The following is a 70,930-nucleotide window of genomic DNA, read 5'->3' as shown; positions in this document are numbered from 1 at the left end:
TCTCCCCCAGAGAGAGGCACGCAGGCAATTCAAGGCCGACAGCAGAAGAGCAGCGTCCGTGCAGAGAGGAGGGCGATGCTGTGGATGGCAGAGGATCAATAAGGCAAGTTCTCCTGCGAAAGCGGAGGACTTGTAGTGTAAGCGGCAGTGATGACATGCGGCTTGAAGCCTGGCGGAGTACCACGGCCTGAAGCTCCTGATGAGTGATCTGACGGAAGCTGATGGAAGTTGGCTAGCGGAAGCGGGTGGATATTCGTGGATGGAAGCTGGGGAGTGTTTGTGTATGGATGGTTCTGGACGGAGAGTGAGAGTGTGAGTGAATGAGGAGCCCGATCCATTAAGCTGGGCGGTGCTCGCTGAGGGTCTGTGTATGGAAGGGAGTGCATGTGATGGGCTGAGTGTGGTGTGAATGGGGGTGTCCCGTGGAGGCATGCGCCCTGCGCTGTCGACATGATCACTGGTGTGTACGGTTGATGGATGAATGAAGATGGATGAATGGAACTGGCGGCTATTAATGGATCGAAGCTAGTGGATGTGGGTAGACGGAAGTCGGTGGATGTTAGTGTAACGAAGGGGTGGAAGAGACCTGGAGGATGCCGGTGGATGGAGGTGCATGAGCTGCCTGCTTACCACAGTTTTTTCCCCCTTATAGGGTCGTCTCAGGGGGGACTTTTGGTGAGGTGAGCCCGCAAGCCACCAAGATGGCGTTGATGCTTAAGCCAGGTGAGCCAAGTTCCCCAACTCCTTCCCCTCCTGGGCCCCATTTTGCTCTTCCCCAAGCATCCTTGACACCAGGCAGCCTTCTTATTTTCATGTGATATTTTTAGCCCCCCCCCCATGAAGGAGGGGCTATTGTGACATGACAATACCAGCACAGCAAAGCTCTTGTTGCTTTGGAGATCCTGCAAGCTTGTGAGATGCAGTTGAACTAGGATCAAGGGTCTGAAAACAGAGGCTGTCCTTGAGCACTTTAAACAGCTGGCACCTCTGCTTTGATATCAATTTCAGTATCTTATAGGCAAAAATGGATGGAGAGGACCTTGAAGCACAGACTATAAATATAGAATACGATGCCATAAATACAATAAATATAAAAATGGAGTCATAAGTACAAAGATCGTGCCATATCTGTGAGCTTCATTAATAAGTCCAAAGTCATAGTCCAAGAATTGCTGTAATGTCATAAATCTTGTTGTTTCTTTTTTATTTCCTTTGTAGAGGAAGGAAGACTGGTCCTGCGGCTCTGCTCTTTGAGGAGCCGGCCTTCTCCTTCGTTTCAAGGACTTTTTAAAGAATACGCCCTGCAGACTGTATTCATCCAAAGCTACAAAATATTCAAAGCAAAAATAAAAATTGTAACCTCTGTCATTCAGTACTGCAATGTTAATAAAATTCTAAGCTTTTAAATGGACTTGTATGTATTCCTTAGTACAGTTTCTTCACAAAAAATCTCCACAAAGACCACCTGCATAACACCTCTCCGCCTTCAATGTGACTGGGTTTTGAACGAATGAAACTTCTTGAAGGCATACTAACTTCTGAGGAAACAATTCTCAGTGTTTTTACTGGACAGGGCAAAGATATTCATTTAAAGATTTCATTATGCCTATAGTTGTAACTCATTCGGAATACGCTTACAGATCAGACAATAGATTAACATTCCTCTTGTAGAAGTTATAAATAACAGGACAAATCTATATGAGCATTCAAACCAGGTGGGGCAAGGGTGTGAAGTTGAAACGTCCAGTATGCCTCTTTCTATAGGGACTCCTTTCATAGTACTTTTGTACTAGCATTTCCTGTTTTGGCTACGTAAAGAACTGAGAATCTAAACTCATTCTTATCCCTATGATGCTTCAAGAAGTGAGAAACAAGTAGAACTTCACTGACCTTACGGGAAAGATGTTCCAAAATTCTCTGCCTCATGGTATGGGTGGTGCTTTCAATGTATAGTAATTTACATGTATATTCAATGATGTAGACTGCAGCGTAGGTGCTGCTGGGTAAAAAAGATTTTAGGCTAATCCTCCTCTTGCAGTTCGTTGCATACAACTCCCTTCTTCAACTAAGGGACAAATTTTACTGTGCCCGCAGCAATAATGACTTGTGGGGCTGTTCTGTGGCCCTGAAGTATCCTTAAATTCAGATGCTACAAGGATGTTCCTGATGCTCCTAGTCTTCCTGAATCCGGTAGAAGAGGGAATGCTGTAGCCTGGGATATCTGATATAAGAGGCTGGTGCTTCTGCACAACCTTTCTGATTTTGTCAGACAAAGGAGAGAATTCCCATCGCTCAATGCACACAATGTTCCTGCTTCTCACCTTAGGGGCAAATAAAATATTGTCTAGCCCAATCTCTAGCCCTTTCCAATATATGGCTGGGATACCCCCTTCTCAAAAAATCTTGAGCTAAAGACTGACTATGTAACAAATAGTTGGCCAGTGAAATGAAGTTTCTTTTAATCCTTAAAAGCTGGCTTTAGGGGATATTGTGCCTCAAATGCACTGCATGGAAAGATGCGAAATGTAAGAATTTTTATATGTACTGTGTAGAAGAAGGCACTTCTGATAATCTATCTTGAAAACCCTGAACCAGAACATTGGTCCAGCAACATCAGCCTGTGAGCAGCTCTCTTGGGTTTCTGGTAAAGTTCTTCCTCATCAGCTACTATCAGGTCCTTTTAAACCGGAGATGCCAGGGATTGGACCTGGGGCCTTCTGCATGCCAAGTAGATGTTCTACCAGTGAGCCAAAGCCCCTCCACTTCCTGCTACACCCCACAGTGATCTCTGAAATGCTGCTCCTGGGAAACTGGGGACTAACCACTCCCCATGCAGAAAAGCATGAAAGGGGAGCAGGAGGTCTGCAGGAGGAAGGGTGTGTGTGTGATGATACATTTCAAATGATCATCCAACCCATGATTTGCATGCAGAAGGTCCAACATTCAGTCCATGGTATCTCCCGTGAAAAGGAACTCAGATGTTGGGAAAGACCTTTCTGATACCCTGGAGAGCCAATACAGATGGTTAGAGCCTTGAAAAACATTGAGTCCAAGTGGATTTCCTGATATTTGGTAAGGTTTTGCATTCTGGGTGCAACTTTCCCCCTGAATGGATTCTCTGGCCTATCGCCTGGTTGGTGCTCCAGCAGAATCTTTTGCCACTGTTAAGACACTCATACGGCTTCACTCCTGTGTGGATTGTCTGATGCACAATGTGTTCGAATGAAAAGAATAGGAGGTCAAAGCTGCAAACAGATTTAGGTTGATTTCAGATGGTTGCAGATTTAAAAACAAATGTGAGGAAGGTGACATTATGGAATACTCTCTCTATGGACCAGTTGGTTCCGGTTTTGCTAGATGCCAGACAAAGATAATTTTATTCTTCCAAGCTTTTAACTGATGGTGTATTACTTATTTCATCACTGATTTGTCTTCCTTTTTTTAAAAAAAAACCCTTACATTAGTGCTGTTTTACCGCAATTTTTAATTTTAATAGATAGCTTTTTACTTTTGCTGTTAGCCAGCTTGGAGACTCATACTGAAAGGAAGCATTTAAAAATATCTAAATATGTATCTTTAAAATGAATAAACAAACATGAAGAATTGAATCTTTCTATTTGGTTACAAATATATTTAGAACCAAAGCACATCAAAAATGATGGGAAGTCAATATTTATTTATTTACTCTTATTTACTTCGTCTCTACCCAGCTTTTTCACTACTGGGAACCCAGAATGGCTTACATTACAGAGCCTCACCTCCTTTTTATCCTCACAATAACCCTATCAGGTAGATTAGGGTGAGAATGTGTTACTGGCCCAAGGTCACCCAGCAAACTTCCATCGCAGAGTGAGGATTCAAATCTGTGCCTCCCAGGATCTGCCTCTCAGATCCTAGTCTAAAATTCTGATCAATATACCACACTGGCTCCAGTCAAGTGGACAGATGATGATGATCAGAGCTTTTTTTCTGGGTAAAGCGGGGGTGGAACTCAGTGGGTTGCCCTCAGAGAAAATGGTCACATGGCTGGTGGCCCCGCCCCCTGATCTCCAGACAGAGGGGAGTTGAGATTGCCCTCCGCGCCGCTCAGCGGCGCAGAGGGCAACCTCAACTCCCCTCTGTCTGGAGATCAGGGGGCGGGGCCACCAGCCATGTGACCATTTTTAAGAGGTTCCGGAACTCCGTTCCCCTGCATTCCCCCTGGAAAAAAGCCCTGATGATGATGATGATGATGACGACCCTGTGAGGTGGGTGGGGCTGAGAGAGCTCCAGAGAAGGTCCCAAGGTCACCCAGCTGGCTTCAAGTGGAGGAGTGGGGAATCAAACCCAGGTCACCAGATTAGAGTCCCGCACTCTTAACTGCTACACCAGATGGGCCTCCGCCGTCACCCCCTGCAATGTCAGTCCTTGGTGCCTGAATATTAAACAATTTTTAGATGGCCACAACAAGGTTCTCCCTCCTTCCCCAAGCCTCCTCCAAGGAGGAAAGAGAGAAACCAAGCTCTTGGAGACATCTGCAGGAAGTCGCCAAGTTGACCTTGATAAGACACCATTTTAGAGATGCTGCCTTTTTTGTCCTGGCCCTGTTACTTTAGGCCAACGTAGAAAAAATACCACCACAATAAGACTAAATTTCCAAATATTTTTAGTAGTAGTCTACAATTCCATATTATTTATAATTGTTATTCTCACAAAGATACACAATTCTTACAGGAATAGTACAACCCTCCAAAAATACATACAAGGATTGCTGGTGTCTCTTGTTTACATTTTATATTTATATTAGATTTTGGAAAGTCTAGTAGGTGCTATCACAAAATGGCTACCACAGGGTACAAGACCAAGCACAAATGGCTGCTACAGAGCAAAATGTTGGGAGATTTCAGGACAAAATGTTTGGGTAAGCTTTGGGGTTTAGAAGTGCACAGTCCCACTTCTCAGAACATTTGCCAAGGGCAAGGGGAAGGGCCTTCCCAGGCTGCCTTGAATCTTTCCTCACAACCCATCCAGGAAGATCCAGGGGTGATAAACCTAGCTACCACCAATGCTGGCAATGCTGGAGCTGACAGAAACGTACTTTAGAAAGGCTTTACGCTGTCACTAGCCGTGACCACTTGTGGTACAAATTAACTTCAAGTTTCCCTCATTACAGAGCCTATGTGGTGTAGGACAGAAAAACATTATAAGCGTCCACAGTTAGTAGTATGGTCCTAGAAATTAGATTCAGTACCTTTGAAGACGTTAAAATTAATAACAGGCATTCTTAGTGGCATCAAAAAACAGAGAGGAAACATTGCAGTCCAGAAACATGCCTCTGGCAACCATGTATGCCCACTGGCAAACTAGACACTGAATAGTTCAATGCAACAATGGGATCCGGCCCGGGAGCACTTGCATTTCCTCTCACCTTTATCATTGCATTGCCCGTTCACTTCCCTCTCTCCTCCTCAGCATGGTAAGGAGGAGGAAAAGTGGGTGCACAAGGGGAGGCGAGCCAGAAATGGTGGCTCCCGTTTCCCCTTATGTTCCTCTGTTCCTGGTAGCCACCACCACATTTTCATGAGCCATTTGAGGTTACTAGGGCAACTCAAAATGCTACCTAATGCAGTTGAGACATTCTTTTTGATTTTTTATATGGCTTTGTTCCCCAAAGATTTTTCTGCAAGCCAGGAGATTCCCATAGAGCCCTCGGGAGCCACATGTAGCTCATGCCAGCTGTGGATCTTCTGACCACTCAACCTATGTTTCAGGAAAGTGAGAATGGGTTGACAGCAGGGCTTTTTTTCAGCTGGAATGCGGGGGAACAGAGTTCCGGAACAGCTTGAAAATGGTCACAGGGCTGGTCGCCCCACCCCCGATCTCCAGACAGAGGGGAGTTTAGATTGACCTCCGTGCTGCTCGCAGAGGGCAATCTAAACGCCCCTCTGTCTGGACATCAGGGGGCGGGGCCACCAGCCATGTGACCATTTTCTCCGAGGGCAACTCACTGAGTTCCACCACCTCTTTCCCCAGAAGAAAAGCCCTGGTTGACAGTTTCTACCTTGAAACAGCCACTGCCAGAGGAATGAGAAAGAGCTGAGTTCCACAGCTCATATATGTGACCGGGCCCATTTTGCAGACTGCACTTTCAGCATAGGGGCCAGGCCACAGCTAATAGGGTTTGGGTCTTTTTTTCCTGAAAGTTAGATTTTTTTTCTTTTCTTCATTAAACATTCTTTTGTATTCATGTCAGGCCTCAGAATAATGACATAGCATTTTGGCAGGAAAATGCAAACCAGTAGGGCAGCACCGGAGGCCAAGATAGAGAAGATCTGCATGGCTACCATGTATTTCCCCTTGGTGCTCAGGTAGGTGGGAACGAAGGAGACCCACACACTGCAAAACACCAGCATGCTGAAGGTGATGAACTTGGCCTCATTGAATGCCCCAGGCAGTTTTCTGGCTAGGAAAGCTACAATGAAAGAAATGGCAGCCAGGAAGGCCATGTAGCCAACGGCACAGTAAAACATGGAGACCGACCCTTCATTGCATTGCAGAATGATATGTTCAGCCTGGGAGTGCATGTCTAGTTCTGGGAAAGGAGGCGAAAGCCCCATCCAAACAATGCAGACCCCAAACTGAATACAGGAACACAAAAAGACAATGATGTTTGCCATATTCTTCCCCAGCCGTCTCCTGTTCCTGTTCCCTGGCTTTGTGGCCCTGAAGGCCAGCACCACAGTGATTGTTTTGGCAAACACAGACGAGACAGCCACCGAAAAGATGATGCTGAAGACTGTTTGGCGGAGAAGGCAGGTCATCTTCCTGGGCTGACCAATGAACAGGAAGGTGGACAAAAAGGAAAAGACGAGGGAGAGGAGGAGGACGTAGGTGAGGTCTTGGTTGTTGGCTTTGACTATGGGAGTGTCGAGGTATTTAATGAAGATTCCTAAAACAAACCCTGTGCTTAGGGAAAGTAACAGGGCAAAGAAAGCCAAGGCAATCCCGAGAGGTTCTTCATAGGACAGGAAGACTATCACCTTGGGAAGACATTGGTCTCGCTCTTGGTTTGCATACTGGTCTTCAGGGCACACATCACAATGATCAGCATCTGGGGAAAAATGTATTTCATAAGAACAGCCTGTCTGATCAGAGCAGTGGCCCATCCAGTCCAGTGTGCACTCTCACACAGTGGCCAAACAGTTACTCTAGAGGGCCAACAACTGGGCAGAGAGGCTGAGGGCTTCCCTGATGTTGCCTCCTGGCGCTGGATTTCAGAGGTTGACTGCCTGTGAATGTGGAGGCTCTCTTCAGTCACCACGAGTATTAACTAATCAATGGACTTCTCCTCCATGGATCTTGTCTTTCAGTATCGGAAGCTCCATGTATTATACTTCTTACGGGTAAATTCACTCGATATTTTTATTTATGTATTTATTGTAAGTGGGTTTATAGCCCACTTTTCCTACAACTGGAGCTAAGCAAGATTAATTCTAAATGCTAAGTTCAACGGCACAACAATATTTGCCTAACAATTCAGAGTCCGTTCAGAAAAGCCTGAGAAAATATCTCATTATTCCCATCAAAGAAAGACCCTTGCCACATACATCTTTATACACTGATTGAAAGAGGAAGATTTATGTGTTAAGTCTCAGGCTTCAGTTAATGTGTTCTGGAAGGCATAGCACCGAACTAACTTTTCATTAAAAAGCCATGTTTCTTACTTGTTTTAACTGCTCCCTCCCCTCCTGTTACACCATGGACCTGATTGGAAGCAAGGCGGCATGCACTGGAAATTTAGCGGCTTACCTCATTCTCCTCTTCTCACAACAACCCTGAGAGGTAGATTAGGTTGAGAAGGTGTGCCTGGTGCAAGGTCACCCAGTAAACTTCCGTGGCAGAGTCGGGAATCAAACATGGGTCAACTAGCTCCTAGTCTGACATTCTAACTACTGCACAATACTAAACGTTACTTCAAAACTTGAGTGTAAAACATCAATGTCAAGCTCTGGAACAAGATTCAGGATGCTAATCGCCATCCATAGGTGAGAGTAGAAGTGCAGTAGTGGTCCTTTGCAGGGACTCAGAGGGTCAGGTCGGACTCATTTGAGTTTGTTTGGAGGTATTTTCTGAAGCGCTGCCTTAAGATGTATTCACAGCTGAAGATTACATTAAATATCATTGCGGGCGGGGGCGGGGGAGGATCTGCATCTTGACATTCTGGATCTTGTAAATGTGACCACCCTCCAGCAACTTTTCATTTTCATACTTTCCACCCATTTTTCCTTCTAAGCCACTGACCTGCCTGTGTGGCTGTGGTCCCTTCCATGCACAGAGCACAGTCATAGCAGCAAACTGGCTGTCCTTCTGGCACCACCTTGTATTTTCCAGGCTGGCAGCTTTCAGTGCATGTTGAACACGGCTTTGTCTGGGGGGGGGGGCGGGAATCATAATAACATAAGAAGAGCGCTGCTGATTCAGAACAGTGGTCCATCTAGTCTAGCATCCTGTTTCGCACAGTGGCCAACCAGTAACTTTGTGGAGCCAGTAAACAGGCTATACGGCCAAGGCCTTCCTTTGATTTTGCCTTCCAACACTGGTATTCTAATCTAGAGCTCATCATCAAGTAAATGCATGAAATGGATCCCTTTATGATTCTGGAATATGAATCTTTATTCAGAAGACACCAAAAGAGAAGACAAGCCCTAACAGAGTTCTTCTCAATAGTTCTCCAGCCAGCTTACCCAGCCCAAAGTAAAACCTGGGCTGGAACTCAAGTTGCCAAGGCTGGGGGGGGGGGCTTGAATTGGGGGAAGGGGGAGAGTCATGGAGGGTTTGTACGGGAGGTGGGGCTTACCTTGTGCGTGCAGCATACTCACACTTTGGAGCAGTTCCTTGTTGTGCTGAGAATGACGTTATTCCTGGTGCAACAAGGAAGTGAAGGTCCTCGTGCGGGGCTGATTTGATAAAAATCAGCCCCCAGTCTAGTGCTGCATATACATAAATATACATATACCAAAGAACAGACAGCAAGGACTCACAGGGAGAGGAAATCCTATAGTCTCCTCTCCTAGCCTCTGCTTCCCTTCCTTTTGCTCTCACTCCTGCCTTCCCTTCACTCATCCCAGTCTCTGCTTCTTCCTCCTCACAAGGTCTCACTCACTCTATCTTCCTTGGTTTTTCCTCACCCAACCACCCTTCGGGTTTTTCGTTCTAATCTGTTCTCCCCACCCCAAGGGTTACCAGCTCTCTGTAGTCTGAAGATCAGTTGTAATTTTGGAAGATCTTCAGGCCCCACCTGGAGATTGGCAACTCTGCCCACCCAAGGCTTATGCCTTGGCTCTTTTAATAGGCTTTGCTTGTTTTTATTAGCATGTTATACCTATTTATTCTACGTTGTTGGATATTTTATTTACTTTATTTTGTCATGTGATTTGTTACTAAAAATTTTTCATTGTGTTGATTGGTTTGGTTTCTTGCTGTGACCTGTCACAAGTGGGTCTGGAGAGGTGGCATACAAATTTCCTGAATAAATATAAAAACATGCAGGCACATGCATGTACATACAGACATGGACAAACCTTGTAAACTGTGGGTCAAATGAAAGATTCTGTGACGTTTTTATGGAAAGCTCAAAAATACACACAGTGTACAGTGACAAATAATAATAGTAACAGTCACTTCACTAAGGACACCTATTGACCTAATTGTGGACTTGAATAGGAAATTTCATGGCTCACAGGTTACTTTTTCAATCACTATGTTTCTATAGATTGTAAAATACAAATCGATTTCCCACCTGGTTAAACCATTTGGGCCATACACAGGCCTCTTCATGAATGATCAGCTGTACAGCAGAAGAAGCCTGGGTCTCCAGCCTCCCCACTTTCATTCTCACAGCAGACTGGTTGGAGAAGATGACCAAGTTCACAATGTCATAGTTAGCCACCAGTTCCCCATCCTCATTGAAGTGCACTTCTTCCATGGTTGTACTGTTAAAGTGGACACCTCTTAGAAAAGGATGAAGCTGTCAAAGAGACAAAAGGCCCCAACGACTTCAACATGGGCAAACAAGCTGAATGTGGCAGTCCTGTCCTTCCAAGATTTTGTTCAGCTGTTTTTCTGATGCAATTTTGGTTTGGATCCCACAGGTGTCTTATGCAAGTTGGGGCATTTTCTTCCAGGATAGAGAGCTTTCCTTTGATGGAAGAAAGGGAAAGCTCTTCGTGGTGGCGGAAAGTGGGGTCCAACCCCTTTAGTCTAGGGGCTAGTGTTGATGATGCACAACAGTGTAATAAAAACATGCAGAAAATTCAATTCCTCATGCACAACCCCACAGGGTATGGTTAGATGTACCAGAAAAACAAAGCTTGGGAAATGGTGTAAGGGATTCAGGAAATGGGGTCGTGGATTTGCTGACCAACTTGATGGAATTATCCAAGGCGTTAAAAGACTAGCGGTCAGTTTACAAAGGGAACATATTTACTGGATGGAGAATGGAAACATGAGATGCAGCAGAAGACCTGTTCAGTGGATGGGTACTTTGAGGGTTTTTTAAAAAGCATTTCATTATTTAATTGCTTTGTTTTTCTTAATGTTAGATCTTCTCTTGCAGACCTGCCACAGTTCAGGCAGATGCCTGTTGTAGAAACAAGCTACTTTTGATTTTTTTGTTTGTTTACGTATTTTGTCGTCGTTAACCAATTTGGTTTTAGACCAACTGAATATACTAAACAGTTTTCATAAATCATATTACAATAATCCAAACATGGCTTGCAATCATAAGTGTGAGAACCTAAACAAAAAGGAATGATTGCCTGAAATAAAACTATCACTGCTTATTTCAGCTATAATTTCAGTGGACTCCCCTCTCTTACCTGCCATGGCTGTATATTTTGATCTTGTCCTTCTTCTTTGGCTGCCAACAAGTTCTTAGATGTGGATGATATCATCATATGGAAGGCATGTGCCACAACATAAATAGAGTTGTAAACATTGTAGATCTCAGCAGACATGTTTTCAGGCCAAGCTAAGGGATTGCCCTCCAAACCTTTCCTTTGTATGCATCTTCTCCAAGTCTTCCTTGAAAAAGGAAGGTTGGAAGTGAAGCAATCAAATACATCTGACCAAAAATGCTCCATTAGAGTATTATCTTGAATCAGGAAAAGATCTTGGGAAATGGACTTCTTGTTTGCTTGGATTTTAAAGGACAAAGCTCCATGGAACCACTGGATATCCCAGAATACAAAAGACATGCTTAAAGTGAAGCCCCACAGAGCTGTGGTGACCCAAAGCTTCCCTACAGGGATGCCCCTTTCCTCTTCCATTTGATTTAGCAAGAGTGGCAGCAAAAGCATTGAATTGGAGTCTCCATAATAAATGAGCACATTGGCTTTCCTCTGTGTAAGTTGTGCCAGGGAGGGGAGCCAGTATTCTTGGTACAGCATGGTGGTAAAGTCAGAATGTAGTTTTGGAATCCTCTGTGTGAAGGCCACACAAATATCACCCCCAGAGACCATCATCTTCATAGTTCTCACAAATCTATCGCCTCCATCATCATGTGGAGCAACGAGACCGACCCACGTCCAGCTGAAATGGAGGAGCAACTTGACTATCCCCATGTACTGTGGGGCTTCCTTTGGGCTCATCCAGTAGGAAGATGAGAACTGAGTTTTATCACTTAGAATATGGTTGACAAAGCCATACGTGAGCTAGTTTTTTAAAAAAGGAATTGATGTTTAGGGTCCAACACTAAATAAATGTTCAGGCATTGAAAATGTAAACCTGTATTCGTTTATTGACTCTATGCCCCGCCTTTCGCCCCAATGGGAACCCAAAGAGGTGTACACCATTCTCCTCTCCTCTAATTAATCCTCACAACAACTCTGCAAAGAAGGCTAGACTGAAGGAGAGTGACTAACCTGAGATCACCCAGAAAGCTTCTGTGGCAGAGTGGAGATTTGAACCTGGGTCTCCCAGATTCTAGTCCAACACGCTCTCCACCACACCACACTGGTTTCCTACCTTCATGACTCTCTCCTACATCTCCATTTCCTCTGGCCTCTGCACATCCCCAAATGTTAATCTGCTAAGGGTAATTTAGGGGGTGCAGGGTGGGCAAGGGAAGCCAATAAAATAGCTTCGCTGTACTTACTCTTAGCAGAAGTACTGAAGCAAATCCATTAAATCTAACTTACTTAGCAGCAAGCACATAAAAAAGGTTTTCTTTTGTCAAAAAGAGCAGAGAAATTGAGTTAATTCTGGTATAGGAATATATTTGTTTCTTAGATTTTTTTTAGTAAATCCACGAGTTCCTTCCGTGCCCCTGCACATTGTTGATGCTGCACCTTCATTTTTGTTTATCACAGATTTCTTGTTTGCTATTTTCAACTTTTAGTTTTTCTCCTATTTTCAAGTGAACAAAAAGAACTGTTTATTAGATACTTGTGGGAGCATGTGGGAGCAGAAGCTTGCCTCCAAATACTATATATCTTATTATTGAGCAAATAAAAATCACAGAATGGATACTTTCAAACTTTGGAACTACACCAAAGAGTATTATTCTCCCAAATGATTTTTTTTATCCAACCCTATCTCCCACAAAATTTCCAATTATTCATTAGGGGGCCTCCCAAAAAGAACAAAAAGCCCTCACCACAAACCTTCATCACACTAGATGAGCGTCGAGAGAAACTTAGTGTGAGATGATCTTTTAAGAGATCTTTGTCCCAGCTTCCCTGATGAGATGCCAACAGATAAGCTCAGAAATGAGAAAATGGTTACACAACTTCAGTGCTCCATGATCCCAGGGTCCCACTGCTCTCAATGTGCTTGCCCATATCCCTGTTGCTAACCGTACCTGAGGGAGTTTGTAAATGGCTAATATGGTTGCCATCTGGAAAAAGGCTTCAAAGTCCCCTCCTTGAATAACTGCCAATGGATTTTCCCGCCTTCCACACTTGAAGTTAGGAACCATCCAGTGCCCTGTAGATAGCAGGTCTATTATGGCCTCATAAGTCGTCCTTAAGCTGAAACAGTTTTCATAGATGCTGTAGCCCAGTGTTATATTGGGTAAGAGGTGGGGATTCGCATTGATCTCATCGATAGCAAGCAACAAGGCCAGGACCTGCTGGTAGTTCTTTTCCACAAGCCTGCAGAGAACATAGAATCATAGAATCCTAGAGTAGGAAGGGGCCTTACGGACCATCTAGCCCAACCCCCTGCCCAGCGCAGGAACAGCCTAAAGCATTCCTGACAAGTATTTGTCAAGCCACTCCTTGAAGACTGCCAATGAGGGGGAACCCACCACATCCCTAAGGCAGCCGATTCCACTGCTGAATTATTCTTGGCATGCTGCATAACAGCAAACACCAACCAACTGAAATACTAGATGACGCCTGCTTCTTCAGTGAAAGATACGGGTGGCATTACTCCATTGACAATTTGGAGGGCAAAATGATTTTATGTTCCTGGGTGAGATTAAAGGTCCATCTAGACCACTATTCTATTCCCAACATCTCCTGCCAGATTCTTCACAAAGAAGGGCAAGGCATGAAGGCAACATTCCCCTCCCCTTTATCTCCTGTGACAGGTATTCAAATGCAAGGTGCACATTCTTTTTTGTTTTTAATTTTAAAAATCCTTTTGTTTTTGCTACCCTTCTTAGTTTTCATTAGTTTTCATTTTCCACCCTCATTACCGACCCTTCTACTCCACTATCCCTCCTGCGAGCTCTGGCAACTGCTGTGGCTAGTGATCAGCCAGCTAGCAGATCAGTCAATTGGTAAACAAGGGGTGTAAGGAAGGCGGAGGTTCTCTCGCTTTCTCCCCTCCCCCATCACATGTTCTATAGTAGCTCACACAACATTTTGGGGGTCTATGAAGCATATTCAGGACACCTCAGGAAATGTAGTCTTAAGTCCTCATGGTGCCTGTCATTAAGATATTAGACACTCTACGAAAACTGCATTTCCCAGGAAGCCTTGAGCATACTTCCTTTGAGGTTGAAATGATGTATGAGATACAAGGACAGGAGACAAAAGCAAGAAGACTGGGGGGGGGTCCTTTGTCCGCCTGCATATCAGTTGCCTTGCCAACCATCACCATTACAGCAGCAGTCCCAGTACATAGTAATGCCATCGAAGGAGGAAAGCAGAAAGGAAGAGGAGAAGGGATGGAATTGCATTTATAGTGCTCATAATAGATAGGAAACATGCAGAATGGGTCTCAGGTTTCATTCATAGAAAAAAAAAGACAACAAAGCATCATTATACACTCTCTGATGTTTCATTGCTGAATGTGAGAACAGACCATTTCCCATGGTTCCTTTGCCACACTTCCTGTACAGTTCACAGTTGATGACTTTACCCATTTGCAGAGTGGCACCTGCCGAAGGCCCTGTTCAGATGAACAAAGCATACTGAACTGCATCACCCGCAACAGGCAAAATAGCCAGGAATGCATTTGATATTACTATCAATGCAATTTTCCATGTGTCTAATTCCCACTTAGTTAATACCATAAGAGTTCTGCCGGATAAGACTGAACACCAAATCTAGTCCAACAACAACATAACAACAACAACATTCGATTTATATACCGCTCTTCAGGAACACCCACTCAGAGCGGTTTACAAAGTATGCTATTATTAGCTCCCCAACAATCACCCTGTGAGGTGACTGGGGCTGAGAGAGCTCCAGAGAGCTGTGACTGACCCCAGGTCACCCAGCTGGCTTCAAGTGGAGAAGTGGGGAATCAAACCCAGTTCTCCAGATTAGAGTCCCGAGCTCTTAACCACTACACCAAACTGGCTCTCCTGTTTCCTACAGTGGCAGACCAGGTGCTTCTATGAAATAAATTTATACCCCTATTCTGCTACCTGCATATTGCCCCTGGTGTCCTGGATGTCAGATCTACCAACCACTGCTTTTTTTTAACCACGGAGATTCCATTTAGTTATCATAAATATGGATGGACCTATCTTGCGTAAATTTGCCCAGTCTCCTTTGAAAACCATCTAACCTCTCTCTGTGTCCTGTGGCAGTGTGTTCCACAAGCTAATTATGCTTCTCTTGTTCTTACTCCCAAATAAGTGAGTGTCAGTACATCTGTGGCGACTATGCACACTTACACATACATATCCTAGTAAAAGAATGGTGGTTCTCAGCTTTTTGTGTCTTACAATCCACCAAATCACTCTAAAGAAAAACTTGGGTGCCACCGTGCCGGAGAGAAAAATGTGTATATGCATTCTGTTATTATATTTATCATTTATGGTAAGCTTTAAGGGCATGAAAAATTGCAGAACCATGGTGGATAATCCCTGGTGCATCAAAAACACTTGCTGGCGGGCAGAGGAAATGTGATTAGGAGGAACGTCGAGTGTCCAAGTACTCTAAAGACACCCAGCAAACTTCCATGGCAGACTGGGGATTTGATCCTGGGTCTCCCAGATCCCAGTTCAACCACTATACCACAGTGGCTCTAGGCAGAAGTTGGTGGGCCAATGAAGCTGACAGGTACAGGACAGAGAAAGGGATTTTTTTCTTTACTCAATAAGTAATTAAATTGCAGCATCCACTGCCAATGAAGACTGTGACGGCCACAAGCCTGGATGGCTTTAAAAGTTGGGGGTTAGTCAGATTCATGGAGGAGAGGTTCATCAATGGCTACGAGCCATGGTGAGTAAAAGGAGCCTCTATATTTAGAGGTGGTAAACCTCTGAAATTCAGTACTGGGAGGCAGCCTCAGACAAAGGCATTGGCCTCTGTCCTGATTCAGTAGAGCTCTTCTTATGATCTGTTCTAGAGCATCTGTCATTCATAACTCTTTGATGCAACCATTTCCTCGTCACACTGCAAAGCACCCTTCAGGACTAAAGGACACAAAAGCTACAGAAACATTCTGCTGCCTTCTGAGCGAATAACCAAAAGACAGACTTTACTAGCCTCCAGAAGTGGCTGAGAACAAATCAAACAGCAAGTAACACTTACGGGAAGAAATTTTTGATGGGATCAGACGTGAATGTATGTGATGGATACAGAACTGTTCTCGTGGGTACGACCCCAGTAATGAGATAATCTCCTGATCTGTAATAATTATTTGGATACCTTTGTAGATCTGAGAAATCTATTTTTGCTTTTATTAGGGCCCAGCAAGCCAACTGAAGCAATAGAAGCAGCAGCATGATTTTGGGCCAGAGGTAGCTATCTTCCTTCTTTAAGAGCACTGGCAGAGGACTCTGCCCAGAGGTCAAAACTCCCTTGCAAGCCCCATCCTGTGCCTGACTTCAGAGACAAAGGGCCCATACCTAGCTTCAGTGCTACCAGAGATAGCATGACACAGACCAACTGTGCCTGATCTAAATGCCGGCCCTGACTTATGGCAGCTCAAAGAGTTTATAGAGTCCTCTTTCCAACTGGGTGCAAGGAATGATTAGTTGCTACAATAGATTTCCATGTTTTTCTTAGTGATCTCCAAAGAGGACCTCTAAAAACCCACCAGGCTTTAGGAGGAACAACAATCTACACCATGATTTGGATAATTACAGGGGAAATAATCACCTCCCCAAAGTCTGAGGTTCTCTTTATGGCCACCTACGCAGGTGTGCACAGCAGGAGAAAAACATGTTTTTAAAAGATCACTAAAGCCAAGTCATACTTTCCTATGGGACAGTTGATCTTAGACTAGTGCTTAGTGGGGAAAAGTTCTCAGAAATGCAGGGAATATAGTTTCCATAAGAGTATACTTATTTGTGTCCTGCCTTTCTTCCAGCATGGTACTTTTAGGGCTGGAAGAAGTGACAGGGTTTTTCTGCCCTGTCTAGTTGGCAACCTTAGACTCAAGGCAGCAAACATACAGCTGACCTCCAGACACTAATCAGCTTCAGCGAGATTTCTGTATCATACACCTTCTATCCATACTCTGCCATCTCAGTACATTGCCTAGAAATGACACCTGCTGGATTCCAGAATAACAGAATTATGTGCCTCCAATTCTAAGCTTTAAAAAAGTTAATGCCTGATATACTTGTACTAAAGCTGTGTAAACAGTTGATTCCACTTCCAAAATATCACCTAATAGAGGATGCTTCAGTCGCCAACTACAGTTTGTTTCTAAGGTGCATTTAAACAAGTTGATTAATGGCAAGATGACATCACCATGCTGCAGTGGAATTTGTTGAGTGATTTCCCCCTCCCCTGCTGTTTCATTGGTAAGAACACGTCGGTTTCCCACAAGTTTCTATGGGAAGTGTAGTGAGAAAGAACCTCTGCCAGGGAGAGGAGGGAATCCCTCCCACAGGGACCATATCGAGAAGGGCAGCCCAGAAAGCCAGCAGCCCCCCCCCCCGGCATGCCTGCTTGCCTCACCATGCAGCGGTGGTGCCCAGTACTCCCTGCTCCTCCCATCCCAGCCAGGAACGTTTGTGGCAGCCCCAGCCACCAGCTCCTACTTGGGGACGGAGTCCACTCAACTCCCTCTGGGTTGTCCATAGTTACATGGCAGCCTTTCTCTGTGAGTGGACAAGTCCTCTGGAGTGGCTTACCAGGTTGGCTGGGGAGGGTGCCTTCACTCATTGCATTCAGGGAGGTGCGTAAGATGGTTTTTATTCCACAGGGCAATTTGGTGGAAAGAAAACTGTTTTAGCCAGGGCTTTTTTTCTGGGAAAAGAGGTGGTGGAACTCAAGACCGCACAATGACATCACTTTGGGTCAGCTGGAACAAGGGGGCAGTTTTTTAAAGTTTAAATTGCCCTCAGCAGAAATGGTCACATGGCCAGTGTCCTGCCCCCTGATCTCCAGACAGAGGGGAGTTTAGATTGCCTTCTGCGCCGCCGAGTGGCACGGAGGGCAATCTAAACTCCCCTCTGTCTGGAGATCAGGGGGTGGGGCCACCGGCCCTGTGACCATTTTTTTAAAAAAAATTATTTAGTTTATATAATTGAATAACAGTTAACATTTCAACTTTCAAACAATGTAAAACAAATCAACAAACAAACATAATACATGTAATTCTCAGATATTAGAACAATGTCTGGACATTAACTTAGGGCAACCAAAAAAAAGATAAATGTTTAGGAGGATGTATATCATTGATAATTAGGAGGATGTATATCACTGATAATTAGACATTCAAAGAATGGAAACCATTTAGTCAGTTTTGGGGGGGTTAGGTAACATCGATGCAGAATTTTATAAGACTGGACTTTAGCAGAAATAATATTAGATTGTAGTAGATTGGAAGTCCAAATCGCTTTCCATTGTGCTACAGAAATATCTGAGTTACAGTCGAGCTGCCAATTTTGTTGGTACTTTAGAAGTTTGGATTCAAGTGTCTTTAAGAGCAAATCCCTGTGACCATTTTTAAGAGGTGCTGGAACTCCGTTCCCCCGCGTTCCTGCTGAAAAAAGGGTTTTAGCAATGTTTTTAACCTCTGCATTGTTATCCTGGGCACCATTTTTATCTTGTCAACGGGTTTGTTTTCGTGTCCTTGCAATGTCCTTTGTTTGCTGCCTCCAGTCTAAGGAAATATGAGCGGATATAAATACTTTAAACAACTACATCAACAAAAGGGAAATAGGAAAGCCTATCAAGAGAGGCCAGATATTCATAACCCTCCTCTAGGACTTCCCTGCAGAGGCCAGCAGAGGCCATGCCTCATCACAGAGGAAGAATAAGCAAAGACCACATTACACGTGTGGAATCTGAACTCCTTACAACTCCGTCTTTTTCGCTGCACCTCTAGGATTTCATACTCTCTCCTCTTAATTCTTGTATCTTACCAAAAAAACCGAAGATGAGTTGGTTTTTGCTCTGGTATAGACGCTCATTGCATTTGTGTCTTTTTGTCTTTGAGAGGCAGAGATGTTATATTGCTTCCAAAACTTTTTTGGCTAGAGGCAGCAGAGAAGGGGAGGGGCTGTGTTTACCAAACAGACCACAAACACCAGGTGAGTAGAGTTTCTCCTTCAATGGTTATAAATTGTGAATTGTTGTTTCAAAGGTTTCCACTCAATGACCAGACAACACTTTAAGCTCATTCTTCAAGACTGTTCCCTGGAAACTATAGAAACTCCTTGGAAATGTGAAAAGTATTCAATAGGGGCATAGCCTCAGCAACGGACAGTACACAGAAGTCTAGACTAGACTACTGTGGCCAAATGGTGGCTCACAAGCCGCATGCAGCTCTTCAGCCTTATTTGGCAGCTCCCGGAGGCTTGCAAGCTCGCCCCTCCCCCAGTTCCCGGGACTTGGCAGGCAGCTACGCCAGCCGCTCTCCTGATCCATGCACCCAGCGTGCTTCCCGTTTCTTTCCCAATGCTGGAGCAAAGAAGAGGCGGGCCAGGGCCGAGGACAGCCCACCCTCCCTCGCTGTGAGGGGCGCTTGCGGCGAGCCTCCAGGAAGGGCACTTGGGAGGAAGGTGAAAGGGAGGAGCGAAGAAGCAGCGAGGAAGCCCCAAGGCAGAGGTGGCCCAGGACTTCCTGCTTGCCAGCTTACTCCTGAGTAGGCAAGTGCGCAGCTGGCGAGAGCCGCTCATGGCATGAAGCGCCAGGGTGTTTTTGCATGGGTGGAAGCCCCATTTGTTGCACGGAGGACTGGCTCACCCATAAGTGTGTGCAGGACAGCTGGGATGGAGGGGCAGGGCGTGCGTTTGCTTCAGAGGAAATGTGCTTGCATTAAGATTGTGTGGCTCTACTTTTGTTATCCTTCCTTCCTTCCGTGATTCTTTCGGCCTTCCTTTCTCTTTCCTCCATTTCCTCCATTTCTTTCTTTCTTTCTTTCTTTCTTTCTTTCTTTCTTTCTTTCTTTCTTTCTTTCTTTCTTTCTTTCTTTCCATGCCTTCTTTCCTTTTTACTTCTTTCCATGTCTTCCTTCCTCTAAAGTTTTTATCCCTTTACCATAGCATCTCTTTGAACCATTTCCTTATATTACAGCCCTCTTAGCTGTGTAAAAAAAGCCCTCCTGAATAATTCAGTTTTACATAGTTTATGGAAAGCTAGCAGAGTTTTCCATACCTCTTAGTTCTATAAGGTGGGGGCCACCACAAAGCATGTATGTATGGAGTTATCTTGAACGAGAGGAAGCAAGCATACAAGAAAGCAAGAGGGACAGACAGGAAGAAAGAAAATTTAGAGTTATCATAAAGGATATCTAATCATATCTTTCTTTTCTAAAGTAACAAGCCTCAGTGTGAATTTATTCCCAAGCCGCCAGAACATAGAATCCCACTGTGAAAGACTCAACTCTGCTTAGGGACCACAAGGAAAATTGTGGGGTGAGGAAATATCTCAGCATAGCCTGGTTCTTAATCTTGTAGTCTATTTGGTACATTGCACCAAGAAGACTTGTTTTCCCCCCTTGATACCTCTGCAATTTCAATAAAATTAACTAGAATCTTATATCAGCCTGCCAACCAGATTTCATGGTATGTGCCAATTTATGTAATTTTTTTAAGAGGTTTGATTCTGGCACACCAGCTGCATGTGCTATCTGCAATCTGTCCAAAATACTTCATTGCCATTCTGTGTGAATAGGGCAACGTGCATGTTTTTCCTGCTTTGGAATGTTCAAACACGTACTCTAAAAAAACCCCTTTGTTCTGTTTGCATGTACCAAAACTAGAAAATGTACTTGTTCTTGTACTAGGAAACCTGGATTCAAGTTCATCTCTTCTCCAGAATGTGAATCCTTAGGAAACAACATCTTTACCGTTCTGTAAAATGGGGCCAGCATAGGCTTGCCACTTCCCCTGTCAGGGTGGATGATGCCTCACTCCCAGGTCCCATTGACCACCACAGTTCAATGTAGTGGTGGAAGAAAAGTTTTTAAAAAACAACAACAGCGTCCTGTGTCCTTTTATGTCACTTCCAGGTAAAACCTGGAAGTAATGGAGAGTAATTGTAGGAGTAGCAGGAAATTCTAAGGTTTAAACCAATGCTTTTTTGTTTAAAAAATGATGTGCCAGAACTCATATATAAGATTCCACCAATTTCCTTCAATTCTCCTCAGTACTTGGGACAGCCCCCCCCCCCTGCCCCAGGTGCTTGTATTCAGTACCAGTGAGCAAGTACCACCACAAAAAAACCCAGGTTTTACCGCTGTTTTTTCAGCTATTCTTTGTCACTTCCATTTTTTTTTTTCTAGAAGTGAGGGAATAATGAGGTTGTCCCCTCCCAGCAGTGGCCTTCCCTCACACGGATAATGCAGGATAACAGGATAAAAGAAAGATATTGTGAAGCATGAACAAATACATAGCGGCAAATTCTCTAAAGACTGACTTTCAAGGCCTATTTGGGATAAGAGATAGCGAAGTGAGAAGGTCTTGTGGGAAGACAGAAATAACTACCATAATTACCCAAAAGGAAGACAGCTCTGAATGCTAGATAACCACCACCCCATAAAAAGGTTATAACAAAAAGGGCTTTTTAAAATTATCTGTAGCTTGTATGTAATTTAATAATATTCATTTGTCTTGAGAGCATTCCCTCGTGTGTGGGGGGGGGCGGGGAGGGGAGGGGGTACTTATTTTCAGTTAAACAAGATTATACACAGGAAAACCAGCGGCAGTTTCACTTTTACTTTGGTTAGGGTGGACTGAACAGGAGCAGCAGCAGCTTCTAGAAGACAAAGGTAGGTAGAATGCTGTGTTACTTGCTAGGAAGCATTTTGGATTGGGGTCCTTCTAGCTGTTTAAAAAGTAACCACGCTTCATTTGGTGGTGAATTGATCGTTGGAGTCTGTCTTATCAGCCTTCAGCCTGGATAAAAAAGGAATTTACATTAAAGTAGATTGCCTTTTGTCTACTACTAAGGAACTTGCTCCTGAGATTAATAAACCAGGGTATCCAGCAGGGATGAATTATCAGGAAGCTTCCCAGGTACAGCAAGCAGCAGAATTGATGTTGTGCAATGCATTGACATCACTTGCGGATACAAACCCAAATGTGATCTGATTGGCTGATGCATGGCAATCACTCCCAAGTTTTCACCCAGAAGTGACTCTGATGCATTATGCAAGCTACCTGGGTACAGGTGGGCAAACCAAACCACCTGGAGGTTGCCCATCTGAAGCAGGCAATTGGTAAGCCTAGGTGGAGCCCTTCCTCTACTTTGTATTGCTTTAATGTTATTTACAGCATTGATTTTCTTAACTCTCTTGAGCATACTAATAGGAAAGTTGGAGATAAATGTAATCAGTAAATAAGTCAAGACTCTTGCAGAGGTGAAGCAGATGGTGGAGATCACAGAAGGGGCTTTTTCAGTGGTGGCATCTCATCTTTAGAATGCCTTTCCTCCTGCCTTGAGGCTCCCCTGGCACTTGCCCCAGTGTCTTTTTGGAGCCAGGCCCTAAGCATTCTTTTAACCCAGGTTAAAGATGTGTATCTCTACTGAGCTGTTTTCATGGTCTGCTTTTATGAATATCATTTTATGCTGAATGATGTTTTATACTGTTTTCTATGCCCTTGGTTTGTTTTCATGGTGTGTTTTAACATTGATACATCTTGTGATGTTGTTTTTATGGTTTTACTGTCTTGTCTTTACTTGGTGAGCTGCCTCAAGCAAGTGCCTGGATTCTGGAAAGGCAGCATGTAAATTTTCCTAAATAAAATAAATAGAAGTTGAAACAGCCTGACAGTAGCTTAAAGGGGTCTTTTTAAATGCAAAGTTGATGGCCTTTTGATCAAATCACCGTGGCAAATGGAGGCCTCATGTTCGTAATAATGGGATTGTTAATGCAACCAGGAAGCTCCCCCCAGATGCACTTGATGGAGTGTTTGAACACAAAGTGTCAGGGACCTTGCTTGTTCAGCTGCTACAAGGGCTCAAAGCTGACCTACAAACCCAACTGCAGAGTCAGGGTTGTCTAAGAGGCCCATGAGATGGATTATGAGCCGAGACAATGGAAAAGTGTAGTTAGTGGTGGTCTTCCATAGGCTTTGTCAACCAAGGAACCTGCCAGTGGTTACAGAACTGCTATGGTGGAGGAAAAGATTCATGAATGGAAATGATCACTGGGGAAAGAATGCATAACTTACACTGGAAATGAAAGATGTGGTGAGAGGCCAGCTGAGCTTGGAGAATTGGGTGGTGAACATCTTATAGAGTTCTTCTTTCCACCTGCATTGGGGGAAGGGAAAATGGAAGAGGAAGAAGCTAGAAGGTGATCTGTTGCCGCATGGGGTAATGAGTGAAGAAAAATAATGTACAGGATTCCTTTACCCTGTGTGAGCAGCCTATGTAGCCCTGGCTAGCCTGGTCTCGTGAGAGCTCAGAAGCTAAGCAGGGTCAGCCATGATTAACACGTGCGTGGAGACTGCCAAAGAAGACTAGGCTTGGCCACTCTGAGGAAGGCAAAGACAAAAACCACCTCTGCTCAGTCATCTCTTGCTTTGAAAACCCCATCAGGGATGGCTGTGAATCAGTTGTGTCTTGATGGCTCTTTCTTTCTTTCCTTACCTTTAAAAACTTCACTCTGACAGCATAGCCTACTGCACAGGCCCGTCTCTCAGAGGGTTGCCATAGATGAGAAGGAGAGCCAACGCTTCCTTCACCACCCCTTCAGGCTCTAGGGATGATCATTCTAGCTGCTACCACCAAGGTTTTGGTGTATGGGAAGGGGAACACCTTGGTTTTTCTCCCTAACCAGGTGTGTGCAAGAAGAAACTCAATTTTCTCAGCCTCTCTTTTTATAAAATCAGGAATTTATTAAGGATTTTTTTTAAAAAAAGAGTTAAGACTAGTTAACATACATAAATTCCCCTAAGGGGTTTGGGGAAACTTATTAAGTGAACTTAATAATATAGAGCTTACTAGATGTCTCATAACAATATTGATTGCATTGACTCACACTGTGTAATCCCCCTTAAGTCTCAGTGAGAAACATGGATTATAGATACAGTAAATACATAAATATGGTGGTTAAACTTATAAAAAAGGATCTTCAAAACAACATGTAATTCCTCCTGTTACCTACTTCTCTTTCCTTGAAGAGGAGAAGGAACCCCAAACCAACCTGGTCTTCTCTAAGCAAGCCTCCAGAAACTGAGCAAAGGCTTTCTTTGCTCGATCATCATGGAAATATAGATCTTTTGAAAAGCAGCAGGATTCACTACAGGCAATGAATTCTACAGTTCTTAAGAGGAAATGGCTTAAGGAGGGTGGTTAGAGTGTTTGTGTGTTTGATATGGAATGTTTGACACCTTTCTTACACTGAGTGAAAGATGTGTGGGTGCCTAGGTTAAGGACTATCTAATTTCTATTTGTGAGCAATGAGTCAGAAGCTAGAAGCCTGAAGGAATTTTCTTCATGTAGGTAAGTGTATGCTTGAGCGGGCACAGTGTGTGGGGAACAATTGATTTTTGTACCGCTGATGGTGGCAGTCTGAAAGGAAATCACAAAAGGCAAATGTCAAAGGAAATATATGCGTAGATGATGGGGAAATACCTTCAGAAGGCTGTCTCTGTCTGACTAGCACATTGCTGTCTACCCTCTCTCTGAGGGCCAAACTACAAGTGACGAATGACACAGGTTGTACAGTTGTCAGCTTCCCTCAAGTTTTGATGGGAAATGTAGGCAGCTTGGCGGAATGTTGGACAAGTGACAGTTGAAAAGTCCATTGGACAGCAGTTGGAGAGCCAAGCTGCAAGACCAGGATGCCTACATTTCCCATCAAAACTTGAGGGAAGCTGACAACTGTACAACCTGTGTCATTCGTCACTTGTAGCTTGGCCCTAAGGAGATCAAAGCAGCCGTCATCATGGCTCTCTTTCCTTCCTATCCTCATAGTAACCCTGTGAAGTAGATTTAGCCCAAGATCAGCCCACAAGCTTCATGACAGAGTGGAACATTTGAACTCATGTCTCCCAGACTGTACTCCAACAATCTAACCACTACACCACCCAGGTTTTTTTTTATTCAAAGATGCAGCCTCAGCTTGTATGTTTTGCTTCTTTTTAACCTATTTGCCTTCTTTGCCAAGTTGCCAGCAAGATCCATTAGTAATGATCCGTGGACTGGATCACTTTTGAGGATGGTGTTGTATTGGGCAGGCTGGACAATAAGGGAGGAGATGGTCCTTTAAGGGTCTTGGCAGGTGTGCGGGTGCTGGGTTCACGTGCAGTGAATGTGCTTAGGCAAGGGGGCAGGTCCGTCGTGCTTGATCCTGCTCTCCCTTTATCCACGTTGGCCCCATATACCATGTTGAAAGTGCTGAAGAGTGAAACGGACAGAGAAAGCTATGGGGTAATTGATAGTGAAACAATTTGAAAAGCAGGCTCTCTCAGAGCTAGTGAGTGGATTTGCTGGATACCTCTTGGCCTCTAACTGCAGCCAACCTGTACAGTAATATCAATGATGCTTTCCCCAGTGCTCTCTTATTAGGAAGAAACTGTGCTGGGTAGCATTGCTCCTTGAAATTCTCATTGCTCAGGAAAGAGAGGATCGTATATGTGTGTATTATCTGCCGTGAAGTCGCTTCCAACTTGTGGTGACCCTATGAATTAACAACCTACAAAACATCATTAACAGCATTGCTCAGATCTTACTGTTTTTATTGAGTCACGGTGGTCTTCCTCTTTTCCTCTGTCTTTTCCAGTGAGTCTTGTCTTTTCATAGTGTGGCCAAAGTATGATACTCTCAATTTTCGCCATTTTAGCTTCTAAGGTGAATTCAGCCTTGATTTGATCTAGAACCCACTTCTATATCTTCTTGGTGGGACATGGTATGTCAGGTGAATCAATCGTCCTGTCAGCTTTCTCCAGTGTCCAACTTTCCCATCCATACATAGTAATGGGGAACACCATAGTATGAATTACCAGTACCACAACCTTATCCTTAAGGATCTTTTTTAGTTCCTTCATTCCAACTCTTTCTGATTTCTTGGTTGCAGTCTCCTGTTTGGTTGATGACTGAGCCAAGGAATAGAAAATATAACAACTTCTGCTTTGGTGCTTTCTCCTTTAACCTTCCTCAGTAGTCATTTCAAGTCTATTTTCTGCCAGTAATGTGGTGTCATCTTCATATATCAAATAGTTGGTGTTTCTTCCACCAATTTTCGCTCCACCTTCATCTAAAACTAATCCAGCTTTCCTTATAACATAACAGTAACAAAATCATCTCTTGCTAATTTACAGTTAGTGACTAAAATCCCAATGACTGAAAGTAAGATTTCATATATGAATCTTTTTTCTTCTATCTTAAATTTTCCTTGTTGGGGAAAACACAGAATCCATACACGTACCCCAACAGGGCAAAGAGAAGCTGCAGTACTGCAGCCCAAGCTCTGCTCATGACCTGAGTTCGATCCCGGGGGAAGCCAGGTTCAGGTAGCCGGTTCAAGGTTGACTCAGCCTTCCATCCTTCCGAGGTTGGTAAAATGAGTATCCAGTTTCCTGGGGGTAAAGTGTAAATGACTGGAGAAGGCAATGGCAAACCACCCCGTAAAAAGTCTGCCAAGAAAATGTTGTGATGCGACGTTCCCCCCCATGGGTCAGTAATGACTCGGTGCTTGCACAGGGGACTACCTTTACCTAATAAGAGATACTGGGCAGGGAACCATTCTCTGCAGTGTAGGGAACGTCCTCTTTCTGTACTGCAGTCCCAAATGGAATCTGGGCCCTACGTGTCTGCTGTATTTTAAAAAAACGAGTGCTTAGGCACACTATCCATGGAGCTTTCAATGTTTAATCTGTTGTGGGTCCTTAATGGTGTTCAGATAGAACATCCATTCTGACCACCTCTATCACCCCACTTTAAAATTCATTGCCCCCCCTCTGCTTCCCTCTTTCCAAGAAGCCTATTGGGAGTTTTCAGGGGATGGAGAAGAGGCATGGGAAGAAATAGCAGAGGCTGAATCTGAGTACAGGTGAGGTAGGCAGGCCCCAGCTTCTCTTCCCCTGGAAGGCTTCCTAGCTTGGCTCATTACATCAAAGAGCAAAAGGAAAAGGGTGGAGGGGAAGGATGTGTTACTATATGCCAAAACTAAGGGGAAATAACAACACAGTATCTACACAAATAACAATGTCTGCATGTAGAATTCTAAGGAAACACAGGGCAGTCTTCCTCCTCAGAGTCCAATTATTGTAGGGAGAGTGTTTGTTTTTTTACATGGACCATCCAACCGTATAAGCTCCGATCGAAAGTGAGACAGCCAAAAATAGGCTTACCACCTGGTGTGCTGATTGTGAGGCCTGAGAGAGTTATTCTCATAAAGGTATAATGATTTTTAAAAAGAAAGTTAACAAAAGAAGGTCTAGTTTTTACATCAAAAGGACTACCAAGTCCCCCAGACAGGGTTGCCTGCCTTCAGGTGAGCCATGGAGATACCTTGGAATTACAACTGATCTCCAAACTGTAGAGATCTATTCCCCTGGATAAAATGGCAGCTCTGGAGGGTGGTCTGTATGGCATGATACTCTGCTGAGGTCCCTCTCCTTCTGAAACCCCACCCTCCCTCAGGCTCCACCCCCAAATTTCCAGAAATTTCCCAATCCAGACTTGGCAACCGAACATTCAGACTCTCGGACTGCTTGGACAGACTCCGTATTCTGCTGCTATTACTGACCACTGCCTTGCAGGCTTCCCAAGCTATCAGAGTGTTTCGGAACCCAGCAATTTGTACTCCAAGTCATCTCCTCTCGGGAGCCCTTCAAAGGGGTATACAGATGAAAAGACCTGCCTTCTTCTCCCGTTTGGAGAGTCAACAGCATATGAGCAGTTTTACTTAATTACCAGTATAGAGTGTGTTTAGCTCATATGAATTCTAGGGGAGCTGTAATGATATGGATATTCTACGTTACTACTGAAAGCTCTTGTTTTTCCCTGGTCTCGGCTTGTACTTGGCTATGAGGGTTGCCAGGTGTCTGGTTTTCACCTTGACAGTATGTTTTTTTATGTACTATCCAACGGAAATGTTCAAATACCAGACACCTCACCCCCAGCTTCCTGTGTGTCATGTTCTACCACGGGCATCATGGTGCTGTACGCTGGTGCTCCTGACTTCGACTCTGTAAAGCCGTCAGAGATGGTGCAGGGCCTTGCTCTGTGGAAGGAGGAGGTGTATACCTCACCCTCGCTCCCTCTCAACCCACTTGCAGTCCTGCTCAACCTGGCTGACTCCCAGCTGCTTCCTCCTGCCTCCAGCTTCCCAAAGCTTTCACCCTCCTCTCCTCCTCCTTGCTTGTTGTTCTTTCCCTCCTCCTTCTCTCTCCTAAATAACCCACTGTCCTCCTCCTCCTCCTCCTCCCACATCCTGCTCCTAACTCACCACCCCACCTTGTGGGAGAACTTCCCTTATAGCCCTTTTCCCATCCCTGTCTCCACCTGCCAAACACGCCCCAGCCCTCTAGCCAGGGCCCTAGTTGTCTTAGGCAGCCACACCTGTGGTTGCTTTGCTGCATGCTCTGAGCGGCCACACTTGCGCCTCCTTTGTTGGCTGCCGGGCCTTCTCTGCTAATCGCCCCAGGCAGCCCCACCTGTGGCTACTTGTCTCCCAGTCTCACCTGGCTCTGGCTAAGCCCTTCTAGCCTGCCTGCAGGTTGGGGCGTGGCCCTGTGATGCCTTGGCTGACTGCCTTCCCTCTACTGCTGGTAAGGTTGTTGGCTGGTTTGCTGCTGGCTGGCTATCCCTGCCCCTTCTCCCTCTGGTCTGGTTCCCTCCCGGTTGTCCTTGCTCTCCCTGCCTGGGCTCTTAGCCTCCCACTGGTGGGGCTAGCTGGCTTCCACCTGCCTCTTCTAACCCTCCCTTGGTTGCTGGCAGGTTCTGGCCCTGAGTGTCTGTTGGGGTGGCTGGGCAGCTGCCTCCCGGCTGTCTCCTGTCCCCTCCTCCTGGCAAGTCTGGGGGCTGCGCCTCAGACCCTGGACACTGTGCAGTGCCAGTAGGAGTGGCCAGCCCAGGTATTGGCCTCTTGCAGTTGCATGGTGCCTCCCTTTAGTGGCCAGCCAGTCCAGGTGCCCAGCCTTTTGTGGCTGTGTGGCACCTCCTTGGAGTGGCCAGCCAGTCTGGGTGTCTGGCCTCCTGCGGCTGCTCAGTGCTGCCTAAGAATGGCCAGTCAGTCTGAGTGCCAGAAGTGGGGTCGGTGTGATGACATCACTTCTAGTGAGTGCTCCCCTCCAGGGTCTGTTTTTATTCCAGATCCCATCTGAGAACCCTATTCCCTATTCCCTTGCATCTTGAAGGTCCTTCTGTGGATGGAAGTAGGGTTGCCAGGTGTCCAGGGGAAATAGAGTTAAAACACCAGATGCTTGTGTTCCGCCTCCTGCTGGCCCACTCTACCGACCATCTGGTCTCCTGTAGGAATGTTATGACTTCATTTCTGGAAGTGACATCATCACAGTGGGGCCAGGAACACATATGCCTACCTGAAAATAGGGTTGTTCCAACCTGGAAAAGACCTGAAGCTCTGTGTAGCAACCCTCATCTCCTCTGGAAATCTCCCATCCAATTACTAACCAGGCTGACCCTGCTTATCTTCCAAGATCTGATGAGATCGAGCTTACTTGGGCTATCCAGAGAAAGAGAAAGTGACTGTCCCAGGATCTCCTAGTGAGCTTTATGGGTCTATGGGGATTTGAACTCAGGTCTAGTCTAATCACTTCTTGACGTTAATTAAGGATTATTTTGCAAGAGAGAAGGAATTTGCTTGTGTGTAGATACTGTTCAATATGGCTACAATTGTGGAAGAGGGCAGGAAAGCAGGTACATAAAACTTGGGTAGGTAGTTAACTGTTGGATACCCAGAGAATTTACCCTGACCTGGATAGCCCAGGTGAGCCTGATCTCATCAGATCTCAGAAGCTAGGCAGGGTCGGCCTTAGTTAGTAATTCGATGGGAGACCTCCAATGAAGACCAGGGTTGCAGAGGCAGGCAAGGGCAAACCACCTCTGTTAGTTTCTTGCCATGAAAACCCCGCCAGGGGTCGCCATGAGTTGGCTGTGACTTGAGGGCACTCTGGGAATTTAAGAGAGAGAATCTTCTTTACTTTCCATGTTTATTTGACAGTCTGGATCAAGAAGGGTAGCCATGTTAGTCTGTAGCAGCAGAAAAGAGCAAGAGTCTAGTAGCACCTATAAGCTATAAGTTATCTGAAGAAGTGAGTCATGAAGCTCATACCCTACCACATATTTTGTTAGTGCTATAGGTGCTACTGGAGTCTTGCTCTTTTGTACTGGATATCGCATGTGAGTTTGTCACCCCCTCTCTTGTTTTTAAAAGCTGTCATACTGATATCAAGTAAGAACATACCTAACAAATGGCAGGCCAGAAATTCCAGTTTTTACTAAGAATGTTTCCAAATCCATCTTCCCAGTCACTTTAAATTGCCAGTTTCTGGAACTGTAGCTGTATTGGGAGCAGCAGAGAAAATCAGTTACATGCAATTTTCCTAACTTCTGTATACCACTTTATCGTGTTGCAGGATGGCAACTGTTAAGATGCGGTAAATCATAACTAGCGATGCAAAGCTGATGAGCGGTCAGTGCACCCTACAGCATCTCTTTCTGTCTGTCAATGAAAAGAAGATGGGTCAAAGAACAGAACATCAAGGAACCAGCATAACTGAAGATCTCGCCATATGTTTAGACAGTGATAAAGCCAACAGAGGGGGAAAAGCAGACAAAGGTAATATATGGAGGAAATGAACAAACATACAAAACATTGAAGAAGGCAGAAAAAATTTTTACAAGCAGGAGTAAATGTCTTTTCTTTTTTTTTGAAAAAACATTTTTATTGGATAGGTTGAAAAATATAATCACTTCAATATCCCTTTCTCCTACAAAATACATATTTCATCCCAACCCACCCTCCCCTCCCTTCTGACCTCCAACAGCACTTACACCCTTTAATTCACATAATATTCCCTCTAATTCTATTATTTCTCATACTCTTCTAAGGTAAAGTTACAGTCAATATAAAATTCAACAGATTACATAGTGCTCGTCAAAATTTATCCATGGACCACAGTTGGTCCTTTAAATCCCAATTCTTTTCCAAATAATCTTTAAACTTTTTCCAATCCATCAAAAAGTCATTTAAGCTTTGTTCTTTTAACTTTCTAGTTAGTTTGTCCATTTCCACCATGTGCAGAAGTTTTTGTATCCATTCATCAACTTCTGGTATCTTATCCTGCTTCCAATATTGCACATGCAACAGTCTTCCAGCTATAATCATATACCATAATAATGTTCTGTCCTTCATATTTACAGTTTCCATATTAAGTCCTAACAAAAACATTTCAGGATGTTTCTGCCAATTACACTTCAAAACTTTTAATATTTCAGCATGAATAGAAAACCAAAATTGTTTTGCCTTATCACAAGTCCACCACATATGGTAAAAAGAACCTTCATGTTCCTGACATTTTCAACACTTATTTGGAGTAAATGTCTGACCCAGAACAAAGAGATACTAACCAGACCTCCTGGGACATCTTACTGCACTATGCCATTCGCTGTTCTGATCTCTACATTCTCCTCTACTTGCCTTCTGGATTACTTTACAGAATTTCAAAACTTAATTTTGGAATTGGCAGAAATTTGCCTCTCTTTTTTTCTTTCATCTGACAAAGAGAACTATTGTTCTTGAAAGCTTATGCTACAGTAAAGTTGGTTAGTCTTAAAGGTGCTACTGGACTCTTTACTCCTGTACAGGTGTGCTCATTAATGTTGTTTATTTTCTTAGTTTGTCGAGCCTTTCTCAAGAACCATGTACTTTACGGGATTGGAGGAGCCATTATCTTAACTCTCTTGATGGCTGTGATTGGCTTAGCAACGGCCTGGGCAGGTAAGTTTCATTCTCTGTGTTTCATAAACTCCATGTTGCAATGAGAACATAAGAAACAGAACCGTCATCATTATGAAAAATAAGCCATATGTCAAAGTTGTACTTAATAAACAGGATCTCAGTTTATCTTTATAACAGCTTAATAAGGTGTATTGCCTTTAGTTGATAAGTAGGACAGGTTTTTTTGTCAGTGGAAGCACACAATAATTGAAAGGTCTGAAGGATATACTCGTTTAATTGTTTTAAATCCATTTTGGCTTATAAAGAATTAGCTTTTCTTCTCATAAAAAGTGGTATTTTTGTTTTGTTTATTACATCGAAAGTTATTTTACACTTCCTTCGGTATCCTTCCAAAGGTGTCTATGTTGAACTGAGTTCTCTTCAATTCCATCTCGTGTGGTGCCTGATTAGGTCCGTGGTCCATATGGAGAAGGGACTTCAGCCTCCCCTGTCCATGTCATTTTGCCAGCCTGAAAGTCCCAGGAGTGAACTTTTGGGGAAACCTATCTGAATCCCAAGGGACAGGTGGCTTCCCCAAACAGCATTCCCTTTGTGGGATGATTTCAGGCTGGGGAAACGCCACAAGGGGACGCAGTGAAGCCTGTTCTTCCCATATGCTATGGTCCTTCTGATCCTAATTGGACACTGCTGTCCAGGGTCTGAGGCTCAGTCCCCAGACTTACCAGGAGGGGGGGACGGGAGGCATCCGGGAGACAGCTACCCAGCCGCCTCGACAGTCATGCAGGTCCCAAACGTGCCAGCAACAGAGTGGGGGAAAGAAGCACCCAAGCCACAGAGGGTCAGATGGGGCAGGTGGAAGCCAGCTAGCCCCACCCTCCAGTGGGAGGCTAGGAGCGTATTTGAGAATTGAAGAGACCCCCAAACTCTCATTATGCTACATCCTAAAACAAGGTCAAAAAGAGTCCAGTAGCACCTTTAAGACTAACCAATTTTATTTTAGCATAAGCTTTCGAGAATCAAGTTATCAGGCATCTGACGAAGAGAACTTGATTCTCGAAAGCTTATGCTAAAATAAAATTGGTTAGTCTTAAAGGTGCTACTGGACTCTTTTTGATTTTGCTACCACAGACTAACACGGCTAACTTCTCTGCACCTAAAACAAGGTGTCATTCCTTTAATTACCTATATCGGCCAATCCTAGGCTACACATACTCACAAGGTTAATTTCTTTTTCCACATTCTTTCGAAAGTAACTTCTGAAATTCTAGGAGATACAAGTATTGCTTTTTTTCCCTTGCATGTAAGAATGGTCTTATGTTGATTAGTTCCTTCTACTTTTTTCAGTTAGAGGTTCGGGAACTTGTTCAGTTTGTGAGGAGATTGTCACTTACGCCTTGTGCCCCAATGGATGGATTGGATACCTGGGAAATTGTTACTACTTCTCTGAAGATGAAGCAGACTGGCTTTCTAGCCTGAGAAACTGCTCTGCACTAGGGGCCTCCCTGTCGACCATTGAAACACAGCAGGAAATGGTGAGGGAGGGACATTAATATTGCTGTTTAGCAGTCTCTGCTAGGATATTGATTGGAATCAAGCTGGAGTACACCAGTGTTGGAGCTTGCAATAGAGCAGTTGGGAGTTGATGCTGTTGAAGTTTGGAGGACTTCCAAATCTGAAATTTAAACAAGAGTCATCCCCTAATTTCTCTCATTGAAATAATCCTCAGGATAATCCTGTTATACTATCAAACCAGAATCAAGGCAGCTTCAAAAAGTTTTTCATTGATAATTACGTGTATTTATTTTTTTAAAACCTTCTGGATTAAAATTACTGTACTCTGTGAAGTTTTAAGCTGCCCTTTTAGCTGTTTTTAATTTTGGATTGCTGCTCTTTTACTTTTTTCATCCATTTTACAAGTCTGCAAAACAATGAATTTTTAAAAATGGATAGGTGCTTTTTGTTTATAATTGGAGTTAGATGTTGCACTTTTTAACAGCAAATAATATTTACAAAAGTATTTTCAGCTATTTAATTTTATTTCTTTACCTGAATGCAACCAAAAAGATGGTGTTTTTAAATAAATAAATAATGAAGCATATTCTAGAGACTTTATAGGCTCTCTCTCCAAAGACCTCCTTAAGGTGACTCCCATGACACTACAAATATTATATTTGTCATGGGGGAGTCTAACCCCTAAAATTGTGCAACTAGCTCTAGGACTACGAACCTTCAGATGCGACCTGAACTCCTGGAATTACAACTGATCTCCAGACTACAGTGATCAGTCCCCCTGGATAAAATACTGCTTTGGAAGGCAAACTCTAACAGTCTCTCTACACAAGACGCCTCAGCTTGTGTTTGTCAAGTGTAGGGAGATGCAATGTTAGCTGGGAAATGTAGTTTAAAAAGATGGAGCCTGCAGAGATCACTCCTCAGCAGGTTTGTTAATTTCATCTTCACCTCCCCGAAGGCACTATTAATTTCATCTCTCCAGTCTAAGAGCAGAACCACAAGTGACAAAAGGCACAGATTGGATACTTGTCTGCTTCCCTCAAGTTTTGATGGGAAATGTAGGCAGCTTGGCGGAATGTTGGACAAATGACAGTTGAAAAGTCCATTGGACAGCAGTCAGAGAGCGAAGCTGCGAGACCAGGATGCCTACATTTCCCATCAAAACTTGAGGGAAGCAGACAAGTGTCCAATCTGTGCCTTTTGTCACTTGTGGTTCTGCTCTAAAACTGTGTGGGATCACAACCAGAGGGCAGCAAGAAATGGAAATGGGCTGGAGTTGCCTTCCAGAGCTGAGCTTGGACCTGGAGAGGTTATAATGGGTTGAAGTTTCCCTTCTGGCATTTCACAGCCCCTTCACCCAGCTCCAGTATATAGCAAAGCCTTTGCCCTGACGCCTGCTCTGTCTTTTTAAACTGTTCTTCCTGGCTACCATTGCATCTCCCAACATGTTTTCTTCACGTGTCAGATGTCTCATGTAGAGAGACTCTGTGGCATTGTACTCCACACTGAAATCCCATCCCTTCTCAAACTCAACTCTCTCCCAATTCCACCCCCCAAATCTCCAGGTATTTCCCAAGCCAGAGTTGGCATCCCTAGCTGGTTCCTAGATCCAAAGAAAATTTGACAAGGCTTGATGTTTATAATAGATTTTATTGGATGAGGTGATATAAAGTAGTTGGTTAATACATACAACTTATCCAAATTAAACCTTTTTAAATATATAACCCCACCCCCTCCCCTCCCCCTTTTCTCTATTGACTTCCAACAACACTCGAACCCCCCGTTTATTCATAGAAATTATTATTTCACTATAATACAATTATATTATATTACTGATGGTAGAGATCTTATATATATTCCCTTCATTAAAATCTTACTTAATAACATTTAAAATTCCTCCAAAGACCACAATTGTCCTTTAACATCACATTTCTTTTCCAAATATTTCTTAAACTTCTTCCTGTCTTCCAGAAAAATTCCTGGATTCTCTTTCAGATTTCTAGTTAATTTGTCCATTTCGGCCATGTAGAACAGCTTCCTTGTCCATTCTTCAATATTCAGTACTACTTCTTTTTTCCAATATTGAGCATATAAAATTCTTGCTGCTACTATCATATAATACAACAATATCTCATCATTTCTATTAACATCTTCTAAATGTAAAGATAGTAATAACATTTCTGGATTTTTAGGGACATTATATTGTAAAAGACATTTCAGCACATATTCTAGACCAAAAGTCTCTAGCCTTTTGTCAAGTCCACCACATATGAAACAGAGAACCTTCATGCTCCTTACATTTCCAGCATTTATTCGATAACTGTTTGTTAGCAATGGCTAATTTTCTCGGTGTTAAGTACCATCTATACAGCATTTTATAACCGTTCTCTTTAATATTGGTACAAGTTGATATTTTTAAGGTATTTTTCCGTAGTTGTTCCCATGCTTCCATCACTATTTCCTTATTACAATTTATGGCCCACTTTACCATTTGCACCTTGACTGTTTTATCTTCTGTAAACCACTTCGATAACAACTTATACATTTTAGATATTGCTTTACTATTATCCCCCAATAATAGTTCCTCTAGTTCTGAATTTTTAATTCTAAAACCATTCTTTCTATATTCTGAACCAAATAAATCTTTAATTTGTCTATATTGTAACCAACCATATTTAAATGGCAACTACTCATTTCTCTTAAGTTTCAACCCATCCTTTTCTAATACTGTTAATTCTTTGAGGGTAAGCCATTCCTTTCCCTGATACTCCATATTTGGGTTGATTACTTCAGCTGGAACAATCCAAAGTGGTTTCTTTAGCTCTATAAATTTCTTGTACTTGAGCCAGGTTGACAGTAGATTTCTTCTCAGGTAGTGGTGCTGGAACATTGCATCCATATTATGCTTCCTGTACCACATATATGCGTGCCATCCAAATAGTTTATTATGTCCTTCCAATGTTAATAACTTATGATTGGTCAAAGACACCCATTCTTTTAGCCACACCAAACATATCGCTACAAGGCTTGATGTTAATTGATAAAATAGTTGCAGTTGGAGCTGATGAGCTTGTTCCAATAAGTTTGTGTGTGTGTGTGAGAGAGAGAGAGAGAGAGAGAGAGAGAGAAAAGAAAGAAAGAAAGAAAGAAAGAAAGAAAGAAAGAAAGAAAGAAAGAAAGAAAGAAAGAAAGAAAGAAAGAAAGAAAGAAAGAAAGAAAGAAAAGATTCCCAGCTGAGTACAGGCTTAAAGTGAGAAGAAAGATTTGTTCTATATTTTGTCTGTTCTGGAGTTTTTAACAAATGCCATTAATCTCAACCTTTTGTTTGTCCAAAAGACTTTCTTGCAGCGTTATAAGGGTCCTATTTATCACTGGATTGCCCTGAAGAAAGATCGAGGGAAGTCTTGGGAATGGGCAAACGGAAGAGTTTTCAACAATACAATGTGAGTTTTTTCCTTCCTTAATTTTAGATGACCAAGGCTGGAGGTTGTTAATATGCATTCTTGGAATGCCTGAGAAACTTGTGATGAGACTTTATGCCTGAAAACCCTATGTCTGAAAAACCTGGGACTTTATGCCTGAAAAAAACTTGAATTGAAATGATTTAAAATTGAAATGATTTAAAAAGGTGAAGGTAGTCCCTTGTGCAAGCATCGAGTCATTACCGACCCGTGGGGGGATGTTGCATCACGAAGTTTTCTTGGCAGACTTTTCATGGGGTGGTTTGCCATTGCCTTCCCGTCATCTACACTTTACCCCCAGGAAACTGGGTACTCGTTTTACTGACTTCGGGAGGATGGCTGAGTCAACCTTGAGCCGGCTACCTGAACCCTGGCTTCCGCCAGAATCAAACTGAGGTCATGAGCAGAGCTTGATTTAAACAACCAATAAACATGCGCTAGCATACCCTTCTTAGCAAGGGATGAAGATTAGTGGAGACAGATTGCCATATCTTGTACCAGTTCATGCTTCCAAGATGTCTTCAGAGGTAGGGACAGCTGCCTATGGCCCACAAGTCAAGTGGCCATGATGATATTTGCCGTCCTGTTACAGATTCGAGATTGTCGAAGGAGGGGACTGTGCCTACCTGAATGACGAGGCAGTCATGTCCTCGTGGTGCAGGACTAAGAAGAACTGGATTTGCAGCAAGCCAGATGCTTCTGTGCAGCGAAGGAAGCAGGCGGAAGAGAGAGGTGTAAAGCAGGCCTATATGGATGGTGAAGTCATAAATGAGGACTTCAGCAGTGAAGAGCTCAAAGTTGTTCTGTAACTTGTAAAACAACACCTTTTGGTATATGAGGCATCTATCGCATCTGCTTAAATTTTACAGTGGAAAAAGTATTTTTGTACATTTGCTAGTTTGTTAGTTCTGTCCCCAGAGGAAAAGATGTGGTTTGGGTTGATCATGAGGGTCCCCTTGAGCCCCAGGAACTAGATTTCAAGAGCCTCTGTGGGCTGAAACAGGAGGGACGGTAGGAAAGCTCCACCCATGTGTGCTGTGCTACACTTGTGAGTCAAACTATTTTTTCTCAGAAATGTTATTTTTTTATTTAAAAGTTTTGTTCAGTTCCATCCGTTCATGTGTTTATTTGATTATTTAGATTTATTTATTTATAGTCCACCTTTCTCACTGAGACTGAAAGTAGATTACTCGATGTTACCAATGCATATGGGAACATTGCAAGAAAGCAATCTTGAAGCAATCATATGCATGAAGACTGTTTTTGTGTGGTGCTTTAGTGGTGGGCACCTTTAGTGAATGTGCACCTGAGCCCTGGAAAAACACCACACAAAAAGAATATTGATATGTCCACATATGCAGTCACATGAAGGTTGTGTTTTCACAGAGTTTTGTCGGTGTGCACTTTAGTAGAATTGGAGAGGGGGAGTACACATGAACTAGAGGAAATGAAAGCTGTGACAAATTGTGCATGCTCCAATTCTGGAATTAAGGGTGTTGTGTTTTTTTAAAAAAAATTCTTAACCCTGCACATGAGTAACATAGCAAAACAAAAACTGTATGAATAAATGGAAGAACCGGAAAGCAGCAACCTGTCCACACACCCAGGGCTGGGTACAAAACTCAGAAATTAACTATGCAGGATTCCTAAGGCATCAGTTCCACTTTGGAAACTTCTTGTTCTCCCCCACTCATTGTTGACTGAAGAGCATAGATAGACTCTTGGTCCACTCAGGGCTGGTTCAGGGCATTTATCCCTCCAACCAAGGGATAATTGCCTCTGCCCATGCCACATCTGGATGGATCCAAGAAGTGATGCTTGTCAGCTCTCATGCCCATCCTCCCCAGGAGCAAGCTGAGCCCCTGTGGGGCATTACACCCTTCTCACTTAGCCTCCCTAAAACAGTCCCGTCTTTGGAGAGTTGGCCCTGGATCCACTCCCAGTGTAAAGGAATACTTACAGCACCAATTCCTATAGATCCTTGGGGGGATTTCACTGCTCTTTCCCACCACTGCAAAAATTCTCCACTTACTCCTACTATTTACTCCATTTACTCCTATCCTCCTCTTCTTGTTCTTTAGTCAGTGACTGATCCAAAAGAGGAAGAAAACCTGCTTTCTTAACTTTTGGTGACCCCTGCTGGGGCTTTCAAGACAAAAGATAAGCAGAGATAGTTTGGCATTGCCTGCCTCTTTCTCAGTGGCCTCCCATCCAAGTACTAACCAGGGCTGACCCTGCTTAGCTTTCAAGATCAAGGTTGGGATAGCCTGGGCCATTCAGGTCAAGTCAGTAGGATTAGAAGGGTGTAACTTCGTTCAGGATTGCAAGATACTGGAAAGCAAAACCAGGAGCATCACCACCTCTGAATGATACAGAGCGGAGAAGACTAGCAGTACAGCAGTACAGCTTAAGCAATAAAGATCCAGGCAATTGAGAAAGAGAGGAGTTTGGTACTTTTAGTAGCATCTTGTCTGGATTAATTGAAGGGGGTCATCTTCTTCTCCCACCTCCATCCCTGCATAGCGAGGAACTGAAAGGGAAGTGATGGGAGTGGGAAGGGAAAGGTGTAGCTATTTGGGAAGGAAATTCTGGATGAGGGTTTTTTGCTTTCCAGATACTCCTTTATGAGATAGGAGGGATACACTTTCCGGACTTTTTCTTTTCTTCCATGGAGATTGACATGATATATAAGCATTATCTTTCTGGTTTAGGAACATATCCCACACCACCCCTTCTCCAAAGAGCTCAGAGCAACATACGTAGCCCCGCCCCTTATATAACCCTCACAGCAATCCTGTGAGGTAGACCAGAATGTGATTGATCCAAGCTTCCTAGCAGTTTGGTGAACTACTACACCACATTGGCTCACTAATGATATGACAGTGACACTTGGAATTCGATTTACTTTAACTAAACCTTTGGAGGATAATCTGTATCGTTGTGCAAAACAATTGAGTTGGAAAGACATTCCAGAAACCATAATTGTTTCTGTTGATAGCAGGAAAGGTGAGAGAAAAGCAGTTCAATAAATAAAGATAAAATCTTCCTAAACTAAAGCAAGAGTGCTCAAAACTTTCCAGACCAAGAAATATTTTTATATGACAACATTGTTTTCATTTGCATCAGGAATACAAAACATCCCGGACTTCATCTATATCACAAAAGATTTCATTTGGCAAATCCATGATAAGGAAGTATTGCAGGATTCAAAAGCAATCTCATTCCCTTTTAAGGTCCCGCAGGAATTGAACTGGTCTTTCGCAGTGCTTGGTTCAGGCCACCTAATGGAAAAGGCAGACACTGTTAGATATTACTGTGATGCCTGATTATATCAGATTTTACAACCCTCACATTTCTTTTTTTGCAGATAAAAAGTGTATTGGAGAAGAAAAAAATAATACATTAAAAAGACACAAACAATATATAACAGAACATTTAAGCTAGAAAATATTGCTCCTCTCCATCTCCTTACTTTATATTCCGCATTTTATATTCAACATTATATTCAATATTTATATTCAACATTTTAAAATACTAATTTTCCAATCAGTCTGCTTCCATTAAAACTATTCTTAGTTTTTCTTAATTACCAGCTACATAGTCAAAAAGAACTTTCCATTGCTCTTGAAATTCTAAGAGCAAGGCAAAAGGACAGGGGGAACGGTCCCAAACTCCAAGGCAAAGGCACACTAAGGACACGCCAAAAGACCGCTGCTGCAATCCAAAGCTTTATTCACAAATGCCGGCTGCTCCCGGCGGGAGATTGGCAACAGGTTTGCCGGGCTAAATTGTCCCGTTTCGCTCACAGCTTCATCAAAAGCCACAAATAAATTCTACAATGAATTATACAATACATATGTTGGTTACATCACAAACTGAAAACAATGTACATTTTATTTTAAACAGTGTAACAAAATTTCAATAAAGATTGCAACAAAACATTACCTTAGTGTAAAGCGTATTTAATAACCTGCTGGACAAGAATCAAGTTTCTTCTTAGTTTTAGTTAAACAGAATTTCCTCTCTTGTCAGCAGTTACGTGAGCGGGCAGCAGTTAAGTAGCCTGCCAAACATCCAATTTGTAACTGAAGGAGTCAGATTTAAAGGGAAACCAGACCAATTTTGCATTAGAAAGCTACCCCAGAAATGGGGTGAAATCTATCTCCTGGTTAAAACCATTAGGGGCCATTGTCCTGAGATTAAAAATCCATTTAGCTTCCAACCGAAGAAGTGCTTTTCGATCTATTTTCCCACCATTTGGTTTTAGTACCTGAAGGACTGTGTAGACAAATTCCCGCTCATTTCTGTGATGCTGAATAAAGTGCTGCATCAAAGGTGCATCTGTAACAGCACTTCTAATTTTAGACATATGCTCCTGTATACGGAGCCTCACTGTACGAGTTGTACTGCCAATATATAGGAGGTTACAAGTACACTTGATACCATAAATCACCCCTAGTGTGCTGCAAGTAGAGAAGTCCCGCGTTTGCAACTTCTCTTTGGTCACGGGATGTAAGAATTTATCTACATTAGCAGCCATGGGACAGATATTGCAATGGCCGCAAGAAAAGTGGCCCATAAGCTTGTTTGCCACCACAGGGGTATGTGTTTTTCCAAAGTCAGAATGTACTATCATATCTTTAATGGTTTTTGTTCTGCGGAAACCAACCAAAGGAGGTAAGGAACAACCTGAAACGTTCTGTATTACATACCAGTTTTTTCTAACAATCCTAGCAATCATCGGTGCTAAGGGCGAGAAGTCAATAGACCAAGCAATTCTGTTTGAAGTTTTCTCAGTGGAATGTGCTAATAGGGCACTTCTAGGCGTTCTGTTAGCACGCTGTCTAGCCTTTGTCACTATGTTAATTGAATAGCCCCTTGTAATAAAGGCTTCCTGAATTTTCTTCGCCTCTGTGTGATAATCTTTAACATCAGTGGAATTACATTTAACCCGTAAAAAATGACTGAATTGGATGCTCCGGATTAAGTTTATATTGTGATGGGACATATAGTGAAGGTAAGCCCATTTGTCAGTCGGTTTCCTGAAAGGTTTCACGCCAAGTGTATTTGGTGTCCTCTTGTATATAATTACATCTAAGAAATTGATCTGATGTTGATGGGAATGCCACACAAACTTAATATTAGGGTCTACCGTGTTCATCCAGTTCCCCAAAGCAACTAGATGTATACTGCTCTTCAGGATCATGGCCACATCATCTAAGTATCTTTTGTAATAGATAATTTCCTCAAAAAAGGGGTTGACCATGGAGTTTAAGTAAAATGATTTTTCCAAATCTGCCATATATAGTACAGCAATGCTAGGTGCTGCCGGGCACCCCATTGCAACTCCCTTGCACTGATAGTAAAATTGATCCAGGAATCTGAAATAATTTTTCTCAGTTATGATATCCACTAGCTGTAGTAGGAAGTGGGTGGGGGGAATGTCATGTGATCTTGACAGGAGTGCTTTCTCCACTACTGCTCTTGCACCTTCATGGGGAATCGAGGTGTAGAGAGACTCTACATCCATAGTAACTAAAGATGCCCCCTCCGGAATGTGTAGTTGTTCAATAGACCTGATCAGTTCCATTGTATCTTTTAGATAAGTGTCAGTGCTACGTGCTATGGGTTGTAATATGTGATCAACATAAAAGGCTAAAGGCTCTAAGACTGAGTTAGACCCACTGACAATGGGACGGCCAGGGGGAGGGAACTTGTTCTTATGGATTTTGGGTAAAACATAAAAGATGGGTGTACGTGGAGAATCATTAACCAGATCTCTGTGGAGGGCATCTGACACATCCCCCGACAGTAAAGCCTCATTTAAGACTATCTTGATAAGCCTTTGAATATCAAGAAGGGGATCCCGCCTGATTGGCAAATAATGTTGAGTGTTGCCTAATTGAAGTTCTATTTCCTTAACATAGTCTGACGTGTTTAACACAACCACTCCGCCGCCCTTGTCAGCGGGCTTTAAAGTAATAGAATCATCCTTATCTAGATCCCGAAGTGCTTGGCATTCGGCTCTTGTTAGATTTTGCCAGACCTTTTGTGGTCTGGACTCCAAACGTTCTATATCCAGTAACACCAAGCGTTCGAATGTTTCAATGAAAGTGTCATTTATTCTTGGTACAAAAGTAGAACGATGTTTAATGCCTCCTACCCGGATAGATGTTTCCTGTGCTCCAAAAAACTTCCTCAAATTAATCTGTCTAAGTAACTTAAATAAATCTACCCGCGTCTGGAAATTGTCATATCGAGGTGTTGGGACAAATCCCAGACCTTTGTTCAGCACTTTTACCTCTAAATCAGAAAGTGGCCTGTTGGACAAATTAAAAACTAAGTGCGATACCTCCCCCGTCTGGATCGGTTGCCTCTCCCTAAAAAAGACGCACTACTTCTCTGATTGCCATATGGTATGTCTCTATTCCTAAGAGTCCTGACACCCTGATATTAATCTCCTGACAGGTCTGTATCAGACAGGTCAGTGGTGTCAAAGTCTAAACCCGCCTGTCTCACTGAACCCCATGTGACCCGTTTCTTCTTACGTTGCCCTTCAGAGCAGCCATTTTCTCCAGGGGAACTGGTCTCTGTTGCCTGGAGATCAGTTGTAATTCTGGGAGATCTTCAGCTACCACCTGGAGGCTGGGAACCCTAGCCAGGGGAGTGCACTATGCAAATTTGCAATTTAGTTACCTTGGGAAATATGCTCTCAGGGCTTTCCGATGGTTCTTCAAACGGGAGTGCATTTGCCAAAGTCTCTAAATGTTGAGATTGCACAAGGGAGTTCCTACAGAGTAGAAATAGTTTTGTGCTACTCAAGTGCTCAGTTAACACTTCCATTTCTTACACAAAATCGCTCTCTAAGGCAGGGTTCTGGCATTGAGGAAAGACTCTCTTAATTGGCAGGACTCAGACTCAAGAGTGCAGACTTGTGCTATAAAACAGGAGACCTTCTCTAAATGCTGGACTCTCATTTTAGAGGGCAATTCTGAGCTCTAAGAAGGAATCCTGCCACTTAGAAAACCTCTAGTTGAGCTCTTTGGATTGCTGTGGTGCCCTCAGAGAACAGCATGAGTTTTAAGGACTGGCTCCACATATGGGACTAGCAACAAAGCCTGTTGTGGGAAAAAATACAATGGGCCCTAAAAAGGGGAAGGAAGGAGGATGGGCAGGAAGGCATTCCCTCCTCCTCCATCATTGATCCTGGCTGGATGAAGGTGGGGGGGAGGGGCATGGCCATCTCTGTACCTGATCCCAGCTGAGTGAAGGGGGTGACCATAGCCACCTGCTCTGCACCTGCTCTGGCCGGGTGAATGGGATGTGGGCATTGTCTCCTGTTCTGCACCTGATTCCAGCTGGAAGGGAGGTGGGCATTGCTACCTGCTCCACTCCTGATCCTGGCCAGGTGAAGCAGGGGTGGGCATTGCCACCTACTCTGCTCCTGATCCCAGCTGGGTGAAGAACGGATGGGCATTGCCTGCTACTCTACACCTGATTCTGGCTGGGTGAAGTGGGGGGGGGGCAATTGACATTTGCTCCGTGCCTGATTCCAGCAGGTTGACTGGGGAGGAAGGCGTTGTCTCCTACTCAGTGCCTGATCCAGGTCAGGTGAAGGGGGACAGGCATTGCCTCATGCTCTGTTCCTGATCCCAGCCACATGAAGGGGGTGGGCATTGCCACTGGCTCCACTCCTGATCCCTGCAGGGTGAAGGGCAGGCAGGCATTTCCACCTGCTCCCCTCCTGATCCTAGCTGGGTGAAAGCAGGGGGAGGGCATAGCCATCTGCTCTGCTCCTGATCCCAGCTGCAATGGGGAGTGGTCATTGCAACCTGCTCCCCTCCTGATCCCAGCTGGGTTAAGGGCCGGCAGTCATTGCCACCTGCTCCGCTCTTGATCCTAGCTGAGTGAAGGCGGGGGTGTGCATTGCCACCTGCTCTATGCCTGATCCCGGCCTGGGCTTCCCTCCACAGCAGCACCCTCTGGTGGCACACCAGGGTAGGAAGTGAGTTGTCTTGAATACATTTAGCCTTTTATATAGTAGGATAATGATGTAGTAGAATGCTGAAGTCTGTCAGTAGGAACTTCCCCACCTTGATGTGGTATAGTCCCTTTTACCACCTCAGCATTCTGCCAGCACTCAGTGCTCTTGCAAAATAAAATCTCATGTTTAAGAATGTTCAGTGCAAGGGGTTTCCCCTCTTCAAACAGATGCGATTCCCAGAAGACTCACATGTTTTTCTGTAAGGGAGAACCATCCATCCAAAAGAATTTCTTGTCCCGGGAATTAAATTGCAGTCCAATCCAAACAGCATTCTTAGTCTTTGTGATATTCTCAATGAATCCCTGCAGAAGGGGTGGGGACAGAATGAAAAATAGGTGAGTGTGAAAAAAATTAAAACCAACCAAAGAAACAAAACCAGCCAGCAATGTTTCATTAAATATGATTTGCAGAATGATTCCTTTCCAAGCACTGGTATTTGTGCAATTAAACCACTCTGTTTTACAGTAGTCTAATTCTCCGTGTCCACTCACCAGACAGCAGGAAGTGATATCTGAAGTTTTAGACATTTCAACCTAATAAACATATTTCTCTAGATGTTAAGAACAGGGCTTTTTTTCAGCTGGAACGCGGTGGACCGGAGTTCCGGAACCTCTTGAAAATGGTCACACGGCTGGTGGTCCCACCCCCTGATCTCCAGACAGAGGGGAGTTTACGTTGCCCTCCGCGGCAATCTAAACTCCCTCTGTCTGGAGATCAGGGGGCGGGGCCATCCATGTGACCATTTTATTCAAGGGCAACCTATTGAGTTCCACCACCTCTTTTCCCATAAAAAAAAGCCCTGGTTAAGAAGGTAGCACAGTGGTGTTTATGGAAGCTGTTGTAGTTGAAGCCTGTGGCCTTTTAAAACTTTGGTTGGTCCCAAGTTTATACTTCTAAAAAGATTGTTAAGAAATGTGCCAGTGGCTGCATCCCCGTCATGTCCCCTTTTAAACCAGCATTCAGCTGGGATGTGCATTAACCCAACTTGCTCCTGGATTCATACCACCACATTCCTTCCCCTCTCTCTTCTAGTACAGAGAAGCCCATTTATAAACTGAACCTGGTTAACTGTGACATGAGAATGCAGGTAACTAGAATTTCAAACCATAGTTTGAGGGATAGAATCCTGTTGTGGGGGAGGGGTGGACATGTGTAAACCTTCACATGTCAAGATTAACCAGAGTAAGTTTCTAACTGGGATTCTCAATACAGGAAGGGAGAAGTCAGAAGCGACACATAAGCTTAGCAATACACGTGTGAGACTGACTTCACGGACATCCCAGTGAAATGTGACACCCAAATGCAGCCCCTATTTTTTTTATTGTAGATCTTATTTCAATAAACCAAGGAACCAGGTTATAGATGAGTAAATCCTGTCACATCTTGGAGCCACTGATTCCATTTTAATTCTGTCCCCCCTCCACTGAGTATATGAAGTTATCTTCCTCATTAGCCTATAACACCTCAGTGAGATGGATCAAGCTAAGCGAGAATGGCTGGCTCAAGTTCAGGCAGTGACTTTCATAGTTAAGCAAGCATTTGGACCTGAATCTGCTCAGATACAGTCCAGCACCCTAATCGCTATATCATCTTGGCTTTCAGACTAAAATTTGAGGTGGTATCTATGGGTCAGACAAAATTCCTTTGGAGTCCACATCTGGATTTTGGGCCACCATTGACCAACCCTAATGTCCCATCTTGGTGCTATGTTCCCATTTCTACTCTGCCCCCTCCAGCCTATTCTATAACTTAAACATTTACCTTTTCTTCTTGTTCCCGTATCACCAACAACTGGGCATTCTTCTCAGTGCAAGTTTCATTGCTCTTATTCCAGTCTTTGTATGCCTTACCAAAAAAATTGTAACACTTGTTTCCATGAAACAGCCAATCCTTGGGGCACAGGAAGCACTTCTTTTCTCTGGAAGGATAAATGGTGTTCTCTGGACAATAAATTGATGGTGAAATGTCAGTGTTGTGATTTAAGATTCCTTTTCCTAGCAGCAGAGGACAGCACACACCACACATCATGTAATCCTGAGAAAGGAATGGCACCTCTATAAATGCAAGTCTGGTGGTGGGCAGGGCCAGGGCTTGGCATATTCAAAAATCAGTGTCTCTTGGGAAAGAGAACAAGAAGTGGGGCTTTCTCATATTTAGAGATTAGACTATTTATTTGTTTACTTATGCACAGACTGGCTTTCAGCCACAAAGTCTACAAAAGCAAGTTTTGATAAAGACAGAGTCAAATGGTTCAAAAAATAAAACAATAGAAATCTTACACACACATACAAAAGACCCAAGATGTGTGTTTCTGATTACCAGCCTTGGGACAAAAATCAGGACAAGATGGTGCCCTGCTTGCAAATGTCCGGGGTCCGAGAATAATTGAAAGCAGATATTTGGGCTAGATGGACGTTTATCTGATTCAACCAGGCAATCCCTAGATCAAAAACAAAATCCTTTCAAAAACAAAATCCAACAGGAGGCTGCTGAACTGGAAGTCATATGCAAATTTGACTCTGTCAAGCTGGGACTGAATAGGGACTATGAATGGTTATCACATTATCACAGGTAACAGATTTCCTTTACAGAGGCGGGGTCTGGGGGAGCCCAGGGGTGCCTGGCGTGGGCTTTCGGGGACCACAGATCTCTTTGTCAGATGCATCTGGCAAGGAGAGCTGTGGTTATCGAAGGCTCATACTGCATTGGAATTGGATGGTCTAGCTGTTTGGCTGCTACAAATTAACAGGGCAAACTCCTTTGAAGCCAACTGATCCACACACCAAAAGGAGATGTTTACATATACTAGCAAAGGAATGTTTTGGTTGCACCCTCCCCCTCCCCCCCTAATTGCCTCTTCTCTCTCCTCCCCTTCTCCTCCCTCCTCTTCTATATTTGACCAGTCTCTGTACCATGCATCTGACGAAGAGAACTTGATTCTCGAAAGCTTATGCTACAATAAAATTGGTTAGTCTTAAAGGTGCTACTGGACTCTTTTTGAATTTGCTACCACAGACTAACACGGCTAACTCCTCTGCACCTAGATCAAAGGGCACCATCCCATCTCCCAGAGATTCAGCTATGGAGTGTGAACATGGAAAGACCTCCACTGAATCAGACAATGGGGCACACGAAGTCTAGCATCTCTGTTTTCAGGGATGGCTGGCCAAATGCCTCCAGGAATCCAATAAGGAAAGCTTGTGAGTTTTGAAACAAACAAACAAACACCCTCCCAAAAGTTACCAATGTCGGTTTGACCCATCCTTTGTTGCCTTGGGGCATCACACTTGCCCTGCTTGCTATTGTACTTGGCAGCTGCCTAGGTTGGAAACGGAAGGGGGTGTTTAGCACCCAGGTTCTTCTCTGCCCTCAGGGCCTGCCACCTAGTCAACTCCACCACCCTGAGTCTGGAAGGGGTACACATAGGTTGCCATCTCTGCTTTGGGAAATTTCTGATGATTTGGGGGCAGTGGTTAGGGAAGGTGGAGTTTTGGAAGGAAAGAGGCTTCAGCTTCCTCCAGGAGCTGTCCTCCTTGGCTGCCCCCCTGTATATCTTAATAGGGCTGCACAGTCCACCCATGCCCTGTGGATGCCCCCAGGCTCTCATGCGAGTGCGGGGGATAGCCTTTGTGTCAGGTTGGTCACAGCTCATCCTGCCCCCTCACTCTGCTGGGCTGTCACAGAACTAGATACCAGCGTCCTCCCAACTGGAACCCCCTTGGACATGCCGCTGCCAGACATTTGAGTCGGCTCCCCTGTGCCACCAGTCACGTACAGCCAGCTATCATAGGGCACCCACCACTAGACATCTGATGAGTCCCGGGAAACAAGTTACCTGTGGATCTCCTCTGCTCTTGCTCACACACGTGCTGCTTAAGATAAGGTATCAGGTTCTCCATGCCTGAACTGCAGTTGCTTCTATTTCTGCATCTCTGAGTGGTCGCCTCTGTCTCTGAAGAGGTTTCAAGCTTGGGCTTTGAGCTATGGATAACTTCAGAACAACATTCACATAAAAGGTCATTACTGCTGTCCAGGGCTTAAAACGCATGGGAGAAAGTGAGCTATGAGTCCATTTGCTCCAGCTAATCTGGAATGGTTATCCCAAAGTACATATGTGGTTGGATGATGGGAAGCCAAGTATGTGGGAAGCTGCAAATCACAGGGGAACTGGCTAGAGGGAATTGCTGCTCTCTCTTTGGGCCAGCCCTACAAATGCAACGGAAGGGTCATGAATGGAACAAGCAGTCACTGCATAACAAGGCATGGCAAGGACCTGAATAGATGCTCATGCGCTAAGCAGTGCACTGCAGAATGGGATGGTGGCCCATTCTCTTTGAATAGTGGGGTTCTGTTGGGATGAAGGGAAACACAAAGTGCCTGGAAAAAATGGGTTTGGAACTATGTGGAGACTTCTTGGGTATATCTGCACTGGCAGTTTTGTGAACAATGGCAACACACTGGTGTGCAACTCACAACTATGCCATCCATAGCATCCTACAATGCAGCGGTATATCAAATACATGGCTTTGTGCTTGCTTTGGCAGCACACGTACTAAAATTGGAACGATACAGAGACATGCTGCAACTTGAGGTGTTCATGCAATATAATGTAATAGATGGAAATGTAATTAATTCATTAATACTTGCGGTTACGGGGAAATACCTCATAATCTCAAATTGGATCCTAACTTGCACACAAGTGGAAGGACTGTTCAGAAGTGTTTTGTTTCACAACGGTTTGGTCAGAAGGCTACAATACACAGCCTTTGGGTTCATTATTTATCAGAGGCAGGCTGGTTTTCAGAGAGACTCCCAGTACAGTCTGATGGAAATATATTTGCCACTTTAGCCTTGCCTTGGCAAATACCAGGAGCAGGGCTCATTTTGAGGGGGAACGCGCAGGAATGCAGTTCTGGCAGGTCCCCAAAGAGGTCACATGTCAGGTGGCCCCACCCACCTGACTCTCGGCCATCTTGGGCCCGTTTCAGCCTGGATTGGGGCTGAAACAGCCCGGATCGGGCCTCTGACGGGTGGTAGATCACTCTCCCACTCAGCAGCAGCCCGATCCTGACCATTCTGGGCCCCTTTTCGGCCATTTTCGGCCCCTTTTTACCATTTTGGGCCCAGTTTCAGCCCTGAATGGCCAGGATTGGGTCCAAAACAATCAGGATAAGTGATGTCAGGGGGTGTGGCATGTGCAAATCAGTTATGCTAATGACACACTTCTGGTGATGTCAAGAGGCATGGCATATGCTAATGAGTTATGCTAATGAGTCCGTCCAGCTCTTTTTCTATGAAATGACCCCTGGCCAGGAGGTTTTGTGGGCAGGGCCTAGAGAGGTTGGCAAGAATGTAACATCACTTCCAGGTGACTCTATAGGAATTTCCCCTAATCATTATGATAAAAGGCCACAGAGACATGGAGAATTCTTAGAGCCTCACTATGGAGGCCGTTTTGCAGCCATTTTTTCTCTTCTCAGTTTCTTGAGGGCAGAGGATTGTAGCCACACCAGCTGCAGGCAGGCAAATGGGAAACTTAGATGAAAGTCAATTCGTATCATGCGTTTTGAGAGCTAAGCCATGCAATTCCATATAAGCAAACTGTGGGGTTATATCTGACCACATTTACTTACCACAAACACTAAGCACGATAACTGCCACCAGCAAGAGAATGTAACCAGCACCTCCTACTCGCAGTGCAACATGATGCCATCTGGGGCAGTGGTGGGAATCTGTTTAATTCCATATTTAAGAAACATAAATGAGGAACATGGAATGGCTGTGTTTATCCTCTCATTTCTTCATGTATTTAATGGACCATTTTTTTATTGCACACAGATCTGGATTAAATCAGATGAATTGCAAAATGATCTCCCATTTTACCTAACTGAGAACTAACAGACCAATATGGACCAAATCTTGATGTGACTTTGAGTCTGAGGGGCAAGACTCTTTTGGAAGCACACTTTCTGAACTGTTTTTTCCACTCTGGTGCCATCTTGGTTGGACCTCTCCTAATCCCCTTTTAAAGCTGTCTATGACTACAGCCATCACTGCATCCTCTGGCAGAAAAGTCCACATTTTAATCATTCATTGAGTAAAGATGTACTTCCATTCATCCACCTGAATCTATTGCCCATCAACTTCATTGGATACTCTCACGTTCAAGTATTTCAAGAGATGGAGAAAATGTTCTCTCTGTCCATTCTCTCTGCCCCATGAATAATTTTATAAACCTCTATCATGTCCCTCCCCATAATCATCTCTTTTCTAAACTGAAAAGTCCCAGACTCTTCAAAATTTGTGGTAGGGTATGAGCTTTCGTGAAGTAATGAGCTGTGACTCACGAAAACTCAAACCCTACCACAAATTGTATTAGTCTTATAGATGCTACTAGACTCTTGCTCTTTTCTACAGCTAACAACAGACTAACACGACTACCCATCTTGAATTGGTTTGGGATGAGTGCCTCAAATGTTCTCTGATGAGAAAAGACCAGACAGGTAATGCCTATGGTTGCAGTGGAAGTTCATTGTGGTGCTCAGAGAAGGGCATATGAAAGCCAAATAAGAATAATAAAAAAGACAAGGAACTCAAGTTATATTTCTGCAGTCTCGGGGGACAACTTTGGGAAAGGAGACAAGGATATTGAATGTGTACGATGTGTTTGAAATGTCAGTCTAGGATTTGGGAAACCTGGACTGAAAACATTGGGTGACTACATGACAGTCACTCAGCCTAACCTACCTCACAGGGCTGTTGCAGATAAAAGCAAAAAAGTGGGAAAGCATGGATGTCCCTCCGAGCAAGGGAAGAACACCCCAACAGCTGTACATCCTCAAGCTTTGTTGGAGTTGTGGTGAAGACAAGGCCTCTTCTCTGAGAAGAGGAAAGCAATGGGTGGCACAGCTAAACGTGAGTCCTGTTCCTCTCATCTTCTCTCCACATCACCCCACTCAGGTAACTAAGAGCTGCCACCCACCAACAGTTGCTTTGGGGCAGAGAAAGGATTTATTCATTTATGTTATCTACTGTCTGCCCTTCTCACTGAGACTCAAGATGGCTCCAGAGGGTAATTTTCCTCAGCATGGAGCAGAATTGCATGCTAGGCATTTGCTGAGGTAAGAGAAATGGGGTGATACACAAAAATGAAGGAGCAGTGACCAGGGTGTGCGTGGAAATGCAGAGTGCATTAAAATTGGATGAAACACGTTACTGAAATTGTGCACATTTGTTATATGAACTGTAAGCCATTGGGTTTTCGAGTTGCAAAGCTTGTTTTATGAGAGCCCAGTACTACCACAACGGGACTTCTGTTTTCTGTTGCGTTTCAGGTACGTTATGGGTTAAATAACCTTCTGTGGATTAACCTAACCTCCCTGTATTCTTGTGGGCTGGTCGGGAAAAAGGGGGTGGGCCCCAGAATCAGTAAGACCGCCCCTGGGTGGGTTCACCAGTCCTTAGCGTTTCTTTTACGCGACTCGAAAGGGGCTTGTCGGTTCTGCTGCAAAGGGAGCGCTGGCCGCACAAACAAAGGGAGCCTGAAACGGATGAAAACTCCCGCCTTTTCTCTCCCCTTCCAGGGTAAGTGAATGGGGCGATTCTCCCCACCCACCTCTTTGAATGAGGAACCCGGAAGCTGCATCTGAGGAGCAGAGAAGGAGGTTAGGGAAAATTGAGAAATTAAAAAAAACCCTCCTCGATCCCTTAAGGAAGGATCCTGTTATTTCCCGATTGCCCCTCCCTGATTACAAATCTTACTTTGAGCAGTTTTCCATCCTATTTTCTGTCTTGGGCGATCAGTTCTTCCTCTTCATTTTATCTGAATTTACCAAAAAAGGGGATCGTGGCATAACTATGGTCTGCCTCCTGGTGGGTTATTAACCCCTACATGGAATCTGGTTCCCACGTTACAATCTTTGGTCTACTCAGAAGTACGTCCCATTTTATTTAATGCTGCTTTCTCTGAAGAAACTGTTCTTAAGATTGCAGCGTTTCAGTTGTCTTACACAGAAAGGTACATTTTGGATTACTGAAAAATCAGCAGATACTATGAATTCATGAATAGGGAACTTCTTACCAGTGGTAGTTACCTAGTTCTTAATCAGTATTTTATGTAAATGGTTGGCAAACTAGAAAGTCCTGGCAATTCAAAAGAATATCCATGCTTGATGTAGTTTTGAGCGAAAGATAAATGGGTAGCTAACTCCCAAAAAGTCTTGCTGTAGAACTGATGGAAAATGGTATTTGTACTTAAAGTGCAATGTTTACATTTCCCCTGTGTGTTTTTGTTGGTTGGTTTTCCTGATAGCTTTCTGTTTTTAACTTTTTGCTGACTGGTCACATTTGGGGTAGGCAAAACATAAGGCACGTAGCACTTCAGCAAGTGGAAAATCTCTATCAAAGGTACCAAAGGAGCTTTCCCGACACTATCTCTGAACAGCCCAAGGGACAGCTTTCTAAAAGGTAATAGCCAAAGAGAAAAACAAAAGAAGTAAAATACTGTTGATCAGGACCCATCAAAATGACACATAGCAGTATGCAAGCTTTCGGGTTCTCCTGAACTCTTTCATCAGGCTTAATCCTGTGACCCAAACCTGATGAAGCATTCTGGAGAACTCAGAAGTTTACACACTATTTTGTGTCATGGTGAAGGAGAGACTTGTTGGACTGGTCACCATCTTAACAGTACACAAAAGAGTTTCAAAACTTTGTCTTAGCTTATTGCCCGGTTTGCAGAATCACAGAAAGCAAAATTCAAGACCTTTACACAAATTGAGGAACAAGAAAACAAGCAGGCTGCACCAATCACCAAGAGGAAAGAAGCCAAGGCCAAAAACTGATGCTGCAGGGAGGACATGAACACTTATTGTGGTGATATTTTTAAAAGCCTCCACCAATTTCACACACAGCTTTGGCAGGGGGTGTCTAAATATGTTTATCTCCAGCACTTTCCCCGCAGCTGCTGAACTCACAAAGAAAAATCACTGCATGCAAAACACACAGGAGTTTAGGAGCCCAATCCTCAGCACTTGAAATGGTGCAAGGGAAACAAGATCACCTGGTTCCACAGCAGTGCAGTCCTTTGTGGCAATTTTAAATGGAAGAGTTCAGCTCTAAAACGCTGTTGGTATCCACAGGTCAGATCCATTGATGCTGTAACATCTAGTTTGGCCTTCAGTAGCTACATGTGACACTTTGACATGCCACCTGTGGCTCTTCTGAGCACTGTCCTCTACTGTGGCAAATACACCATCTTTCAGGAAAGCGGGCAAAGGCATTGCCTGGTGAGGCTTGTGACTGGCAGGTGGTTCCCACCTTGAAACAGCCACCACGAGAAGGACTGGAAGATAGGTAAGCTGTCAGCATCCCAAAGGAGGTGACCTCAGGCTGGGGAGGAAAGGGCCATACTGTCCAGTACCTCTCCCCCCAAATCTCCTTAGTCTGTGCACTTTCATCTCAGCACTTGGGCCAGGAAGAGAGCGAGCTGGCTCACAGCTGTGGGAAGGTTGAACACCCCTGAGCTTCCCCTCATTCTCTGGAATGAAGCAGAGTAGCCTTGGCCCTCTTGTTCTCACCTGAGATGCATTGATAAGGGCTGATTCCGCACACATTGGATAATGCACTTTCAGTGCACTTTATCAATCGTTTGAGGTGGATTTTTTGTTCCGCACATGAAAAAATCCGTTCCAAATGATCTATAAAGAGGATTGGAAGTGCATTATCCAACGTGTGCAGAATCACTAAAGGTTTACTTTGTACTAAAACGTTTGTTAGTAAGTTTATGCTGGTATCTTCATTTGCTCCTGTGGGTTCGTATAGCGTTACTCTCTTTGCTTTGAATCTTTTCAAGCAAGGCTCATGAAGGAGTTGCTAAAGCATCATTTAAGTACGGGGAAAAATATGGTTCTTTTATAATTTATTGGCAGGTATTTGAAAAAAATTCAAGTGTGGTTTAGTGGTTAAAGGGTTCAACTAGGATCTGGGAGAACCAGGTTTGAATCCTCTCTCTGCCACAGAAGCTTACTGGGCAACGTTAGACCAGTCACACACTTTCAACCTAACCTACCCCACATGATGGTTGTTAAAATAAAATGGAGGGCAGAATGATGTAAGCCCCTTTGGGTTCCAGTTGGGTAGAACAGGGGGCGGGGGGTATACATGAAGTACATAATGTTCTCTGGATTTTCCGTGAACTTATTTTCAGGTAGGTAGCCATGTTGCTCTGCAGTAGAACAGCAGGATTTGAGTTCAGTGGCAACTTTGAGAACAATGTGATTTTCAGAGATTATAATCTTTCAAGAGTCAAAGCTCCCTTCAGATACATGGTATCTGAAGAAAGGAGTTTTGACTCACAAAAACTTGCACCTTGAAAATCTTGTTGGTCTCTAAGGCACCACTGGATTCAAATCCTGCTGTTCTCAGAGCTACTGAATGAATGGGTGTATTTGTGGGCTGCCGCCTATACAGAATGAGAAGGTATTTGTGATTACTGTTTTTTTTTTCCTTTCCTTTTTTTGGGGACTCAGGGTTGGCACCTCCTGAAGAAGGCGTGGCTAGTGAAGAGGAGCCATCAAACCTTCCAAAAAGAAAAATATTTTGTCATTTTTAAGGATGAATGGTTGACAGAAAATATGTTCAAAAGTTGGCTTAAAAAAATAAACCTTGTGACTGCAGAATGCCTTTAGTGTCGTAGAAGAATTTCTGTGCAGGGGAGCTCCGCTTGCGCGGGCGGGCGGACAAATCAGCAACCATGATCCCCACGCCGTGGCACGAACACGTTGGACCGCAAGGCCAGTACAGCTCAGTTTACGAGCCGGCCGAGGACACCTTCCTGCTGCTGGACGCTCTGGAGGAGGACGCGGAGAAGCTGAAGAGCGCCAGCATTGAAATCTGCCTTGAAGTAGGATCTGGATCTGGAGTAGTTTCAACTTTCGTGGCATCATTTATTGAATCTAAAGCATTATACTTATGTACTGATACCAACTCCGCAGCAGGTCTGTGCACAGCGGAGACAGCTAAGCGTAATAATGTTGACCTTCAGCCCATAATTACTGATTTGGTAACAGGATTGTTGCCCCGACTTCTTGGGAAAGTTGATTTGCTGTTGTTTAACCCTCCCTATGTGGTAACTCCTTCTGTCGAGATAAAAAGCCATGGAATAGAAGCATCTTGGGCTGGAGGTAAAAATGGCAGAGAAGTTATGGACAAACTCTTTCCAGTCGTGTCTGACTTGCTTTCAGCAAGAGGCTTATTTTACTTAGTTGCAGTTGAAGAAAATAATCCAGATGAAATTATAGAAATATTACAGAAATGTGGCTTAAAAGGCACCAAGGCAATATGTAGACGAGCCGGAAGCGAGAATCTCTCAGTACTCAGATTCTGTAAAAACTGAAGACTCTGCATGCTGTTACCAATGTGGTGAGGTTTAATTTTAATGAATTTTTTTTTGTACCCTTAAAAAAAAAATTCTGTGCGATATGAGGGTAAAGGAGCCCTGTTAAATCATGCTGCGGGTGTAAGACACACGAAGGCAGAGGAGGAGTATAGATGGATGCCACAAGTTGCAGAAGTCTTTGAACAAGATTTCTCTGACACAGATCGAGTTCTTGCTGCAGAAGTAGCGGTAGTGTACCACAGCATCATGCACCACTACATTTATGTAAGCCAGGACTGTACAAACAAACTGCTTCCAAGGATTATTGCCTGATTCTGATGTGGCAAGAAAAATGTCTTGTGGACGGACAAAAGCCACCTGTATTGTAGAGAGTGTTTTGGCACCGAGATCACTAGAACGGTTGTTGGAGGACTTGGAAGCAGCATCTCAGTTGGATGTGATGCCTCCAACAAGGGAAACAGGAAATTCTTTCCAGTGACTGTTTGTTACTTTTCTGTAACAGAGGGAATTAAGGAAGGCTTGCTTGATTTTTATAATGACAATGAAGAGACAAGTGATGCGGTTGCAGCACAGATCTGTGGTGTTCTAGAGGAGAATGATCTCAGTTTGAACAGAGTGTCTTCTTGCATTGTAGACAATGAATTTTGGAAAACACAGCTCAGTGTTTCAGAAACTCAAGCAGCTTAACGACCGATAGATGTGGGATGTGAGTCCCATGTCACCCACAATTGCCTCAAAAATGGAAAGAAGGCATTGAGTTTTAATGTGGAAATACTCATCTTGCAAGTATACAGTGAGTTCTCATACTCGGCCAAGAAGACAGACACCCTGTGGTCCTGCTTTGACCTTATAGAAATGGAATTCAGAGAGGTGCTTAGGTATGTGCCAACACAGTGGCTGTCGCTTTTGCCTGCTGTTGAACAAGTTCTGCTGTGATGGCCGGCACTGAGGACATATTTCCTGTCACGGGGAGGAAGAATGTGAAAAGATTGTGTGGGAAGCATTCGTTCCAGAAGAGGACTCATCTCTCCCTTTGTGTTATATTTACTTTCTGCACAGTCTGAGGGCATTGTTTGAACCTGTGGTGAAGAGATTGGAAAGTGCCACTGTCAGCTCCACAGAACTCTATACTATCCTGGAAGGCCTTCACACACAACTTCAGAAAAGGAGAGAGTCATAGGGCCAAGCTACAAGTGACGCCTGACACTAGTTGGACACTTGTCAGCTTCCCTCAAGTTTTGATGGGAAATGTAGGCAGCTTGGCGGAATGTTGGGCAAGTGAGAGTTGAAAAGTCCCTTGGACAGCAGTCGGAGAGCCAAGCTGCAAGACCAGGACGCCTACATTTCCCATCAAAACTTGAGGGAAGCTGACAAGTGTCCAACCTGTGTCATTCGTCACTTGTAGCTTGGCCCACAGTTCTGTGGAAGATCTGCTGATGCCATTCTGGGCAACATCTCTCCATATGACAGGAGGAAATTCAAAACAGAAGCTGACCAAATGTTAACACGATACATTGAAAATCTCAAGAAATGGTATGACTTTGATGCATCCATTTTCAAGGCCATGGCACTGCTCTCACTTGACAGTCCTGTGGCATGGGCTCCATTAAAGAGTCTTGTTACAGCCCTTGGTATTGACATAGACACTGACGAGCTATTTCATGATTTTTGCATTTTTGTCACAATGCCAAGAAAAGATTGTCTCACAGGAACAGAAGATAGAACAGAGGTGGGTGAAGGTTTTCAGGAAAATCCCAGACAGTGGTGAGAGTGAAATGTTAAAGTTGGTCTCTTTTGTACTTTCCATCCCTGTATCCAGTGCCTACTGTGAGAGAGTATTCAGCTTAATGGCTCAGCTCTGGAGTAAGGAAAGAAATCAGCTGAGTGATAGCCTTGTGAAAGCAGAGCTCCAGGTGAAACTGAACTTCAGGATGTCCTGTGAGGAATTCTATGAGTTTGTAAAAAAAACAGCCCAGAGTTGCTTAAAGCAGCACGAAGCCAGGACAAATATCGCTTTCCTGTCCGGAAGCAGAGAGCAGTACAGCCATTACTTTCATTTATGTTGGGATTCCTAATGGTTAAAAGTTTGATCAAATAAAGTGTTTGATCTTAAAGCTATTTGTTGTTGGACGGAGGCTTAGGCTGACAGGAAGCCTGCAAATGATGTAATACAGGGAAAAGGTGTGTGGGTGGGTATGGAAAGTCACATAAGGCTGGAAATTTAAATGTTGAAAGAAGGAAGGAACCTCATACAAAGGGGAGCGTTTAGGGGAGTGACTCGAAAATGGCATCATCATATGCTCTCTCTTGATGACTTTTGACCTGGAAGTGACATCACATCCTTGCTGGGCACTGCCCCCAAATCGCCAGAAATTTCCTGAGTCTGTCTGGCAACCCTGTTTCCTTGTCTCGCCCGCACAGCAGCCATTTTCTCATGACACCCATTTTCTCATTGCCAGGGTTTTCAAATGAAAAAATAAGCAATTGAATAGCATTATATTGCTATACTGTTATACCAATACGTGTATCAGGTTCCCTGAATTCTCAGCTTTCTTTTTTCTTTTTTTAAAAAAAGGACATTTCTAGTCCATTTTATTATTGAGATACAAGAGGGAAAGCATATCTCTGCCAAGAAAGGGACTAGAGACTTTTTTTTAAAAAAAAGAAAGCTGGTAATTCATAGAACCTGATACATATAATGGTGTATTGATATAATACTATTTAATCATCAATTTAAAAAATGAGCCAGACAGGGAAACCTGTCATGTTAAAGCTCTATTGCCCCTGCATTGTATTAGCAGCCGCAGCAGCAATGAGTAAACTGTTCCACCCTGTCCCTGTGTGAAAACCACCTCCATATTTCTTCGTATGCGTAAAGTTCATACTGAAAGAACATGCACTCTGCATGCAGAAAGGTCCAGGCTCAGGGCCAAGCTACACATGACGAATGACACTTGAACGGCAAGTGGATTGAGTGGAGGGCAAGTGAACAGAGAAATACACTTGCCGTTCAAGTGTCATTCGTCATGTGTAGCTTGGCCCTCAGTCCCCAGAATCTCCAGTGACAGGATCTCAGCAGGAGCTGGGAAGGAGTCTTCTCTGTCCCAGGCCCTGAAAAGCTGCTGCCAGTCAGGGTACAATACAATATTAGATAGTACAAGGCAGCTTTATGTCTTCCATATGCAAACCAAACACGTATAACTCTGCCAAGTTCTGTGAACAAGATAGCTGGAAAAAGTTGCTGCATCTTATATGGGAACGGCTGCTGGCAGTGCTTGAATTCACAGGTAACATTTGTTTGCATGAATAATCATAGTTGATGGGGCAGGAGGTGGGCTTTTCTGTACACTTGACTCATTCCTGATTTTCTTAGCAGTTGGCCCCCAAGCATTGGAATTGGTTTGGGTATGATAGATACTTCCACATGTCTGCCCTTCCTTTATATTTTTACAGCAGTGGAGTTGGTTTATTTTGTTCCACATGCATCTTAAATAATCAGGATCTTCCAGTGAAAGTGCTGTCGTCAGTGGAATCATTGGTAACGTCAAAGCACCACCACCCCTTTCTATTTTTTGTGTATGCTTTCAATGTTATCTCGATATAAGGCCGGACCAAGTGCCTCCCCCAGGAGGTAGATGCCAGCACTGGCTGGGAAACCCAACCTCTGTTGGGATGGAGCCCAGAGCAGCAGCAGCTACGTGATTGTCAAACCATGCTGCTTTTTATCGCACCAGTAGTAGCCATTCCCCCCCAACTCCTAGGACTTTTATAATTTGTTTTTTAAAAATGTTATTTTCATAGTGTTGTATCAACCTATCATTTTAACCAGGGCTTTTTATCTGGGAAAGAGGTGGTGGAACTCGGTGGGTTGCCCTCGGAGAAAACGGTCACATGGGTGGTGGCCCCGCCCCCTGATCTCCAGCCAGAGGGGAGTTTAGATTGCCCTCCATGCTGCTCGGCGGTGCGGAGGGCAATCTAAACTCCCCTCTGGCTGGCGATCAGGGGGCGGGGCCACCAGCCACGAGACCATTTTCTAGAGGTGCCGGAACTCTGTTCCCCCGCGTTCCTGCTGAAAAAAAGCCCTGATGGTAACAATACATGCAGCAAATTCTCTGAATTCCCAGATTTCATATTTTTACAAATGTTCTCTAACCCCTTCTGTTGTAGAGATACAAGGGAAAAGGTATATATCTACAATGGAATAGGTTAAAGACTTTTTAAAAGAATGAACACTGGGAATTCAGAGAACCTGCTGCATGTATTGCTGCAATTGTAGGTTGTTATAACACTATGAAAATGACAAGACTAGACAATAACAGCGTGAAAAGAAAACTCGAGTGGGGGAAGGAGTGGTTTGACGAAGACCAAAGTCCAGTAATCAAAAAGTGGATTGGTGGTGGGTGGGACAAATAAAACCAAAAGAAACATTGCACATGCGGGAGGAAAAAAACTCAAAATTGGCTTCCAGAAAAAGATCTGAGTAAATGTCTTAACTGAGGGGAAAATGGGGGGGGGAACCCAAAGCAAAAACTCTATATATATCAAGGATAAATTGAAGCACTATGGAGCCAGAACTGAGGGAAACACCCATGTGGAAAATCCCAGTATATTTTTAAAAAACAGCCCATAGTGTTCTGTCACTGTATAGCAGACTGGATGTCCAGGTGGTGAGTTTTCCTTTCTACCAAAGGGGCAAAGAATTGGAGAAGGGAGAATTCTAGAAGAAGGTAAGCCAGCATTCTGAAGCCCTCCGTAGCTCATTGTGGTCTTCTTAATAGCGTATGTGAATATATAATCTTTTTATTAAAATGGAATAAAAATAACTGAAATTTAAAATATTTCTATTGTGTCCTGTTAATCTTTCACAAGTAAAGGTTAAATGGTATCCCAAAGACAGTAACAACTCAGTAGGCTGGATCTGCCCTTTTAAATAACAAGGGAAGCTGGACCTGCTCAAAATTCCATCCCAGTTCTACAGTATCATGTATATACTGTAATCTTAAAGTATATGGCTGTTGATCACTGGCACCATTGTGAAACTGGCAAGCTCTCCTGAACCAAGTATGCGTAGAATAGACCGGTTTTGGGAAGGGAGCCATGCTGGTCTGCAGTAAAACAGGATTTGAGTCCAGTGGCAAGATTTTCAAGATATAAACTCAAGAGTCCAAGCTCCTTTCTTCAGATATAACAAAATTTTCTTCCCTTCAGATAGAATACACCAATGGTTTTCAAGCTATATGAGAGAACGTCAGAAGCTTGCTAGGAGGTACGCTATAAAAATCATAATATTTGGATTTTGCTCTGCTGTGGCTACGTTACCACAGCACTGTTTGGGGGAGCATCTACATGGTGGTGTCCATTCCCACCCCGGGGGTGGGGGGTGGGACAGGGGTTAAGGCTTTTTAAAAGATTAGTAACAGCAATATCGCAACAGTTCCCGGCTTTCATTTCTGAAAGAAGTCTGTAGCCCCTTTCCTTACAGAGTTATAAAGGGAAAGGTAAGGGCTGCACATTTATACCTTGTCTTATATAATGAAGTGAGCTCTGACTTACCAAAGTAAATACCCTGAGAAATTTTGGTGTTCTTTAAGGTGCTACTGGACTCTTAATTTTGTTTTTCTATAACAAACTGATATAACTACCCACCTGTAACTGCATTTATCCTTGTAGCTCTGCAGCCTAAAGTGTTGGAGACTTACTTTTTTAAAACATGAAAGCTAGAGATTAGAATGTTGTTGTAATATATCATTATTACCTATATTGGTGAAATATAAACACACTAATATCAGTTCTTCCAGACTACAACTCCATCTTCAATAACGACCTATTGTGTTGTTAAAAATATAGTTTTATTTCTTTGTGCTGGCTAGTGGCTGTCATTTAATAGAATGTCACCATCAGTAACCTCAAGCTATTTTGTGCTTTTTTTCTTTTTGGGGGGGGGGGGGTCTTTCTTTTGGAAGATACTAATTCTAAATAGGTAGCTGTGCTAGAGTCAGTTTGGACAAAATTAAACAGAAATCTGGTAACACCATAAAGACTAACAAAATTTATTCCAGCATAAGCTTTTATGAGTTAGAATGAAGTGACTTGTAAACACTTATGCTAGAATTAATTTTGTTTGTGTTTAAGGTGCTACTGCACTTGTATTTAATTCTAGAAAATATCTGTCCCGTGTGGACGTGTAGAATCTAAAGGCTGTGAGCAATGGAGTAAAAAGAAACTTGGCTGCTTTCATACAAGTTAGAGTGGGTACGAGATCAAATCAAGCCTGAATTCTCCTTAGAAGCTAAAATGACAAGACTAAGGCTATCGTACTTTGGTCACGCACAACATAAGACAAGATTCTCTGGAAAAGTCAATAATGCTAGGAAAAGTGGAAGGCAGGAAAAGAGGAAGACCTAAAAGGAGATAGCTTGATTTAATAAAAGAAGCCATGTCCTCCAGTTTGCAGGATCTGAGCAAGTCTGTTAAAGATAGGACGTTTTGGAGGTCTTTCATTCATTCAAAGACGACTTGATGGCACATAACAACAACAAGATAATGCACATTCAATGCAATTTAGCAATGGTTTGCAACAGGATTTTCCAGTGTGAAACTGGAAAATCCATTTGCAAATGATCGCTAAAGTGCATTATACAATTTGTGTGAAAGCAGCCAATGTTTAAGAATACCTTTACAGTCTGCAACTACGGGAAGTTTGGCCATTAATAACCTGCTGTAAGACTCAGTCTAAACGGATTTGAGCTCAGTTCTATCTTGTTGGTTGCAACTGGAGGAAGATTGTTGAAATCTGAGAGCTTTGGCTGCAGAGGGCTGGACACTTAGCTAAAAATCTAGTAACTTTGTTGGATCCCTCTCTTTTGTTCTAAACACAATTCTTAAAACTAACATGAGCTGAATTTGATTACTGCACAAAGTCTTTAGTGCACATTACTGATTGCAATTCTACATCACTGTGCTTAGAAATACAAAGTGAAATTGTAACATTTCACCAAGTGGACCCCCAGCCACATACCAATACAGACTTATTCCCCATTTTTGTTCTGTGAAATTAATTTCTTTGACCATCAATTGGGAAAAATGGGATCCTGCTTTTAAAACAACAACTCAGAAATTAAATATAAAACTGCACTTACAGCAGGCTTGTGGTGGTTCTGCCAGCCCGGCCTCAGGGAGGTTCAGATCAGCATAAATAACTTCATTAGCCATTGAAGCTGAGGTGGTGCTTGGTGGTTGCAGTCGAATGAAGGCAGGCACCGCTTACTGTAAAGCAAGAGGCATTCCAGAAGGTCAGGAAGTGGCATGTCAAAGGCCAGCGAGTGTCATGCTCAGAGGCGTTCTGCAATATTTGTATTGGGAAAAAATACAAGTGGTTGGTTTTTTGTTAAATGATAAGGCCATTACAATGGTGGAGCAAAAAATTAAAATAAAAATGTATGAGCAAGCTGCTGCAATGTGAGCTAGCCAAACCATGCCATACTATGGAAGAGTGTTTAGTCCATGTGTTGCTCTCCACTTAATTCCAAGTAATTTAAAAGAGATTCACTTAGACTGGATTATGTCCTGTATTTTTGGTGTATTTATATGGATCTAAATCCTGCATACTATAATACTAGACGCTCACTCTTCTCACCAGCCCATGGTGAGAATGGGGGGGGGGGCGTAGTGGTTAAGAGTGGGGGGGGGGCTCTAATCTGGAGAACCGGGTTTGAGTCCCCACTCCTGCATGTGAAGCCAGCAGGGTGATCTTGGGTCAGTCACAGTTCTCTGGAGCTCTCTCAGCCCCACCCACCTCACAAGGCGATTGCTGTGAGTATAACAAACAACATACATTGTAAACCACACTGAGTGGGCATTAAGTTGTTCTAAAGGGTGGTATATAAATCAAATGTTTTTGTTGTTGAACACTAGCTTGAATATGGAATAAGCAAGCCTGCTTTCTGCCAAAAGAGTTTCCATGATGCTGCAACAGCAATCATCTTCATAACATTCAAAAAGAGTCCAGTAGCACCTTTAAGACTAACCAATTTTATTGTAGCATAAGCTTTCGAGAATCACGGTTCTCTTCGTCAGATGCATGGAGGGCCAACAGAAACTGGTCAAATATAGAGGAGGAGAGGGGAGATGCAAACAGCTCCTTTGATATGGAGATGCAAACAGCTCCTTTCGATGTGGGGATCAGTTTGCTTCTGTAAAGGTTCAAAGGAGTTTGCCCTGTTAGTCTGTAGTAGCAAAATCAAAAAGAGTCCAGCAGCATCTCCAAGACCAACCAATTCTGCTGCAGCACAAGCCCTCGAGAACCACAGCCCTTCCCGCCAGATGGATCTGACAAAGAGAACTGTGGTCCCCGAAAGCCCACGCCAGGTGCCACTGGACTCTCCCCGACCCCGCCTGCATATGGATCCATGGGAAGGAAGCCCTTGAGAGATTTCATCAGGACTTCAACAACTTTCACCCTACTATCAACCTAAGCCTGGACCACTCTATACAACAGGTACACTTCCTGGACACCACTGTACAACTACATAATGGACGAATAAATACCACCTTGTACTGGAAACCAACAGACTGATACTCATATCTACATGCCTCCAGCTACCACCCTAAACATACCACTCAGTCTATTGTCTACAGCCAAGCCTTACGTTACAACCGTATCTGCTCCAATGCTCTTGATCGAGACTCCCACTTAAGAGATTTACAACAAGCGTTTTTGGGGCTACAGTACCCACCAAATGAAGTGAGGAAACAAATCAACGGGGCCAGACTAGTACCCAGAAACAGTCTGCTCCAGGACAAACCTAAAGGAACTAACAACAGAACACCACTGGTTGTCACCTATAGCTCCCAGCTCAAACCCATCCATCAGTGAGCTACAACCCATCCTGGAAAATGATACCTCTCTCTCAGAAGCCCTGGGTGGAAGACCTTTCCTTGCCTACAGACAGCCCCCCAACCTTAAACGACCTCACTCACAATCATGAATCGGCTAGCAGAGTCACCAGCACAGGTACCAGGCCCTGCAACAGACCCAGATGCCTGCTCTGCCCCTATATCTACCCAGGGAATACAATTACAGGACCCAATGGCATCAACTACACTGTCTCTGGCTCTTACAGCTGCTCATCCTCCAATCTGATATATGCCCTCATGTGCCAACAATGTCCTTCTGCTCTGTACATTGGACAAACCAGCCAACCTCTACGCAAAAGAATAAATGGACACAAATCTGACATTAGAAATGGCAACGTCCAGAAACCAGTGGGAGAACACTTCAATCTACCAGGACATTCCATCAAAGACTTAAAGGTCGCTGTAGTTCAACAGAAACCTTTCAAAAACAAAATCCAACGGGAAACTGCTGAATTGGAATTCATACACAAATTTGACTCTGTGAAGCTGGGATTGAATAGGGACTATGAATGGTTAATCTCATTGTCACAGGTAACTGATTTCCTTTACATAGGTGGGGTCGGGGAGAGTCCAGTGGCACCTGGCGTGGGCTTTCGGGGACCACAGTTCTCTTTGTCAGATCCATCTGGCGGGGAGGGCTGTGGTTCTCGAGGGCTTGTGCTGCAGCAGAATTGGTTGGTCTTGGAGGTGCTGCTGGACTCTTTTTGATTTTGCTACTACAGACTAACAGGGCAAACTCCTTTGAACCTTTACAGAAGCAAACTGATCCCCACATCGAAAGGAGCTGTTTGCATCTCCATATCAAAGGAGTTGTTTGCATCTCCCCTCTCCTCACCCCCTCCCCTCTCCTCCTCTATATTTGACCAGTTTCTGTTGGCCCTCCATGCATCTGATGAAGAGAAGTGTGATTCTCAAAGCTTATGCTACAATAAAATTGGTTAGTCTTAAAGGTGCTACTGGACTCTTTTTGATTTCGCTACTACAGACTAACATGGCTAACTCCTCTGGATCTATGCTTCATAACATTGGCTCTGATTGCTCTGGGAAGTTCTTAGCCCTGCTTTGTTTTGTAAAGAAGGGGATATTTTCCACGGTCTGCGCTGCCTTTCTTCCCAGTGTGGACCCACAGTTGTTTACATCATTCTTCTGTCCTCCATTTTATACAACAACCATGCAGGAAAGGTTAGGCTGAGAGTGTGTGACTGGCTCAAGGCTATCTAGCAAACTTTCATGGCAGAGGTGGGATTCAAATAGGAGTTCTAAATCCTGATCAGACCCTCTAACCTCTATACCACATAGACTCTGGTATGCCACTGATACTGTTAAACCGCCTCTGTATTTCAATGGAGAAAATACTTCCCACCAGGGCTTTTTTTCAGGGGGAACGCGGGGGAACGGACTTCCGGAACCTCTTAAAAATGGTCACATGGCTGGTAGCCCCGCCCCCTGATCTCCAGACAGAGGGGAGTTGAGATTGCCCTCCAAGGCACTAAGCGGCACAGAGGGCAATCTCAACTCCCCTCTGTCTGGAGATCAGGGGGCGGGGCCACCAGCCATGTGACCATTTTCTCCGAGGGCAACCCACTGAGTTCCACCACCTCTTTTCCCAGAAAAAAAGCCCTGCTCATTAGTAAACCTTTACTTCCACTGCAAATAGCAGAGGGATATTCTGGAGTTACTCTGGGCCGGAATGTTTTGGTTCTCTTCACCTTTGGCACTGTAACTGTCATGAACATCCAGAAGTTGGTGGCTTTATGCATAGTCTTATTTTCTGATGGGTTATGCCTGCCACAACCTACCAACCTTAACTTCCACTGCAAATAGCATGGCAGAGGTGGTAGTAGTAGGTAACCTGAGACAGGATGTTTCGATTCCCTTCATTTGTGGCACTGCAACTCCCCCTAGTATCATCCTAAAGATGTTGGCCAATTTAGAGATGCCTAGCATTATTTTTCCTGATGCTATGCCTGCCATGGATAGACAGACACATCCTTTTATTGTGATCAATTATTTGTTTGTTTTTGTTTTTTATAGTTCGCTTTTCTCCCTGAGACCCAAGCAGATTTCACAGTGCAAGGCCATGTAATCAATAGCGGGGACATTCAATAAGCAGTTCAAGAGAGATTTGAAAAGAAGCCTACGATTCGAATACTGGGATACAGATTTCGGCATCTTTCAAAAGTCAGTTCAACTACCATGGCTGTAAGACTAGTGAACCAAATTAATCTGGCAGACACAGGCAGACCCTGCCTTGCCTTAAGCAACTTGTACCAGTATAGCACTACAAATTATGGTTTACACAAGTTGCTACTGGAGACTGCCAGTTATTGCAGCTGCTGGGCCTTGGTGGCAACTCCTGTCCAGATCAGGACCACAATTGCAGGGGGATAAGGGAGACCCCCCCCTGCTTCCCCACTCTGTTTTCCAGAGGTCAAACGGCCCAGGCAAGGTCAAGGGAGGCCTTCTTTGCTGGGCTGGGGTGGGAGCTGCGTGTGTAAGCAGTCATGGGGAAAAGAACACCTCCCCCTGCCCTTCTGGGGTGTTTCAGATCTGGAAAATGGAGCAAGGGGGAGGCAGGAGGCTCTCTTCCCCTGTACAGTGATCTGGGTCAGACCCCATAGTGGTTTTACATGGGAATTGCCCTGGGGACTGACAGCAACTGTATGTCTGCCAGTCTTGGGGTGCAATGTAAACAGCAACATGCTGTTTTATTGATTTGCTTCATTTACACCCTGCCTTTCCCCCTAATGGGGGCCTGAAACCACTTACATCATTTTGTCCTTCGTTTTATCCTCACAACAACCCTGTATGGTAGGTTAGGCTGAGGGAGAGTGACTGGCCCAAGGTGGCCCAGCAAAATTTCATAGCCGAGTGAGGATTTGATCCTGGATCTCCCAGAGCTTAGTCTGATACTCGAACCACTATACCACACTGCCTCTCTGAGTCATCAAGAATGCCAAAAGGTTTTGTCGCAAGAGACAGATCTCTGCATTAGTTGGAGAAAGCAAGGTCATGTTGCTTTGCACAACGTGGTTGAGTGGTAGAGTATCTTCTTTGTATGCAGAAAATTCCCGGGTTGATCCCTTGGTGCTGGCCATTAAACTTACATTAAAAACTTATGCCTGAATCCCTGGAGATGTTCTGCCAGTCAGAGTAGACGTAACAACCTTGCCAAACTATCAATGCAATCCTAAGAAGAGTTACTCCAGTCTAAGTCCATTGATTTAAATAGGCTTACACTGGAGTAGCTCTTGTGCTGTAAATGGTCTGATTCAGTATAAAGCAACTTCATGCGTTCAACAGCTTACGTAGCATCTTGGAGGCTTCAAGGAAATGTGTGATTTTTCTCAACGAACATCTAGTACTGTTTAAATATGCCCTGAAAGACATGAGATATGATAAAGCGAATGCTTCCATCAGGCCAATGCAGTAACGGTATCACGTTAACGCTTCACTGCAAATTTAAATGCAGTATATTAAACATCAGAATTGACCTTGAGATGCTACTTCCCTTGTTCTGCACGCTGACTCAAGAGGAAGTCAGTTATTACTCACTGAGAATGCTACAAAAAGGTGGTGAGATTTTAGAAGTCTATTTTTGGAACACCTTTAACAGCTTTTGTGTTTGCTTATGGAACATTTCAGGCCACCACTGTGACCAAATCCTGCCTGAATTGTGTGCCTTAATTCTTCAGGCAGCCTTCATGAGATTTTAAGTGTCACCAGCTGAAACACACAGTGGTGAGAGAGTTTCTTAACAACCTCCACAGAAATCATCTTCAGACATAGTTTATAGTCAATCCTGAAGTGTTTTTCTCTTGCAGAAAACTGGCCAAAAATATTTTCGATATGTCTCACTGAAATTATGTTCAAGATTCTTAACTTTTTGTATTAAGCCGGGGGGGGGGAGCCTAGAGGTTGTGCATTGGCCTCTCAGCCAAGCCAAATTCTGTAACTGTGGGAGTAAGTTAAGCCATAGCCAAATGTGGCACAGACATTTCTTCTCTCATGCGCCACTTGAAGTCGTCATGTTCCAGGCTGAAGATGGCTGGGGATCTCCACACCTCAACTTCCCTGCTGCTGAGAAACAGGGCTGTTCTTTACTGATTTTTCCCTTGCTTTGCTTTCTTCTCTGGCATGTGGATTGACTCACTAGCTTGAGCCATGCACTTCAAAACAGAAAACCCAACACCCTACATTAAAGCTGTTCCAGCATGACCTTAAGACTGGTTTGAGTGAAGATTCAAACTTGTTCATAATCTCTTGCAAGAAAAATGTAATTTCTACAAAGATTTTCTGATAAACATTTTAATTCACATTTTTTTAAAAAAAAAACTTGGGATATAAGTCCCATTCTGCAACTGGCTTAAGTCTAAAGAGGGATAGTCTTGTCCGGGGTCTGAGTCCCAGCCCCCAGACTTGCCAGGAGGGAACAGTGGGAGGCAACCAGGAGGCAGCGGCCCTGCCACCCCAGCCAGCAACCAGGTCCAGAACCTGCCTACTCCATGGGGAAGGGGCGAAAGGCCAAAGCCTCAGAGGGATGGAGGGAGCAGGGGGAGACCAGCTAGTCCCACCCTCCAGGGGGAAGTGAGGGGGCTAAGCAGGCCAGAGGAAAAGGGCCAAGGCAGGGGGAATAGGGACCCAGCAGCAGCCCAAACAGAGCCCTTACCAGCCAAGGACGAGAAGCAGCCACTGCAGCCCAGAGCCACACCCCAGCCAGAGGACAGTTGCCTGGCTCAGGAGTTGCTAGGCTGCCACAGGCATTCTGGGGGAGGAGATGGGTAGCCCCACCAGCATCAATGAGCAGGCAGCCCAGAAGCTGGCCAGGGCAATTCCTTGCGAGCAAGGCCAAGGAAGCTCAGCAGCACAGAAGCTGACTGGGGCTGCTCCTCGCGAGCAAGGCCAGGCAAGCTCAGCAGCTCAAAGGCCTACTGGGGCAGCTCCTCGTGAGCAAGGCCAAGGAGACCTCAGCTGGGCATGGCTCGCATTCAACCCCACCCTGCCAGCAAGGCAAGGAAGCCTAGAAGGGATTAGTGATAGGAGGGAAACACCTGAGGGAAGGCACAGCTGGGAACAAGCCTGGAAGGAGGGTGGGGCGGAGAAAGGAAACCCTATAAAGGGTGGCTAGGAAGAGCTCTGGGGTGGTGGGTGTGAGTAAGGAGTGATGGTGTGGAGTGAGAGCAGAGCAGTGCGAGAGTGGAGGCGAGTTCTGGGAGGAGGAGATGATGGAGGATGCAGGGGGTGAGCAGGCCAGGTTGAGCAAGCCAGGGAGTGGACTGAGAGGGAGTATGGGTGATGTATACCACCCCTTCTTCCACAGAGCAGGGTCCTGCAGCATCCCTGGCGCCCCTCTGACGTCAGGGCCAGCCCAGCTGGTGCCCCGCCCAGCTGCAGCAGCAACAAGCCTTGAGAAGTCTAAATTGATTGAATGTTTGTATAAGCACTAGGTGCCCTGAAAGTTGTGATCCCATTCCACTATTTCAGAGACTTCACTTATTGAGGTCATTCAGAGTCGCAGAAACAGAAGCAATTCCAGTTTCATTCCACTTTGCAGATGCTGAACGAAAATATTTTTCAGCAAGTCCTAGGACCCATGCACCAAATCCATTTCTTTCCCATTCTATCCTCCCTTGAAAATATACCGTAATGAGAGCATGGATTGAAGAACGATACAATCTTGCCCTAAACAATCCATTGCAGAGAACATGTTACGCTTTGTCATTGTGAAACCTTTCTAGTAACACATCCTGGTGGACTGTAATGGCATTGAACGGTCAAACTGCTCAAAGTGAAGGTGTCAGCAACCGAACAAACCAAAATGGCTTTTTTAAGTGCAGGAAGTGAAAGGTCAGTGCTGAGTTCTGTTTCAGATAGAACGAGGAA

At 44.0% G+C, this 70,930-nt stretch overlaps 3 protein-coding genes across 4 annotated transcripts; 2 read left to right on the top strand and 1 right to left on the bottom strand.

The window, feature by feature from the left end:
* The first annotated feature begins 19,265 nt into the window (after nt 1-19,265).
* Nucleotides 19,266-40,633, top strand: LOC129327485 (C-type lectin domain family 2 member D-like). 2 transcript variants are annotated; one of them, XM_054976183.1, is made up of 6 exons: nt 19,266-19,486; nt 30,392-30,594; nt 31,654-31,755; nt 33,061-33,248; nt 36,565-36,671; nt 37,282-40,633. In XM_054976183.1, the coding sequence occupies exons 2-6, from the start codon at nt 30,441-30,443 to the stop codon at nt 37,496-37,498; spliced, it is 768 nt and encodes a 255-aa protein (XP_054832158.1). In that variant the 5' UTR covers nt 19,266-19,486; nt 30,392-30,440; the 3' UTR covers nt 37,499-40,633. The 2 variants fall into 2 exon arrangements, with proteins under 2 accessions (XP_054832158.1, XP_054832159.1); XM_054976184.1 differs by lacking the exon at nt 19,266-19,486 and adding an exon at nt 21,563-21,609.
* Nucleotides 39,912-63,367, bottom strand: LOC129327486 (killer cell lectin-like receptor subfamily B member 1B allele C). Its single transcript, XM_054976185.1, has 7 exons — nt 63,271-63,367; nt 50,367-50,465; nt 48,569-48,724; nt 46,495-46,673; nt 44,923-45,035; nt 43,386-43,479; nt 39,912-39,970 (listed from the first exon to the last, which is right to left on the bottom strand). Exons 1-7 carry the CDS (start codon nt 63,341-63,343, stop codon nt 39,962-39,964), a joined length of 723 nt encoding a protein of 240 aa, XP_054832160.1. The 5' UTR covers nt 63,344-63,367; the 3' UTR covers nt 39,912-39,961.
* Nucleotides 52,230-58,684, top strand: LOC129327487 (methyltransferase N6AMT1-like). Its single transcript, XM_054976187.1, has 2 exons — nt 52,230-52,317; nt 55,263-58,684. The coding sequence occupies exon 2, from the start codon at nt 55,487-55,489 to the stop codon at nt 56,126-56,128; it is 642 nt and encodes a 213-aa protein (XP_054832162.1). The 5' UTR covers nt 52,230-52,317; nt 55,263-55,486; the 3' UTR covers nt 56,129-58,684.
* Nucleotides 63,368-70,930: the final 7,563 nt, after the last annotated feature.

This window comes from Eublepharis macularius, chromosome 4 (genome assembly GCF_028583425.1).
Source record: "Eublepharis macularius isolate TG4126 chromosome 4, MPM_Emac_v1.0, whole genome shotgun sequence".
In the NCBI taxonomy this organism is placed as follows: Eukaryota; Metazoa; Chordata; class Lepidosauria; order Squamata; family Eublepharidae; genus Eublepharis; species Eublepharis macularius.
The sequence above is the reverse complement of the archived record's forward strand: the minus strand, read 5'-3'. Positions and strand labels throughout refer to the sequence as shown.

What these genes read in the sequence shown, in the direction of transcription:
- LOC129327485 (XM_054976183.1), top strand. Translation starts at nt 30,441, where the DNA reads ATGAGCGGTCAGTGCACCCTACAGCATCTCTTTCTGTCTGTCAATGAA. An exon ending in CTTAGCAACGGCCTGGGCAG is followed by an intron (nt 31,756 to 33,060) that starts GTAAGTTTCATT and finishes TACTTTTTTCAG; the next exon opens with TTAGAGGTTCGGGAACTTGT. An exon ending in AGAGTTTTCAACAATACAAT is followed by an intron (nt 36,672 to 37,281) that starts GTGAGTTTTTTC and finishes GTCCTGTTACAG; the next exon opens with ATTCGAGATTGTCGAAGGAG.
- LOC129327487 (XM_054976187.1), top strand. Translation starts at nt 55,487, where the DNA reads ATGATCCCCACGCCGTGGCACGAACACGTTGGACCGCAAGGCCAGTAC.
- LOC129327486 (XM_054976185.1), bottom strand. Translation starts at nt 63,343, where the DNA reads ATGGCTAATGAAGTTATTTATGCTGATCTGAACCTCCCTGAGGCCGGG. An exon ending in AGAGCAGAGGAGATCCACAG is followed by an intron (nt 46,674 to 48,568) that starts GTAACTTGTTTC and finishes TTTATTGTCCAG; the next exon opens with AGAACACCATTTATCCTTCC. An exon ending in TCTCCCTTACAGAAAAACAT is followed by an intron (nt 43,480 to 44,922) that starts GTGAGTCTTCTG and finishes TCTACTCTGTAG; the next exon opens with GAACTCCCTTGTGCAATCTC.